Genomic DNA, 72089 nt, shown 5'->3' with positions numbered 1-72089 from the left:
CTTCGAAATATCGTTCCTTTGTTTCGCCAAAATGTTCGCCCCTGAATGACACCGATTGAACTAATAACATCGCTGTTTATCATTTTATGGCGGTGCTCCGGCGGCACATTTCAGGGCGTCGGTTTTATCCCTGACGATAAAGTTCAATAGGCGGATACGATTCGCATCGGCTTCACTGATTTTATTATTCTTTGCTTATTCGATTCGTTTTATGGCACGGCTGATTGACTACCAACCTCCGGTCCGGCACCGGATCGCCAAACTTTCAACGGCCGGTATCGTTTTGGTACTACGATTCAATTTCCGGACGTACCAGGTGGTGGCGATGAACTTACTGCGACGTGTTCGGAGTTAAGGAAGAACAACAATGTTCTGATACAGAGTGCTTGAATTATATCAAAACCATGCCTGATTGACGCCGGTCCGGTGAGAGATATACTAAATGACCGTTGGATCCTTTTGCGTATCAGACCTTCCGACCCTCTCCGGCACAGGATCATAGTCGCCCGGTAACGGTAGGAACCTTCACTTCATTTGCCTAGACCTGAATTGAAACTTAGCGTGATGGAACGGGGAGATTTCGCTCCATTAACTATCTATTGAAAGTCGGTTTTGGGGATGATGCAGTCTGTTTACTGACTATCGGGACCCATCGTGAATTTATGTTTGATTTACTGCTCGTTTCAGTTAAAACAAGTGAGGCCCTTTGCGGAATATAAACTCAACAGCTGGGCTTCGCTCCGACCATTTTGCTGAAAGCACAACAGATGAGCATGGACTGCTTTATTAAGCTGGCTATTCCAGCTTTAACATCGCGGCGATGGACACAAAGGTGGGCTTCACGCGGTAACTTGTTTTAAGGAATCGAACCTGAGACTCAACACAAATGACCGGGCGCTTTAACCAAACAACCCTCGCCTAACGAAAACTGAACGGTTGCGGAATACAGCGTCATTTGAACGATGATCCACGGTTGACCTTTCATATCGTCGACTTGTCGCGGTCAATAACCGGAACCGACTCGAATGACGGGCTCGGGCAGTGGTGACGACTTCTGATTGCGACGGATTCGTCTAAAATCACCACTCGCCGCACCAGCAACCCACTATTTTCCCGGAACTGAGTTGATCAGGCAACGATGAACATTACTATCATTTTGTTGGAATGACTCTCCGGCAATGGCATTTCAAATATTTTGATAGAATTGTTCTTCTGGGACACTATTTTGGCTGACCGACGGCTGAAAACAAGAATCTTGGCTATTAGCGATGGCAATATGAGCTCGGAAGGGAACCGGGCGAAGACGGAAGGATTTGAACAATGCGAGGAAGGCTAAAGGGCTATCCGCGGGCGTAATGAATCTATCTCTACGCAATACCAAATGGAACAGACTGGGATTTTGGTTTGAAACGATGGGGACCTATTTTTCATGCATCGATGGGGGTAACGGTGATTTGAAACGTTCGCTTCATCACTACCGGACTGGAAACGGGTCCCTGGCCACTCGATCCGTTAGTCGCCGCTTAAGACAAGTATGGGTTACTGAAGACCAATTCTAACCCGGATCTTCAGAGGTTACGACACTTGTGGTGAAAGAGATGACTGTGTTCACATTCACACAAGACAACGGACACTTTCATTTTGCGAACCTCTTTCCTCAGGTTTTCATTTTGAATAAGACATCAAAACATTTAATCAAAACAAATCATGCTATCACAAACGCCGTATTGAAAGCAAGCATGCAAGCTGAATACATACGTCAAGCAATTGCGCGATTATATAGCCTGTATATGCACGATCTGCGAATGATACAATTCATCCCTGAAGTGCTAAAGGATATAGAGTATGTGAATGTCCTGTAACTCCACAGGAGACAATATTCAAGCCACAGCACGACGACCCGTTGCTAATTAGGTCTGGACATGTGGTCGATATCACGAACAACTTGCTGTCAAGATACGACGAATCCAGTCAATTACAATTTGCCTGTACAATTAACAAAACTTTGTCCAAAATGATGAAAGATGGATAAATAATTAGTTGAGATATACAATGAAGCACAACCGATTCCAATGACAACGTCTGAATATACAGATTTCCGTTTGTGAAAAAAAAAAAAAAAAAAAAATTAATTAATTAAAACAAATACCTTTCTGGACTTAATTCTTGGGGTTGTTTTCAAGGTAACGAAAATATGTGTTAATTCTTGAGTGGATGTACTGGCGTCTTCAATGATCCAGTTTATTATATCTCCAATCTATTTAATGCCGTTGATCAATTCGCCTTGCTTTGAGTGCTTTGCTAAGTGAGATAAGGAGTGATGGATATGGTTGACACATGTGATATGTATCATAATCTCATATTCCCTGGGCAACAGAGGGTGATCAGCGAGGAAATACAGAAATATTGGAAGCGGATGCAGAATGGAAGCAATAGATGGCACCCATACCAATATGGTAAATAGCTGACAAATCTGCAGAATCTGAAATGAATATTACGTTTATCTGTGTCAATTTTCAAAACAAATATTAACAATTTAATGAAAGTTAATTCAAACTACAACAGAAACCATTGTGACTGTATAAACATCTATTTTGATTAATCCTTTTGGCAATTGACTTAAGACCAACCAAACGCACGTAAAAGACTAGACTAGGAGAAGCTAGCTACTAAACTATTAGATATTAAAGTCTGTTTTAAGCACATTGCACCTGCGAGAGTCAGCATAGTTACTGCATTGAAACATAAAAAAAGACTTAAACTTTTCAGAATAAGGTAACCCAATTACCATTTATGTTTTGAGAGATAAAATTTAATTTCAAATTATTATTAACTATTGTTATTCAAACTTGCTATTAACTGCAAAGCTTTAAAGTGCTTACTCATTTTCTTGGTTACTCCCCATCCTGCTATAAAACAAGGTAAAGTAGTCGGCCAGTCGCGTTGGCTGGAAGGTAGACAAAGGGGTTTAACTCTGGCCGAAAACACAAGAGGGCGCTGTAGACGAATAAGCGCAATGTCAGCGTAGTAGATGAAGTTGTACTCGGGATGAAGGATAATTTCAGTAACGCGGAAACTCTCAACATTCGGGGCATTAAGGTTGACGTGGCCTGCGACGATGTTCGTTGTCTGTGGAGAGTTGACTAGGCTGAAGAAGAATAACGCCATGTTGGAATATAAAAGGATGCACTTGGAAAACAGTCTGTTCTGAATGACTGATCAGAGGTTTCAAATCTCGATAACGACCTCGGATTGAAAAAGCTGATTTGACGGTCACAGTACCTGCGTTCAGCTTAGGTAACCTTGTTCAAAATTATACGTTTGACTAGGAATACGTGTGGATGACAATTTGTTTATCATATGGAACACAACGTTTCGGAGTATTCTCTACTCTATATCAGGTAGAAAAAAGTCAGGATGCAGGGACTTTTGATATGTACACGCGAGAACAACAAAGCTATTATGTCAACGATGGTAGAAAGTTCACAAGAAGCCTTGTTAATAGGTGTCAATTTCTTTATTATGACGAACACATCGTTACGGAGCATATTATATAAATCTTTCATCAGAGACGTTGTGTTAATTATAGAGAAAAAGTTTATCCTGTAATGTAATTCTCTTTTAAAAAAAATGCCATTCAAAGACTTGACGACATACATCTCCTATATGCGGTTTGAATTCATATAAATCTTGAATCAACTCTCAGATTTATTGTTGATGTTGAAAACATTTTTCTCAATGAATACGTGACACAGTTATAAGTAGACCGTTGACCAAATAGAACACTTAACTTACAACAGTAAACTACGTTTATTCTGAACCTGTTTACAACTGTATAAAGTATCATGTAAAAGTCGAAATGCTTAAAACGAACGACGTCTATTACAAACTAAACTTTAACGAAAAGAAACTTTAATCTGATTATACGTACTTCTCCACGCAGTGCCCAGCGGTGATGACCCACATGCTACTGATGATGGCAGCACCACACACCTGTTTCCGGCCTGACATGAGGGAGACAACCCATGGCCATTCCCCTCGTACTGACCGGCTTCCGCCTAGGATATAGGCAGTCGGTAGGTTATTCGACTTGCGGCCACATTCTGACAATATAAAGAGAACAGTTTACATACATGTGTAGGCGTTGATGGTCACTGATCCAATTCCTTTTTCTGTTTTCAAGTACTTTTAGTATTATAGGAAAATGCCTGGTCGAGTCTTGAGCAGGCAAACCAGTGTTTGATGATATGAGCAACACCCTGTGTTCGGGACAACCAAATCACTAAGTCTGTCCACTACAGACCAACATAGTTTTATGCAACCAGTATATTAATATTGCTTCCTTACCAAGGGACATATGGTTGGGGAGAAGAGAGAGTGAATGTTGTTTGGGGTATGGGTCAGATCAACGAGTGGTTGATAGAATAAGTCACAATGTACGTGTACATGCAAAAATGACAGATTATAGCAACCCGAGCCCCTTTTTAGAATTGTTCGTAGCATTGCGACAGTCGTAACATATCTTAGCATGGGAGGTACGATAGTTGTAGCCTAAGATCGCTTCACAGAGGGGGCGATGGGGTAGCCTAGTGGTTAAAGCGTTCGCTCGTCACGCTGAAGACCCGGGTTCGATTCCCCACGTGGGTACAATGTGTAAAGCCTATTTCGGGTGTCCCCGCCACGATATTGCTGGTATATTGCCAAAAGCGGCATAAAACTAAACTCACTCGTCTGGTGTCCCCCGCCGTGATATTGCTGGAATATTGCTAAAAGCGGAGTAAAACTAAACTCACTCACTCACGCTTCATACAACTGGGTCGAGAGCCTTTACGATCTTGGTAACACAAGCACGGGGTACACTGGACCTGTTCTGCGCCTCAATCGTCGTTGAATATATTCATAACGAATTAGAATGTACTGTCAGACAATACGGTATGTAGAGTATTTTATGGACGAGAAACCATTGATGATATATATTTTTCATTACGTGTAATTGGAACAAGAACAAGCTATATATGAAGATTGATTAAATTTACAACTTTACCTCTGGGTTGGCAGGTCAAGGAGACAGCATGGCCACTTGCACACGTGGAACTGTAATATACACGACACACGTCATTTTACAGTTTGACAAGACTCGGGAAGATTCGCATTAGAATTGGTTTTCAACAACCATGCTTGCCGTAAGTCAGGCTTCCAGACTTGGTTGATGCATGCCATCTTATCCCGATTGCATAAATCGATGCTCATGCTGTCAGTCACCAGATTGTCTGGTCCATTGTTGATATTTATTTACAGACCGTTGTCATATAGAATAGTTTGTAGTTATTTTGAAATGTAATACCGTATTTACCCGAACCGAACATGACCGGAAAGCTTATTGATCGATTAAGTATGAGAAACACCTCCACTCCACACGTGTACGAATTATGTGAAACCTCGTTCCTCGTTAATCCAGAAGCTCCGTTATTATGATAATTAATTTTTTTTCCTTCTCCCCCCATTATATCCTCTTAAGGCCGATGGGCGTTGGTGTGGCCTAATGGTTTAAACTTTTGCTGGTCACACCAAAGCCAAAACACCCGATCGATTCGATTCCCCACATAATGTATGAAGCCCATTTCTGGTGTCCGCCACCATGATATTGTTGGAATACATTGCTAAAAGCGGCGTAAAGCCTCACTCACTGCCGAGGCAGGGTAACAAGTGCAAAGATGACTTGTGGCATGACGCGACTGGGATTCGAACCATCCACCTCCAACTCTAGGTAGAAACTCTATCCACCAGGGAGACGTTATCTTGACGTTTGTATGCATACAAGGGAAAATCTTGAGATGCTCACCTGAATATGAACTTGTTGTGAAAGAAACCAGGTCCACTCACGACACCTTCCGTTGGAATAAGGAACGTTGTCGCTGGAGATGCCTTTCCTCGTTGTTGAATAACGTTTCTGTATACCGGAAACAGGACAATATATCATCGTATGAGTCGGGGAAGATTGGTTCCAAACTATAATAACCAAACATGAACGTATTTTCTATAAACGCATTATGGCATTATGGCATGGTATAATACGATACTATAATATTAAATTTCCCCATCGATTTAGGAAGTAGGAAGCAGCGTATTAATGGTTAAAATATCAATGCATTGGTTCATTTACCCATATCCGGCTTCCTCACATGCTTGATCAGCGAACTCGGCCTCCCATTGGTCAAAACAGACCGGAAACAACGATCCATTGCGCATGACAAACAGCAAGTCTTGATTATCTGTTGAACCTACCATTGCTGAAGCAGAGGAAATACGTCTTCATGAGGAAATAAGTCTTGTCTAGTAGATCATTTTGTCATATACAGCAACACAGGGTGAGTTATCGTAAATTGAATTCAATATAAATCTGTATTAATGATGATATTATCCTCAAAAGTTCCCAGTTATCAATACACGTTTAACTTTATGATATTCTTTTATGAACCAGCAGGGCGCACTTACCATTTTGAAACTGATCAAATACACTTAAAGCATGGTAAAACTTTTTATTACCCCGTCACTGGATCACAACTCTCGATGTTCATACTCAACCCCCTGAGGAGTATACAACCCTAGCAGCTTGTGATGGTTATGACTTACTACAATTCTCCTCATCTTCCATGTCGCTGCAGTCGGGGTTGCCGTCACAACGCTGATACACCGAGATGGACGTGCTGTCAGTGCACGTGAACTGGTCATCTCCAGCCTGACCTGGAAACAGATACGGTTGACCTTTAAAACCCAGCGTCCCAGCTGACGATCACTGGCAGATATGTTTGTGAGGATTCCGAAAGCGTTGACGTTGTGAGGAGTGTTTTTGTTTGTTGTTTATTGTTGCTCAACGCCGACCTCTGCAATATTCCAACTATATGTCTCTAAATAATCGAGTCCGGACCAGACGATCCAGTGATCAACATCATGAGCATCGATCTGCGCAATTGGTATACGATGACATGTGTCAACCAAGTCAGCGAGCCTGACCACCCGATACTGTTAGTCGCATCTTACGACAAGCATGGGTTACTGAAGACCAATTCTAACTCGGATCTTCACGGGTTGAGGAGTAAATGAGTGAGTGAAAAAGTCATAAAATAATCCATCTTCAGCTGAAACATTTTCGATGAGGTGATAACTGGATGAAGGGATCGCCGAAAATCAATGATGGTGCAAGGTGTTTGATAAATGTTAGGCGTGATCGCCTTTACCGGCAGCTCTCATATTTGCCAAACAGATATTGTAAATGTAAAAGATCTTGTGCCTGTGTAGACTTACATCCATGCAACAGAAGAACGAATGCAACCATCTTTGTAATTCCTTTGAGATGGCCAAAATCTCAGCAGGTCAGCGGTCAGTCTCAAGACCACGACCACTCACCGATTGGTCGTCCAACCACTCACCGATTGGTCGTCCAACTACTGTCCTTAGAAAATATACTTCGGCTAGCAAAGCCACGGAACAACCAGAAAATGTAATGATCGTTCTGAATCATGATTTTCGTGCTATTATTTATTAACTTTTACCCAGGTTAGTATTTACAATAATAAACCTGAAGAGAATAACAGTTATATAGGTACCTGGTTGAGTGGGAATACCTTCTGTATGGTATATGAGACGGAACCCAGTCTTCGATATCACCCTGTCTGAGTGGAAATGGAGAAGAACCGGACGGCCATTTGTTGTGATATTTTCTGGTATTTCAGCACCACATAATTTTGCTATGACGTCAGCAGTGACGTCACTACCGTTGTAGATCGTGAGGCTGTCCCAGCTGCATTTACTATGGGATTCTAACTCAAAGTCGGTAAACACGATGTGGATCGCTCGGTGTGACTCTGTATTTATCAGCCACTTACAGTCGAGGTTATTTGGGTATCCTAACTGGGATTCGAACCCAGGAGATGAGAGTATTCCTGACGGCGACGTTAAAACTTGTACGTGACTAGTGCAGGTAGTGTGAGGACCACTGGAAGTGGTTGTCGTTGCAGTTAGCGTAGTGGCTGCGGTGGTGGTAGGTGTGGTTGTAGTTGTGGTAGGTGTGGTTGTACTTGTGACGGGCGTTGTTGCAGTTGTGGTTGTAGTTGTGACGGGCGTTGTGGTTGTAGTTGAGACGGGTGTGGTTGTAGTTGTGGTGGGTGTGCTTGTTGTAATCGGTGTGGTTGTAGATGTGGCGGGCGTGGTTGTAGTTGTGAAGGCCGTAGTTGTGTCTGTAGTGGTTATCTTCGTCTGAGGCGGCTTGGTTGTAGCCACCGTATGAGATTTTGTTGTATCGTGGACACTGACGTCAGAGGTAACCTTCAGGGTTGAAGTGCTTGATGTCGCAGCTGACATTATATCTGTAGTTGATGACGTTGGAGACTTAGGAGATGAAACCGAAGTAGATGTCGACGTTGAATAGGCATTGTGTGAAGTTGGTAGAGACGACGGTGCCAAGCGACCAGTGACTGAAAGATCAATTCCAATTTTCGATCACTATTTCTTTGGCATCAGACGCAAAGATCAACAGTTATGTATAGGTATTTATACATGGACATACAAGTGGGCCGGTTGCTTTTGCCATACAGGAAATATGGTTGTACGTATGTACCAGGTTATGACTCTGACCCGAAGGATCCTACTCCGAACCAGGGGCGGTGGGGTGGCTTAGTGGTTAAAGTGTTCGCTCGTCACGCCGAAGACCCGGGTTCGATTCCCCACATGGGTAAAATTCGTGAAGCCCGTTTCTGGTGTCTCCCGCCGTGATATTGCTGGAATATTGCTAAAAGCTGCGTAAAACCATACTCTCTCCCTCCTACTCCGAACAAAACCTGCCTGTTTATTACTGCAACATGGAACAGGATGCAATTTATCTGATTACCTTTGAATGGTTTAACGGTTGCTTTGAAACCTCGCTTTTGAACGATGAAATCCGAGACAAACTTCAGACAGAGTGAACGAGTCGATGAAGTGAAACTATCCGCCGCATAAAGACCTCCACACAGGGTTGCTAGTGTAGGCGCAGTTGTATCGTTTCCATCGTAAACAGTTAAACTGTCCCATGCACACGTGTTGTGAGGCTCTACGTCGAACTCCGTGAATGACAGGTGTAGCTTCTGAAAGACCAATAGGATACACACACATAAACATCGGTATATCTGTTGATCTGCATGTCATGTACAAAATCAATGACCCCTTTCCCATATTTTTAAAGCATAATTTTAAAATATTTTTATGTACAAAATTGATGACACCTTCTAGTACATGTGTACAACATTGATGACACCTCTACCTCCCCAGAACAAAATTGGGTGACCCCCGTTTAAAATCATCATCACCCCGGTCCCTTAGGGCTTTAGCATTGCAGGTAACCATAAATTATGAACGGTCCCTTAGTAACCGTGGAGTTACTACCGTACTGTTCATAGCAATACTGAAATTCGATCTCAATTGATTTTGCCTTTGCGTATAGTTACTGTTCAGACTAGAGGCAGGTAAGGATGTGTCTGATCGATTGTTAAGAAATGGTGTTACCTGTGCTAGTGGACAAGACATACACAGGGTGCATGTTGTGTCTGGAGGGTAGGGCTGCCCAGAGCCGAGATTTGGAGATGTCACTGTGACTGGTGAATACACATCCAGCTCTGATGAGCTACAAATAGGGACTTCTGGAGAGACAGATGTTGAGGATGACCATGCTGGCAATGTAGTCTCAGTGCTAGACACATCACTTTGTGATGGCGTCGTTGAATTAGCAGAAGGTAAGCCAACAGATGTTCCTTCACTGGATGAAGATGAAGTTATAGCATCCTCTGTGGACGAGCTGAAGCTCAGTGAAGGTGAGACAGTTTGAGTTGATGACGACGAGGATGAGGATGGCGACGAGGATGAGGATGGACCCTCTGTAGGTGTGTAAAGATTAGTGATAGACGAGGGAGTTGAAGGATGTGGAACACCCGGAGATGCCGAACCGCTGCTCGAGGAGCCGGAGGTTTGGGGAATAGCTGCAGTTACTTCACCAGGAGTTGAAGGTGATTCATGGACGTCACTTCCTGTAATGGCGGTTGTTGTGTTGTTGTGGATACCGCCTGTCACGAGCACAGTTTTCTTGGTAGTTATCACGATTTTGAAGCCTTGTTTTGGCACAACGATATCCGATTTGAAGTTTAGGCACAGTCTATTTCCTAACGTTGTTAAATTAGATGGATTTGAAGATCCGCAATATTTGCCCATCAGGTTGCCGGAGTTGCAGGTGCCGTTGTACACCGAGAGGCTGTCCCAGATGCAGAGCGGGTTGTACTCCAGCTGGAACTCCAGGAAGGACATCAATAGTTTCTGAAATACATGGACATTATGGCATTCAGCTGTAACAAAGTTAACTTCATGTTTGGATGGATACCCGTGGTTCGAGCACTGTCCATCGTGCAAGAAACTAGGTCGTTCATGTGTGTGAAAATCATATATATTATGTCATTAAACCAAAGACTTTCAGTGATCCATTCATACAATTTTCACCAGCATATTGCCTGAAGCGCCCAATGGGATTTGTGTGGGCACCGATATTTCTGCGCCTTTGGCGTTTTTCAATTTAACTATTTTTTTGCCATTTGCCACCGTTTAATATCAAGAGGAAGTGAAAGAGTTGAACTTCCACAGATTCCTGCAGGGAACATGGACGGATAAGTAAAAAATACTTCGTACCAATCTGTTTTTCATCTTCATTCCTATGAAGGTTAAATAAGACATAAAGTTTAGAAAGCATAATCTACACAGCAACCATCACTGACACTCATATCTTTTAGCATAATATTCATTTTCCAAATGTTATTGCCAGGAATGCTGGTTGTTCGGACAAGCAGGTACAAGCAAAAGATTCTTCTGGTAACCAGGAACTATCACTTTGTATCCACGAAAGCAGCTTAGAGTCATGTTTGGCCATGTTCCATAACTGAGCTAAGGCTGCCATAGCTTCAGTGCTTTAGCATACAATATTTGTAGCATTACCACTCTGGAACAGCACACTGTCTTTGTTTTGCCACAACCTGTACCCAAGTCTGCATCTGAGCAAAACCAGGCAATTCTTGAAGCTTAAGACTTCATGCCTGTATTCAGACCCTGGAGCTTACAAGAATATCCGAATTTAATTAACGCACTGGGCCATGAGCTGGTGTGGTTTCATGCTACTTTTAGCAATGTTCCACATTGTTTCCAAAGGGTAGGCATCATGAAAAGACTTTGCAAATTTATTCCATTTGGGGATTTAAAGCCAAGATGTTTTTATGGATGATGACGCAGCGCAGCTTTAGCGCTGTTTCTGTTCAAATTCAACAATATCACTGTGTGGGACAGCGGTAATAGGGGACACACCGAATTAGGGCAGGCTTTCATCACTGGCTTAACTATTGCTTTATCTTACAGAGTACAACCACTTAAAACCCAATGTTTTTTACGCCGCATTTCGCAATATTCGTGTGATATGACGACGGGGGACACCACACCATGGGCCACACACGTTACATTCATGTTGAAGTCGAACGGGGTCTACCGCGTGACGCGCAAACACCTTAACCACTAGACTACAAGAAATAATTTCAGTCGTCTTTGAATGCAAATGTTTGGAGTTTATGTTTGTTTAAATCAACATAGAGATGTATCCTGTGTCACCCGCCGTGACATTGCTGGAATATTACAAAAAGAGGCGTAAAACTAAACTCATTGTCTTACAGTTAAAACATACCTTGTCGGTGGCCGTTATCAGTGTCAGGTCACAGGACATGTTGAGGGGATACTGACCCTCGTTGTAACCTGGCGACAGTAACGTCACTGACTTAACATCTTCAACGACGCTGACGTTCTTACACATCTCAACAGAGGACGTTGTTGGTGTCCGCGTTGATGTCAATGTTGCAGGTGATGACGAGACAGTTGTTTCTGTTGTTGACTCTACTGTTGATGAAGTCTTAAGTGTTGATAATGTGGACTTTGTTGTTGATGATGTTGGACTATGGGCTGGCGTTGATTGCGTTGATGATGACGACGATTGCACATTTGATGAAGATGTTGTCATGGTTTTGGTTATAAGTATTCTGGCAAGAAAACCAGGCTTTGGAACAATGATGTCCGATTTGAACTGAATGTATGACGTTTTTGATAATGTTATATTGCTCGGCTTTCTGTCGCCGCAAAAAGTAGTCTTTACCTGTGACTTAACCATTGGGCTGTCATATATTTTCAGCCAATCGTATACACAGGTTTTATGAAACTCCAAATGGAAGCTTTCAAACGTCACCACGGCCATCTGAAATAGAGTTAATGCTCTGATATAGGCAAGGACCGAAGGAGTTGAATTGAAACGCAGAGTCTTTCGGCAACCCAATTATTGCAGTTATATATAGTTTATTACAAGAGGGTGTTATACTTTTAATGTTATTTTGCTCGGCGTTGTTTAAACGCAAAATTTAGTATTAACGTGTGACGTCACCATTGGACGTGTATCTCCAATATAATCGTACACAGATCTCCAAACGGATGCTTTCGAATGTCACACTGCTGTCAATTCAGGTGCCACAGTTCCAAATGCAAACACGTTGTTGTTTTATTTCCCCACAAATGAATTTTAGTGCTTCTTTAAGTGGTGTTTAAAAGCTGGTATGACGAAGAGGAACACTTTGTATTCACAGACAACTTCTTTATGGCAAAAGATGCGACGTTTCTGAGCAGATACTAACACCGTTATCCAGCATCATTTTCGGTTGGGGAGTATTTTCAAAAAAGAAACCGGCTCTCTGAAATGAATGTCCAACCACATGACCCCTACCACGTTTAAAGTGTAAACTTTGTACACATAAATCCAATTATATTTTCAACGATAAGCTATCTAAGATACAAGCAGTTGTGCATTACGCCAAATCAAATGTTTAGTCTAATTTGTTTTTTTCAGTTTTCAATCAAAAAATAATGTAACATCTAAACATGTGGGAGCATTCTTTCAGTGCTTACCAAACGCCACTTCATTTTTGATGGTCTGTGCTACCTGCTGAGCAGGACATGCTCATCCTGAACACCTGGTGTCATCACTTTCAGTGTTCTGCTCATATAAATTCTTTGAGAGGCATTTTAGAAGTTGTAAAGATGAAGGAAAACTTCTTTATTGCAATGATAACGTGGTTAGTACCTACGCCGAAACGTTGCACTCATTGCAGTAAGAAGTTGACTATTCATAGAACTTGGTTTTCCTTTTTCTGGCCCCGATTTCTCGAAACAAACTTAAGTTTTTACTCAAAGTTCAAACAGAGTTTGACAATTTTTAACAACTGAAATTTTAACTCAACTGCATTTTTAAAATAGAAAGGCCCAAACAACTTAAGTAATCTATCCACCAAACTCAAATTGTCTACTATGTGTGAGTTAAATATAAATTTCAGTTCATTCTGGAAAATGCATTTTCTCAAATTTGAGTAAAAACTCCAACTTAAGTCAAAACTCAGACTTAGGTTTGTTTCGAGAAATCAGGGCCTGTTCATGTAGTTTTCACAGCGATTTTGTCTCAGTGCATTCCTTTGCACTGACGTTCCATGTCATATTAAATTCTGGTTATGATGATGCTAGTTTAATACATTTTCATGGGATACATTCATCTTTTATCTCCTCTGTTTCTGAAATGTGAAATACTCCTTTAAATTCGTTTCGACTGTGGTGTTCAAGAATGTTATGCATTCATGTATGAAAGGCCGACCCATTTCACAAGTTTTGTTGGTGTTCAGTCAAAGAGTCTTTCGTTCTGAAATACGCCAAATATGTCAACAGTAAAACTCTTTACACTATACACGAGATTATGTTGATGGTGTTATCTTACATTCGGATTCACCAAGGGTAGTCATGCATGAGATTGTGGAGGCAAAATATTGTCGCATCATCGAACGTCTTCATCCCTCCCGAGACACATTGAGCGACGTATTCTGATACCTCGACAGTCGACCACTTTCTATGGTCTAATTGTGGCCAACATAATGCCAGACCATCGAGAGTAAGTATTTTGTTCACCCACATTCTCCTGGAAGGACCTGTCAGTATTCTCCATACACTGTGATTTATGTGTTCTCACGCTTAACAGGCGTGGACAATTGGAAGCCCGATGTGACATAAATGGATCATTACAGGATATTTTGAATGTGTCATCTCATATTAGTATACTTTCTGTACTTATATTACTGATAACATTTCATCACAGTGCCCTACATATAACGTAGAAGACAGTGGCTTTACATTCCTTGGACTCGTGGGATTAGAAGGAAGGCGTGTATATCTTTTCGTGAAACTAAACTGACATCCAGAAGAAAGGTCACACCTGGTTTGCACACCTCAGAACGTTCGGCTATACAAGGCAGAGTGTCCACCCCGCAAGATGAGCATCACCTGCGCATTTGACACCTGCGCAACTGGATGCTCAAAATGATGTCATCAACATCAACATCGTTGAGTCATTGCATCAACAGCAGGAACACAATGATGACACGACTGCGTGCTGTCGGTATCCAGGTCCATGGACCGTTTTTGTGCAGATCGATCCCCGTCAACGTTGACTGAATCATCTACATTGAGCGAGTGACCTTTTAGCTGGCAAAGTCACAACTTGGTACGATATCTGTGATTCGCCAACACTTTCATTTTTTTATGACATGTCGGTCACAATGAAATCGCTTTTAAGAATATGAACATTGTCCCAAAGAACCTGGTGTAGTTTCTTTAGTGCGTCAGTTTAGATCAATTTTGTATTAAGGAATCACTAGAGATGTACTTGAACTTATCAATGAAAACTACGTGACAGAGTAGAACGGAAATTCCGAGAGAGAAGAAGTAGATGAAAATATGGAATAGACTGAAATATACACACATATGACTTGATGTCTAAAACGATAAATGATCTAATGAATAAGTGCTATCGAATATACTGCATTAGTGTATACTTCAGCTATTTGTAATCTAATAACCTAGTGTCTTCCTGTTTACAGTGGAGAATGTATCTCAATATATCAGAGTTGTAAACGAAACCGTGAAGATATGATCGCCTGTTTTATTCTTTTCAAAAGGTGATCACAATTATTACAAATAATTATGGACGGTTTGTTGGAAAAAACGAACTGAAGCTGAATTGTGATAGAAGTAGGACAAGGGTACCACGTGACACTCTTAACCATGATATAACAACGTTATTTCTCTGACAGTTTACGGTATGACGCAATCTTGGCAATGAGCCGTGTGCAAAGGCAGATCCGGGATTTTGAAAAGGTGCCGTGCGCATGTCCTGGTTTTGTTTACAGACGCAATGCATTTCTCACCTGATTTACTTGTAACTCGATAATCCAGAGACACACAATATTGTTCGGATAATTGGGGTCAACTCCATATCCGGGTGACGATATGATGGCGGATTGAGATATAGGGGTGTCAGCTCCGCAAGTGATATGAGGAAGCTCTGGCGTTATTGATGTTGTTGACAGGGTGGCCGGTGTCGATGTTGTTGTCGAAACAGATGCTGAAAAGATAGAAAAGTCTCATGTATGTCATATGTTGATGTATTATACGTTCCAAGTTAAATGGATGTATTCAAAGTAGACGGGGTGTTTATTGTGCAGAGTTACCTCCCTTGTACTCGTGGATCGTGGGTTCGAATCCCGATTCGCTCGGATACGGTTTCTTGATTTTCTGCAATAAACCTGTCCCCGTTAGGGTAAACGTTTAGGACGGTCAGGATTTGTTCCCACATAAAACTAATACAACGTGGTGCAACTAAAATATTCTCCAAAGAGCAAAACCACTCCTTGCTCACGTATACACGTACGCCCTTTCTGCTTTTGCATTTCTATTTCATCATAAATTTGTACTGATAAATTGTATCAAAATAATGACAGTTACTATTTTGATATAAAAGAATGTTTTAGACAAAAAAAAATCAGAGTAGACATGATGCAGTAGGATATAATGTCTTACCAAAAACTGTAAGATTAAAACCAGCTTTAGGGATAATAGCATCAGAATGGAAACGGATGCAGACAGATGAGGCGGAAGTGACGTATGGTTCAGGAATGGCGGATCCACAGTGCCTTTCACCGGTACCGCTATCGCACGTATCGTTGTTCACGATGACGTAATCCCAGGCGCAGAGCGAGTGAAGCTCCAAATCGAAGGTGTTAAATGTTACTGTCATTTTCTGAAAAATATAAATAAAAATTGGGTACAATACATCTTCGTAATTGTAAGAAATTACGTAGATTGATGCTCTTGATAAGATTCTGAATTGGATTCTGAATACAGTATTTAAAGACCAAGTTATCATGTGGCTGGAATATCGCTGAGATCAGTGTTAAACAACAAACATTATATCTATAAAAGTCACAGTAAACTTACATCAGAAAGCGAACTGTGCACGTTCCATAAATACTCTATATCTCTTGGATACTTCCGTCCAGGTCCAAAATTGGGGGAGGTAATTATTGCCTGTTCACCGGCCGAGAGACTGAGGCTGGAGGTTAGGGCCAGGCACACATGACTCAGACACCAGATGACTGAAACAACAAGATCCACACACCGTAATTACATGTAGGTAATACAACAGGCAGAGCCTTTCATCTATACGCATGTTGGATAACCAAATACATTGCATAACAGAAAGCAAATAAGTTGTGTTTTTACAGTTATACGAGTGTTTGAAAATTGCATTGATATCGAAAAGCACACCTTTGCTAATAATATCACGGACATAGTAAGTAACATGTGTTCATAGTTTTCGACTTAACGGTGTTCATCTTGACAAGTTCTAACCATGCATCTGAATAAATAAAATCATGATACAGATTGCCTAAAGAAATCGAAACAAAAAGGATATGTCATACTGCACAAAAAGGATATGTCATACTGCACAAAAAGGATATGTCATACTGCACAAAAAGGATATGTCATACTGCACAAAAGGATATGTCATACTGCACAAAAGGATATGTCATACTGCACAAAAAGGATATGTCATACTGCACAAAAGGATATGTCATACTGCACAAAAAGGATATGTCATACTGTACAAAAAGGATATGTCATACTGTACAAAAAGGATATGTCATACTGCACAAAAAAGATGTCATACTGCACAAAAAGGATATGTCATACTGCACAAAAAGGATATGTCATACTGCACAAAAGGATATGTCATACTGCACAAAAAGGATATGTCATACTGCACAAAAGGATATGTCATACTGCACAAAAGGATATGTCATACTGCACAAAAAGGATATGTCATACTGCACAAAAGGATATGTCATACTGCACAAAAGGATATGTCATACTGCACAAAAAGGATATGTCACACTGCACAAAAAGGATATGTCATACTGCACAAAAAGGATATGTCATACTGCACAAAAGGATATGTCATACTGCACAAAAAGGATATGTCATACTGCACAAAAAGGATATGTCATACTGCACAAAAAGGATATGTCATACTGCACAAAAAGAATTTAATGTCTACCCGATTATTTCCTATGACTATAGTTTATATGTCTGTCATGAATGAGCTCCAGTAATATGAAAGAAATTCTTCAGGAATTTCATTATTTCTTTAAAATTGGTATAGTTCGTGAAATCTCGTAAACTCGAATTTGTTAGAATCTCTTTTTGCGCTATAGTATAAAAATTACAACTCCTGCAGTAATGTGGGTGATGTTCCCGGCAACCTTTCTCTCCATGTTGCGTTTCTATTTCGGTTTCAGTATACATCGAATTTATATCTCTACAAGTGCCATATCGAACACAGTGCTACATCGTCACGTGACCATGCCTACAGATAGCGTCACAACAGATAAACACCAGCGTCTCTGTCGGATTTAATCTACATGTTTAAAGCGCCATAGGCACATTCAACGACCCCAAATGTTTCATTTGAAAATGAAGTAATAATAGTACATACATTGCTTGTGATGTTCGTGAGCTAGATTTTACAAAATGGTCTACTTTGTCCCAGGTGGCAACGATGAAAACATACACCAGAGAGAACTGGGGCGACGAGAGATGTATGTTGAAGATAAGTATTTTAAACTGTTTTGCACTGTGATGTAGGTTGATGTGGAACGCTGATCAGTATTTGAGAAAACGAGAATTGGGTTCTTTCTCATATTGCCGTCACACTTGCGTGAGCAGTATGGGCAGGAGCTGAAGAGACGTATGAATGTTCATGGCACATGTACTCATTATTTCTCAAGGTGAATAAAGATAAGTATGATTACAGAATAAATTATGAATAAACACGAGTATATAATTGTAGTAACAAAATGGTTATAAAGAATGAGCCCCATTTTCAATGTAGATCTTTTTGTGTGTAGCACAGGAATAATAGATGGTACAGCGCCTTAATTATAATGTTAAACGTGCTCGCGTGCCTGAATGTGCATGGTGTGAGTGGCGTGCGTACGTGTGTGAGTGACGTGCGTGCGTGAGAGGCGTGCGTGCGTGTGTGAGTGACGTTCGTTTGTTGGTGGTTGTGTGTGTCTGTGAGTGGTGGTGGTCGTGTGGGAGTGGCGTGCGTGCGTGCGTGTGTGAGTGAGTGAGTGGCGGGCGTGCGCGTGTTGTGCGCGTATGCTGAAAATCCTCATTCAGTCACGTTAGTGCAAGTGGAAAATTGAATGGGGTTTACTCTCTCTCTCCCTCCCTCTCTCTCTCTCCCTCTCTCTCTCTCTCTCTCTCTGTCTCTCTCTCACTCTCTCTCAGTCTCTCAAACTCTCTCTCTCTCTCTCTCTCTCTCTCTCTCTCTCTCTCTCTCTCCATGCAACATGAGGGTGATGTGACGGATCTGGAATGACACAACGTGCCACGCACATTTCAAGGTCGGGGGACATGATACACACACATCGGCTCCGGTATCTCAACATGAGGCTCTGATGAAAGACGTGTCTGGACAACGCGATACAGGATCTGTATCTACACATTAACGTGAACAAACATTCCGTCTTGTCGTAATATGAACCCTTGGTTTTCCTTGCGACATCAGAAACACCTCGAGAAATGTAACGCTCAGATAGTCAGGTACGACTATAAATTCACGCACATCGTTATACACATATATTTACATGGAGTGAGTAGAATGGGTGAGGTTTTACGCCGATTTTTGCAACATTCCAGCAATATCATGGGGGACACCAGGAATGGGCTTCACACATTGTACCATGTGGGGAATCGAACCCGTGTTCTCGGCGTGACGAGCGAACGCTTTACCCACTAGGCCACCCCACCCTCTCCTATTTAGATGCTTACACTAAAGCTATATTTCAGCTTTATAACGTCGGTCTGCAAATGTTCGAATCTGGAATAGGCAAACCAATGATTGCTATTATATTACGATGACGCGTTATCAAATAAGTCAAAGAATCTGACCAGATTCGTCGTGTCGCCTCTAACGACAAATACAGGTAGCTGGTGAGCTACTATGATCGGAATCCTCCCCTGGCCTAACGCCCCTCTCCCTCTCTCCCCCCCCCCCCCCGCGCCACACACACCGTCTACTACAACACTGCACATAAATTTGAGATGCTAAGCACACATACTCTTAAACCCCGTGAAACTTGTGCAAGAAAACATATTTTTTTATTTAAAAACCTGAGAACCATCAAGTACTTATCAAATTGCATCCGTACTTCGAGACAAACAGACTCCTCTGTTAAAACGTAATGTCGATTACGACGTGGGGTGCTAAAACGTTACATCATCGTAATTACATATTCTGTAATAGAACGGTTTGATTTTTCATTGTAGTAATATTCGAGAACAAAATATGGTTTAGAACTCCCTGACGCATGCGCACTGGTCATGCTCAGTCCTCTTTATCACATTACTGAAAATAATCCCTCCCCACCTGTTCAGTATAACTGGCTAGCTCTTAATATGACAAAATAGTTTTGATAGATTGTGTTTCAGTCCATATCAAATTCAACAACTAAAATGTTATCGAAGCATCGCGTAGCTGGGGATCACTATACGGGAAGAACATTCTATGGATAGCGTGATATCTGCATCCTGTTTATTGTTCAAGAAATACTAGAAGTAGTGGTTATTTTTTGTCAATTTCAATAGTTTCAGTCAGATATGCATCGTGATGAAGAGAGTCACATAAAACACTTACAATAACAGGATCTTCATTTTAGAACTTTAATCACATATAACATTTTCAGAAAATATGTTTTTCACCTGATATGTATTAATTTCATTTCACACAATAGTTATGCCCTTTTTGCTTCAACTCAGAACACCACAATGGCTGACGAAGAATAAACGACAGGGTGCAACCTAATATCAGATTGCTGTGCGGAGCGGCAGAATGTCTTTGTTTGGGAATACCTAGCATCGTGTGCTTGGTCACACAAACAGGCTTGGATTAACGTACCTGTATAATCATTGGCTGTGGTGTAAGATCAGGGACGTTCGGTAATCATGCACCAGATATCCTTGAGACGCGATTACATTTCGTGAGAACTGGTTGTCCTGCCACCTCTTGATGACAAGGCCGGTGGGGTAGCCTAGTGGTTAAAGCGTTCACTCGTCACGCCAAAGACCCTGGTTCCATTCCCCACATGGGTACAATGTGTGAAGCCCATTTCTGGTGTTCCGCGTCGTGATATAGGTGGAATATTGCTAAAAGCGGCGTAAAACTAAAGTCACCCACTTTACTCTTGGTGACAAGGGCTTTTGCTGCCATTGTGATAGCTTCAAAGCATGTTCTTATTTCAGTCAACCTTTGGAACACCTTTGTTTCATAACATCTTCGTTGTAGGTGCTGAACACAATGGCCATGTTGTGGTCACTGTAAGTGATTCTCTACCCCGACGGCAGTTGGTCATGCTCTTGCTATCGACCGCTGGTTCGCCAGACAGACTTCCTCATTTAACGACCGTCGTAATACAGATGTTGTATTGCTGGGAACATTTACATCATGCATATTGCGGAATTAATTACACTTAAAGAACGACGAGTGAGTGAGTGAGTTTAGTTTTACGCCGCTTTTGGCAATATTCCAGCTATATCACGACGCGGGACACCAGAAATGGGCTTGTAGTCTTGTAGTTTCTATCATTTTATTTTTTGTATCAACTGGCCACGAGGCAAAACTAAGGTAATTTGTTAATATCCAATTGTGTTATCATTCAGAGAAAACTTGTTGTGTACAACATTATGTATAATGTGAACCAATAGATACATGTATTATGGAGCGGCATTAGTATAAGCCATTTACGCTTGTTTGACAATCCTTTTCGTTTTCGAATAAGATGTGTTTAAACCAAATGGCAGTATCTAAGCTAATTTTACCCATTTTCTCTAACTGAAGAACTATAAGATATTTGTGGTGAGTGTCCAAGGTATCATTCCTATTGTACCATAACCATGCATTTATGAACTCTATCAAATAGTGACCACACCAGATGTTCGCGAAAAAATGGGCGTATCCTGCCTCGCCGTTGTCACTCGTCACAAACACTTGCAAAGGCAAGTCATGTTTTCACCTTATATAAACATGGGAGCATATGCTACTTGTCAAAGTAAGGAATTTCATCGGATACTTACTGGCTGGAAAAAAGTTAAAGAGTAACACTTCAGCTGCTTATGATACTGTCATATTAAATATGGTACATGATTTCCTCAGTGACGGTTTGGATCCATTTTCCCGGTTTTAGTCAAATTGTTTGATCGCGTTTTGTGTTCAGGGGCCCTTATTCTCAAAACGTTCGTAGCCCTAAGAACTTAACTTTGATCGTAGCCAATGTGTTAAGAACGGGCTTACAAAGTTCGTAGGGCTACGAACGTTTCGAGAATAGCTAGCCCGGTTATTTTCTTTCAGCTTGGACTGCTAGTGGTTTCACTGACGCTCATTAATGTGAACTGAAACTGAAATCAGATCTTCTCCTATTGTTTGAAAACTGCAATTAACCCACTCTCTCAGTACGTAATGTCACGCGAAATCGAGACACCCATTATAGACTTACAATATAAAAATGACACGTTTAGAAATATGTAGTTGTCCTATGAACGCTATTCATCACACACAGAGCCTCGCTGTCTCCCGCACCGTGTCTTGCCTCGCCTCAAGCCATTCCTTAGAAGTCGTGACATTTAATAAATAAAAGCGACAAAACTCTTTTTATAAGAAATCGCTGCTGCGAGGCGGAACGTTTTTGTGCGCTTTTGATAAAGTGAACATCATTACCACATTATTACCGTAGGTATGTACAAATACATGGTATACATCATCCACGCCGCCTTTCATTTCAACGAAATTTGGTCCAGTGATTTCGATTTCATTTTTCTTAAAAGCTGGGTTCTATACTTTTTGTGAAAAATCCTTTAAACAGTTTTTGCTGACTATCGCTATCTTAATGCACAAGGAGGAATATGAAAAAAGTAAACCAACTTGACCCCATCAATCATGTTGATAAAGATTTCATGACCTCACAGTCCAGCGATTTTGTACTGAAGTCTATTGTCTATTGGAATTTCTTACATTCGCGGTGCAAATAAGTCCGTACCTTCTTCAGAAAGAGTCGAATACTAAATGTGACGAGGGTAAATATTTTTTGACGTTTGGGGTAATGAAAAACAAAAGGAGTTAATGCTAACCGCAAAACAGAGCAGGACACGTCTATTTAAATACCCTACCGGGCAAATAAAGTATACACTTAAACATTATTCTCTACTTTGTATTGTGAAATTGTTAATTTTTATTCTTCAAACGCCTATTTACTTTATACGAAAGTCTGAGTTCACGGTTAGTTGCGTTACTTTAAAGCCTCAGTATATCACGCTACCATCTCCTTCCATAATAACTGGTACCATCTCCTTCCATAATAACTAGTACTAAGAGTAATCTCCTCAGTTTTCACAAAGGTGTACAACGATATACACGTATGTCGATAAATTCCTTCATAACCCTATTGTAAACAGTGTTGTCAGGTGAGTATACTAAACGATGACCATCCATCATTGGTGAATGGGCGGGGCGACGGGTGGTGGTCGTGTATGTTAATAGGGCTTATAGATCACAGGCCTTGTGATACCGGTCGAGGAGCACAAGGGGAATATATTATCTGAAGGGCTGTTAGTGTCCAATTGGACAAATAGGTATTTGAATGTGTTTGTGGAGCAAGATTCGCTTTCTTTTTCTTATTAATTAACAGATAGTTAGACAATACTTAACACATGTTTAAATAGTGGGAATCGTACATTTTTATGATTATGGAATTGTTTTTGTCGCTTGTGTTTCAATGCCATCACCTTATTGTAAACACCAACAAGAACTCCCCTTTGGGATGGGATCTATTTGAAGTAGGTGCGGCCGGGTAGCCTAGTAGTTAAAGTTTGGCTTATAAAACCGAAGACACCCGTTCGATTCCCCACATGGGTACAATGTGTGAAGCCCATTTCTGGTGTCCCGCGCCGTGGTATTGCTGCAATATTGCTAAAAGCGGCGTAAAACCATACTCACACACTCTGTTTGAAGAAACCGTTTATGTAGAGATATAAAATACTCGACCGAAATATACGAAGATTTTCAATGGTCGTTATACGAATCCTGCTCCAAGCTATTTGATCAGGTTATATCATTCATGGACTTAGTTAAGCGTTTAAAGAAACTTATGTGGATGACGTTTTCAAATTTGCAACGTGGATGATAAAAAACTGTTATTAACTTATAACATATGTTATATCTGGGATTCTAGTACTTTTGCTGGGTTGAGTCCCATGCAGGATTCGAACACACACCCTCAGAGTCAGGCATGTAATCGCCAGTACACAAAGTCAGCCGCCTAACCCGCTCAGCCACCGCAGCTTCCATAATGGCAGAATCGCCTCCCTGGTGTAGTGGTTAGAGCGTCCGCCCGGAGAGCGGAAGGTCGCGGGTTCGATCCCCAGCTGCATCATACCAAAAGACATTAAAATATGGTACTTGTTGGTCCCTGCCTGGCGCTCGGCATTAATGGGTACAACAAGGTCTGGTCGGCTCAGAGTCAGTATAATGTGTGGGTGGGGTGTTCATGCTTAAAGTTCTGCGGCATGGTATCTCAGTGAGCTGCCACTGTAAAACCAGCTTAAATCTGGGCTTGTACAAGCATTCGCACATACACACGCATGCACGTCGTCATATGAGCGAAATATTGTTAAGTATAACGTTAAACCCCATTTCACCTCACATCCTTAATGAAAGTCGGACAACTGGTAGTCTAGACTACAAACTTTGTGTTATTAACTTGTAATGTGTTTGTGTCCAGAATTGTGAATAGTTGACTTGGCTTTGCGTGTGTTTTGCGACGTGTACACTCTCAGGCAGGATACACTTATATATAGCAACATTAAGGCCATAATTCCACTTTTCCAATATTATTCTCCAGACAAATATGCGCGTATATAATTTGATTCCATTTTTAAAAAACCCCATATATTTCACATGAGCCATTGAAATAATATTAAATTAATTAATTCAATTTTCTCTCTGCAGAGACATCTATACAGTGCTCTAGTGATTAATAAGAAACTAAAACTCTGTCACGTGTATCAACACCATTCAGAAAAGCGTCGACGTTCATAAACGTTGATATTTTTACTCATCAACATAACCAATAAATAACGTATGGCGAGTAATGTGATATGGACAAAGACATATTACGTAGATGTTGATCATTGGGATGTCACGCCCTGTCATATATCACTGTGGTTTTATTGCATCTTACAAAACGTCTCCTACTTCACGCCTGTAGTTTCCTATAGGCACTGTATGTGTGTATACGACAAAACTATGGTAGCATTTTCAGTGGCGCGAGATTGCGATAACTCACCACACGAAAACCGATAAATCAGGGAATATGGCTATTGTCGTCTCGAGTTTTAGTGTCTCGTCCACATCGCTTCCTCGTCAGTGTTTCGCTTTACTCGTGTTTTGGGTCTCTGGTCGGCGGGGAAGCCTGGTGTTTAAAGTGTTCGCTCGTCACGTTATCCGAGGATCTCGGTACCCACGGGTACAATTTGTATTGTTCTATCGTAATCGCTCTTCTCTTGTGGATAAAAGATACCCTCGGCATTACAAAACATTACACAAACAGAGCGTTTTCCAAGTAACATCGTCGTCCATAGAAGAAAAATCAGGGATATTGTCACGAAGTGTCATACACACTGGGACATTTGTTCCGTCTATGGCGGCGGGGAGAGTAAAGTGTTCGCTCGTCACGCCGAGGACTCGTACCCACGGGTACAATTTGTAAACGCCCTTCTCTTGTATAGCATTAATAATGTATGGAAATTTCAAATGCGGCGATAAAATACATTGCCACACTGTTTGAAAGAGTATGTCCTTTACCGATGTGTGTAAACGTGTATCACTGATGTATTTAAATTTCATGATAAAATACACTTCAGATCTGACTGACAGTCATGGGATACAGTACATATATAGCATCAGTCCCAACATTCATGATATTCAGCTTCAATATAATATATAGGATTAATAAATATTATGCTATAAACGTCCTAGATTGTATTTTCGTCATGATCTACACGGAAGCACCAAAGCATTTATTAATAATACAAAGCGACAAATAACGTACTGATAATATTCCTGTATTGAAGAATCCATTGTACTATAGGATCTTTATCATTAACATGTGTTTATGGATAACTATCAGTGTTCGAAGCAATTAGTAAGCTTTGTTATTCACAAATAAGATATGAATTTCGTACACACGTTAATTCCTATTTCTGACAATTGCCATGAATTTCAATGTGTCTATCTTAATGGACCTTAATGTTGAATCAAAATGACATTTAGGCACATATCTTTACAATCTCGTGCTACCTTTAGCCATTGCAACAAGGTGATATAAATGTATTGCTGTTTTAGTTCCCACTGAAACCTGACGGTTTACAAATTGCCCGCAATAACGGATAATTGCCACAGACAATACCCCATGCTTAAATGTAGCAATGTTAAGAATCAGCGTCTTGAAAACCACAGACAGGATCGGATTTTAGGTGTTGCTTTAAAAACCACTGTAAAAGTTGTTTTTTAGGTTGTTCACGTTATTCTCGCTTTTGGAAGAAATTGAGGGCAGTCTGATGAAAATTTCAGCAAATTAAAAAACCTACAGTCTGTCAGGAACACAGGTTTCATTCCAGGAATTGCATACTAATATTATACTTAACAAATATTCATTATATTAAATGACAAAACTCCCGGCATATTTAAAGATTAAGGGTTTTCCATAGGAAAGGGATTGTAGTGAAAAGAATAAGGTGATGCATAAACAGAAATCACGAATCACACAAAGACTCATGGTGCTAGTTGACAATCCCGAGATCTGGCAAAACACAGTGTAAGTCGATGATGTCGTAGTGATGGCGTCGGTACTCACCTAGTAGAAGTCGTAGTGGTAGTATTCCCTCCATAATGTGCTTCTCCCCCGGGCATTATATACAGGGGGTCGGGGAAATCCTTCTGTGGGGCAGGAGCAGTGTTAGTCTCCACACTGCCTGTCAGCCCAGTCTCTTAATTCCATAACCCGGACCCTACAAACCAGTTGATATATAGTCTCCTAGAACGGTGATAAGACATACGGGTACACAACCACACACGGTTAGCAGAACGGGTGGCCGCTATACCACAGCTATGTAAAACCCGCGGACAAGCTACCACGATCACCTGTTAATACAATTCGACGACTGTGGCTCCCATCGAATCAAATAATAAGCTTGTTTTTCGGCCCCGATGAAACAGGTCTTGCAATGTTTGGATCCGATACGCTTGACCCGTCCGTTGGTTTCACTTGTGATCTTGCATTGCTTCAATACACAGGCATTGACAGATGCAAAGTCACTCACGGTATTGACGTCGCGAGGTACTATAGTACAGTGTAAAGACAGGTCTGGGGGTATTATGCTCGTAGGGTCATTCATGTGTCAGTATACTTCAGGAGAAAGGCCGTACATTATCCTGACCTTCTACGAACCTGTCAACGGTGAAGAAAAATGGAGCGTGTTACTTTAATAGTTCACCTTTGAATTTTTTTATACGTCGGGCATGGCAAATAGGATGTTTCCGTACAGTTGAACTTAAGCGTACTGGTTTCCTGATCAGATGGTACTGTACTCCCGTACAGTAGTTCCGTACAGTATTGTGGAACTTCTCCCGTAGTGGCACTTACATAATGCAGCTTTGAGTACAGTTTTGTCTCGTACACATACATGAGACTACGGTATAGCAGACCCCCTCACAGTATGCGTCTTTTTGTGTCTCTCGAATACGTGATTGACGAATAGCAGACTATTTTTGTCGACCCCCCCACCCCAAAAAAACACACAACAAAACAAACAAAAAACAAACAAAAAAAAACCTACCCCCCCAAAAAAAACCCCAAGAAAACAAAAAACAACAACAACCAAACAACCCAAAACAAAAAACAAAACAAACAACAGCAACAACAAAAAACAACACACAAAACAACACACACACACACAAATAAAACCAAATATTCTGACAGAGAAAAATAATTTTGCTCCTGGCTGTAAGATATCTATCCGGGGCGGTGGGGTAGCCTAGTGGTTAAAGCGTTGGCTCGTCACACCGAAGACCCGGGTTCGAATCCCCACATGGGTACAATGTGTGAAGCCCATTTCTGGTGTTCCCCCGCCGTGATATTGCTGGACTATTGCTAAAAGCGGCGTAAAACCAAACTCAGTCAGTCAGTCAGTAGATATCTATCGCCAAACGAAACTCCATTCTCCTTCACTGAGTAATTTCATACTTACCCTTGAAATTCCGGGTTATAGTAGAATTGGTCATCAGCAGCCCATGCTTCTTGTAAGAGAAAACTAACGGGATCGGGTGGTCAGGCTCGCTGACTTCGTTGACACATGTCATGGTGACGCATGACTCCATTTTTGACAGACCGCCGTTATACAGATAGTACTGACTGTGACGCCATACAATAAACAAAATATTAAACAAACAAACATCCATCTTTCTTTCAACCGTACGTTTTATCAAAGACAACTTGTTGTTTGTGTGACAAGTTAACAAGTATTATATGATCAACTAGATCGTCCAATTTGTGTGCATGTGATAAGGTACTTGACTCTGAGAGTGCTGGTTCGAATCCCGGACGGGACTCAACCCAACAAAAGTACTAGAATCTGTACTTTACTAAGAAAGTGTAATCCCAAATATAACATGTATTTCATTTGACCACTTTCTAAATGGCATTCAGAGGGGTACACAAAGCCCGCAGTCTAGACTACCAGTTGTCCGACTTCCATTTTTGTGGAAGCTGCGGTGGTTGCGCGGGTTAGGCGGCTGGCTTTGTGTCCTGGCGATTAGGTGCCTGACTCAGAGGGTGTGGGTTCGAATCCCGGATGGGGCTTAACCAAAGTACTAAAATCTGTACCTTACAGAGAAAGTGTAATCCCAAGTATAGCATATCTGACAACTGACCACTTTCTAAATGATATTGTGTGTTGTTTCCTGAACTGACAATGTATATTTCTAAAAGCAAATGTGACAAACATTATGTCTTCCATAAGTAAACGTGAGAAAAAAAAGTTCGTTCACACGGAAAAAATAAGAACGAAAATTACTATAACATTACAGATCACTACACAAATTAAGTAGATCTCACTTATTACCAAATAGGGAGGGGTAATTGCCATAATTTAAGGATTAAGACAGAACTGTGGTGTTCAACGTATAATCAGACGTCGGGGCGTGACACAGATTGCTAGTACCAGGTGACACATTAAACAGCTGGGTGCATAATCCGGGTGGATTAAGTAAGTGGCCTCGGTAGATGTAGTAGGTCAGTGAACAGGATGAGTTAACGTAGGTAGAGTTTAATCAGTGCTCCGCCATGGCGTCACGAAGTGTTAAAATTGTAAGTGTGTCTCAAGTGGATATGTATGACTTTTTGTGTGTATATGTGGCTGAGTGAGCGACTGGCGTGTAGCGCCGGGTTCGGTAATAATCATGGCTGGGAGACATTGACACTACGCTTTAAAAACTGGATATGAGAACGGGATATGCAGTCAAATACACTTGTGTCGAAGTTTAAGAGACTTGCGTTAATACTTCGAGTTATCCGAAGTTCGGCTCAACCGTGTATAAAGGACACGAAGATGCAAAGATTGTATATCGGGACAACTGTGTATAAAGGACACGAAGGTACTAAAATTGTATATCGAGGCAACCGTGTATAAAGGACACGAAGGAACTAAGATTGTATATCGAGACAACCGTGTGTAAAGGACACGAAGGTACTAAGATTGTATATCGAGACAACCGTGTATAAAGGACACGAAGGTACTAAGATTGTATATCGAGGCAACCGTGTATAAAGGACACGAAGGTACTAAGATTGTATATCGAGACAACCGTGTATAAAGGACACGAAGGTACTAAGATTGTATATCGAGACAACCGTGTATAAAGGACACGAAGGTACTAAGATTGTATATCGAGACAACCGTGTATAAAGGACACGAAGGTACTAAGATTGTATATCGAGACAACCGTGTATAAAACACGGACACGAAGGTACTAAGATTGTATATCGAGACAACCGTGTATAAAGGACACGAAGGAACTAAGATTGTATATCGCGGCAGCCGTTTTGTAAAGGACACGAAGGTACTAAGATTGTATATCGAGACAACCGTGTATAAAGGACACGAAGGTACTAAGATTGTATATCGAGACAACCGTGTATAAAGGACACGAAGGTACTAAGATTGTATATCGAGACAACGGTGTATAAAGGACACGAAGGTACTAAGATTGTATATCGGGACAACCGTGTGTAAAGGACACGAAGGAACTGAGATTGTATATCGAGGCAACCGTGTATAAAGGACACGAAGGAACTAAGATTGTATATCGAGACAACCGTGTATAAAGGACACGAATGTACTAAGATTGTATATCGAGACAACGGCGTATAAAGGACACAAATGTACTAAGATTGTATATCGAGGCAACCGTGTGTAAAGGACACGAAGGAACTAAGATTGTATATCGAGGCAACCGTGTGTAAAGGACACGAAGGTACTAAAATTGTCTATCAAGACAACCGTGTGTAAAGGACACGAAGGTACTAAAATTGTACAAGACAACCGGGTAGTAAGATTGTATATCGAGACGCTGGCGCTGATGTTCAGTGTAGTCTAGTGGTTCGAGCGTCTACTCTTACCGGATACCCGGGTTCGACTCCTGACATATATTTTTAGCAATGACATGGATTGGCCTACTAACAGTGGAGTGTTACGTCTAACAATGAATGGCATCATCCATGTTTCTTTCAGAATTCGTTCCAAAATTACGTCATTGTTACTGGCAGTGGAGGTCGAAGGGGTAGTCTGGCGGTCAAGCGTTCGTTTGTCCACCAAAGCACCGGGTTCGATTCCCGGCGGGGTACAATGTGTGAAGGTAATATCTGGCATTCCCAGTCACGATACTTCTTGAAACGGTGTAAAACCCACTCACTTGCTGATAGCGGTATTGATACAGTACAGGTACCATACCTCTATTGATACAGGTAACACATACACACACACACTCTCTCTCTCTCTCTCTCTCTCTCTCTCTCTCTCACACACACACTGTGCACTCACTCTCTCTCTCTCTCTCTCACACACACACACACGCACGCACGCACGCACGCACGCACGCACACACACACACACGCACACACACACACACTATTAAATACCATAAACGTTATTCAGACAAACCAGCTAGAGTCACATGCACGGTATCCTTGTCATATCAGTCAATTCCCCACATGGGTACCATGTGTGAAGCCCATTTCTAGTGTCCCCCGCCATGTTGTTGCTGGAATATTGGTAAAAGTGGCGTAAAACTCAACTCACTCACTTTTCATATCAGTGTGATGTGATTATTGTTCCGGTATTCGTCCACATTTTCCCTATTTTTCTGAAGTTTCTTCTGTATTTGCAAACAATTTGCTTTAAATATGCCATTTCTCCCTTGTTGGTTAGAGAATATATTCAGAGAAATCTTCACTCCATGCGTGAAATACATGCATTCATGCATAATTGTTTTTTTCATAGTTGCATTCGATTTATATGCTTTTATGGCTTCTTCGATTGTTTGGCCCATTAAACCCTCCTCTTGTGGAGTGAGGAGTGAGTGAGTGAGTGAGTGAGTGAGTGTATTTTACGTCGCTAATTGTCACACATTAATGCTGGTAGTGAATCGAACCCGGTCACTCAGCGTGAGGAGCGAACGCTTTAACCACTAGGCTACCCACCGTCCCAAGAAGGCTTTGAGTGATGCCCACGCTTCAAACCAACAACCCGATTCTATTCTCAGTAGGGCTCAATATATGGCGTGTATGATAGATCCAGGCGTATTGAAAAGATTTCAGCGTGTTGACCCGTGCATACTCCACCCCAACGTATTGAGTATGTAGTACATGAACTACACAACAAATCTGGCCTCAAGAACCCTTCACGCCTCGGTGCAGGAATTCTGTCCTGAGCCCAGCAATGACGCTGGTTTCTTTAGTGCATTGCTGTTCACCATTTAGAGGTGAGAAACACCTTCACTTTACCTTCAGCGTTGTCGATTTAAAATGCGTCCTTTACGCTTCATTAGCTGCTCATAAAAACGCTTTTTCATCGTCAACGTAACTTAAATTCTCTTTCAGAGATGAATAGCGATCGATCTTGTGAACAGCTCTATGTGGTGTAACATTCATACGTGAGTTGAAAGTCGTCAACTCAGATTTTTTCACTGCGCCAATGGGGGACTCGTTGAAGATTTGAGCAGAATGAGGTCTCAACGTCATTCTTAGTTTCATATTTGAGAGTGAGGGTTTACCGTCTACTTTAATTACATATTTGGGAGGGTGGGCTTTAGTTTCAAATATTGGAGAAGTGAGATCCAAACGTCATTTTCAGTTTCATATTTGTGAAACATACTCAGAAAATATAGAAAAAACATGCTCCATTGTAAGTAGAATCTCAAGTATACGCAACACGTAGATCTTTCTAGACGTGTGATAAGTGACACACCTTCGAAGACAATACTTATAATATTAACTTAGTCACGGTGGGGGTAGCCTAGTGGTTAAAGCGTTCGCTTGTCACACGGAAGACCCGGGTTCGATTCCCCACATGGGTATAATATGTGAGGCCCATTTCTGGTGTCCCCCGCCGTGATTTTGCTGGAATATTGCTAAAAGCAACGTAATAACAAACTCATTTAATGTTAGGTCTGGAGTTGGTACTGTGGAAGGTAGAAGCCTGAGATACATCATCTGTGGACTGTGTGACAATCAGACCGATGGTGTACATGGTGACAATACAATGTACAGCTGGCGGATTAGACAATGTTTTAATGATCATAATATCGTTTTAAAATGGCGGATTACAACAACCCGATTCTATTCTCAGTAGGGCTCAATATATGGCGTGTATGATAGATCCAGGCGTATTGAAAAGATTTCAGCGTGTTGACCCGTGCATACTCCACCCCAACGTATTGAGTATGTAGTACATAAACTACACAACAAATCTGGCCTCAAGAACCCTTCACGCCTCGGTGCAGGAATTCTGTCCTGAGCCCAGCAATGACGCTGGTTTCTTTAGTGCATTGCTGTTCACCATTTAGAGGTGAGAAACACCTTCACTTTACCTTCAGCGTTGTCGATTTTAAACGCGTCCTTTACGCTTCATTAGCTGCTCATAAAAACGCTTTTTCATCGTCAACGTAACTTAAATTCTCTTTCAGAGATGAATAGCGATCGATCTTGTGAACAGCTCTATGTGGTGTAACATTCAGACGTTAGTTGAAAGTCGTCAACTCAGATTTTTGTCTCTGCGCCCATAGGGACTCGTTGACGATTTGAGCAGAATGAGGTCTAAACGTCATTCTTAGTTTCATATTTGAGAGTGAGGGTTTACCGTCTACTTTAATTACATATTTGGGAGGGTGGGCTTTAGTTTCAAATTTTGGAGAAGTGAGATCCAAACGTCATTTTCAGTTTCATATTTGTGAAACATACTCAGAAAATAGAGAAATACCATGCTCCATTGTAAGTAGAATCTCAAGTATACGCAACACGTAGATCTTTCTAGACGTGTGATAAGTGACACACCTTCGAAGACAATACTTATAATATTAACTTAGTCACGGTGGGGGTAGCCTAGTGGTTAAAGCGTTCGCTTGTCACACGGAAGACCCGGGTTCGATTCCCCACATGGGTATAATATGTGAGGCCCATTTCTGGTGTCCCCCGCCGTGATTTTGCTGGAATATTGCTAAAAGCAACGTAAAACCAAACTCATTCAATGTTAGGTCTGGAGTTGGTTCTGTGGAAGGTAGAAGCCTGAGATACATCATCTGTGGACTGTGTGGCAATCAGACCGATGGTGTACATGGTGACAATACAATGTACAGGTAGCGGATTAGACACTGTTTTAATGATCATAATATCGTTTTAAAATGGCGGATTAGACAGGTGCCGGTGTTGGCAGGTTTGACTGTACTTTCCATCATGGTTGATATTCAGCCTAGTGGTTAAAGCGTTCGCTTGTCACACGGAAGACCCGGGTTCGATTCCCACATGGGTAAAATTTGTGAGGCTCATTTCTGGTGTCCCCCCTCCGTGATATTGCAGGAATATTGCTAAAAGCAACGTAAAAACAAACTCATTTAATGTTAGGTCTGGAGTTGGTACTGTGGAAGGTAGGATGAGATACATCATCTGTGGACTGTGTGACAATCAGACCGATGGTGTAAATGGTGACAATACAATGGACAGGTAGCGGATTAGACAATGTTTTAATGATCATAATATCGTTTTAAAATGGCGGGATTAAAATTGTATGCCGGTTTTGACAGTGTGCCGGATTGGACAGGTGCCGGTGTTGGCAGGTTTCACTGTACTTTTCATCATGGTTGATATTCATGTTTTCCTGGATTCACCTCAGAATGCAAGTAAACTTTTAATAATAATAATAATAATAATAATTGCTTTGTATAGCCCCTATTTCCAGCTATATGCAGCTGCTCAATGGTGCTTTACACGTTACAGTTCAATAAATAGATGAGAAAAGAAATGTTTTGAGTTTTCTCTTAAAAGTTGGGAGAGAGTCACTGTTCCTGATGTCAAGGGGGACCGCGTTCCACAGGGCGGGAGCTGCAACTGAGAAGGCACGATCTCCAGCCTTTGTTGATGTTGATGGAACAACCAGTTTCTCCTTCTCCTACCGAATTTCCATGCAACAATATGTGGGGGTTTTGTACTTATATAAATCATACTTGATTGATGGTCTTGTGGATATATCATTAGGGACACACATCACTCACTCCTTAAAGTCAAATACATTTAATACAGTTCCGTTATAGTCATAGGACAACGCATTGGCTGAGTGATCGGAGTTCACCAGTAAGTACTGCTCAACTGTAACCGACATTAGTCAGCTCACTTCTAATCCGTTACTTAAACAACACTTAGTCGACCGGCAACGTGTGAACAAACCATCTACCACAGTGTACGCCTCGGTGAAGTCAAACTGTTGGCTATCTGAGACTTATCGTAGTCAGGTGTTAATAAGATGGAAGTATGTAATACGTCTCTTAGCGTTGTTTGTTTATACAATGCCTTTAAGAACATGGTCAGATGTAACGTATATCAAATGTTGGATTGGACATTCTCAAAAATGTACAATTTCTGGTACTACCTGGGGTTGAGTCCCATTCGGCATTCGAATCCACACCCACTGACTTTGACACGTACGCGAGACACTTGCCTTTTTGAGAGTGGTCAGATGTAACATGTATAAAATTTGGGATTGCACATTTTCAATAAAGTAAAGATTCTGGTACTCTTTCGGGCTAAGTCCCATCCGGGATTCGAACCCACACCCTCAGAGTGAGACACGTAATCGTTAGCATACAAACTGAGTGATCTAACCCACTCCTCATCAGCAACACTTTGTTTACCCATCTGGCAAGCTTTGGTCAAGGGAGCATACCAACGTACACTGTTATTTACTGAGAAAGTGTAACCCCAAATATAACATATGTTTCTCGTCATATGTGAGCTTTCCTACTTACAAAGACTTTGATACTAATGCCTGTCTTCCCACAATGTAGTTACCTGTGATCGAGGCGTGTTTTGACAGTCATCAAGTCACGCGGTTTTATATTTTAGTGTTTGTTATCTCTTGACCCAGACAATCCCATTTCAGGTTCGTTGACTGGTCAGCCCAACACGACTGCGGTCATTGAAGACAAGGTGAACAACCAAGTAGGTATGAGGGGACACTTTGGCTCACCAATTTCATCAGGATGATCCTGCTAAACCACAACACCCACCCGCTAACAAGCATCTACATACACACGGAGTATTTGCCACGAAAACGTATTTCGAACCAACATAATCTTTCTGGGAACAGTGTCTTGCTATCGCCATATCGTATCGTGTTATCGCTATTTCGTTTTTGGTTTTTGGGCTGTATAGCAATATCGCTATATCGTGTCGCAATATCGCCTAGATTTTTCAGGGCGACAAAGCGATGGCCCGAATGAGCCACCATAGATTAAAGGTATCACGAATTACTGTGCACCACGTCTCTCTCTCTCTCTCTCTCTCTCTCTCTCTCTCTCTCTCTCTCTCTCTCTCTCTCTCTCTCTCTCTCTCTCTCTCTCTCTCTCTCTCTCTCTCTCTCTCTCTCTCTCTCTCTCATTATCTGATTTAACAGTATTTGATTTAAAACGTTTTGTGTGGCCGGGATATGTTGAAAAGGGCCTCCCCAATGTATTCCCTACTGTTATAACCTGGCTATTGAGATCAGCCCTAACTCAGGAGTTATAAACCTAATCTTCTTGCTACACCCCGACTCTAGATAAGTCCATGGTATGAGAATATACGTCATGTTTGATGTCTTCTTTTATATGTTGTTCTCTCAGGTCACATTGCTAAAACCCAGGCTCTTTGTATCTGCCAGGTCACCTGTACGGTAGAACCATCTGAACTTTAGTTCGACCAAGGCTATTGTTGGTATTCAACAAACATTTAGACATTTATGTGTTTCCGCGAAGGATGTGTGTACATATGCCTTGGTCCCGTGTTGCAAAAATGTTCGTAGAGCTACCACAATCACAAGAAGCGTTAGATGTGGGTCTGGGGGTATGGTGACTTTAGTTCCACCAAGGCTATTGATGGTGTACAACAAACGTTTAAAATGTGTTGGGAAGCATATGTGGCCTGGTCTGGAGTTGCAGAGTACTCGTAGAGCTACCACAATCACAAGAAGCGTTAGATGTGGGTCTGGGGGTGTTATGTGGTGAATATGATGACTTTAGTTCCACCAAGGCTATTGATGGTGTTCAACAAAAGTTTAAAATGTGTTGTGTGAAGCATATGTGGCCTGGTCTGGAGTTGCAGCGTACTCATACAACTATCACAATCACAAGAACTGGGTCTGTTGGGGTTATCATTACCAGAAAATGTGTTTCGGTCACTTCACAGCTATTTTTGTATCTCTTAACTTTTCGTGTTTGGGTAAGCTGAGAAAGGAGTGTGTGAGTTGGTTTAACGCCATATCTTAGCAATATTCCATCATTATAATGGCGGTGGACATCAGAGATAGGCGCAACACAATATTCCCATGCTGGGAATCGAACTCAGACCTTTCCCCCCGTTTTGTCGGTATCTTGCACATGCTGTTAAACTACATTGCTGAATCCGTAAAGAACTTACTTGCAGTTTAAGTAAGACTGTGGAGTTCGCTACCAGCGGCGTTCAAAAAGTAGTCTTATTTATTTTCTCGATGTCCAATGTTTGAAAAGCTTCCATTTTATTTGAAGGAATCATTGATATTTCTTTTAAAAATGCAGAAAATGAAAAACGATCTGTCATTTGGTACCTCTTAGACAATGGTATGCCCTCAGATAATATCATATAAAATATAGTCAGTATAGTATTGGATGACTATACTCATATTAACATTGGAAGATTTGGATAGCTTGATCTATATTTAGACAGGTGCTGTTTTTTAAAGGACACCCCCATTATAATCTTTCAAAAACATTGTGTCCAGACATTCAAGCTGGTACTGTTTACAATATATTGTGAGCTGACACTTGTGTGACCATTCAGTATTTAGTTTGAACCCTTGACATCATGTATGAATTAGTGAAAACATTATAATAAGTTATGTCCTTATAATTACGTCATCTGAAAGGGGGTGGGTAGTGTCTCCAGAACAAGCTCTGTCAGTAAACATGTAGGGGGGAGTCACTTTAATAAGCGATTGTAGTTTCAAATTGCTTTTTATGCACTTTAATATCTAAGTTTGATTCTAACGGACTTCTGCCTATCTCAAACGCACAAAATGTTTCTTGCATATTTTGTTTCCTGAAGTTTGTTATGCATTTATTGCAGATTTTGCTAAATGGGGATACCAAGATAAAAATTCAAACAAAATGGGGATCATGAGGCTGGAACATAGCAAAACCAATTTGCTTAAGGTTGACAGATAACATGTAGACAAATAAAACATAAAAACAGCTGCATTTGTATCATTTTTCGGTGAGGCTGACTACTTTTTTAACGTCTCTGTAACCGGATGTATGTCACAATGAGAGGTGTTCCTGCAACTAGAGTTAAAACGGCAGAACGATGTGGATCTGTTCTGGTCAGACTCATGCATTGTCCCCATAAATACAATCAGTCCGTGATTCCATGTCCAGCCTATGTTTTCGTAAATATGCACGTGTTTCTGATTTACAGAAAGATAGCGACAAGAAATCCGCCCAAGGCGACACATCATTGCAAATCGAAACTGACTGACTGACTGACTGGCTGAGTTTTGCTTTTACGCCGCTTTTAGCAATATTCCAGCAACATCACGGCGGGGGGACACCAGAAATGGGCTTCACACATTGTACCCATGTGGGGATTCGCTTTAACCACTAGGCTACCCCACCGCCCGCAAATCGAACCACCCAATTGAATGATCATTTCTTGTTTTCTATATGTTAAGCCACCATCAGTGAGTGAGTTTAGATTTAAGCCGCCTTTAGCAATATTCCAGCAATATCACGGCGGGGGACACCAGAGAAGAGCTTCACACATTGTACCCATGTGGGGAAGCAAACCCGGGGATTCGGCGTGACGAGCGAACGCTTGAACCAAAGGCAGTGTGCGAAATAGTTTCCAAATTTTGCTATCCAGTCGGGCTAGCTATGCCTGAAAGTTACTAGCCCACAAAATAATTCACTAGTCCGAACTTTGAAGCTGCCAATATGATGAACATTTTTATCGTAATCTTGCATGATCTAAAAGTGTATTATAACTTAACAAGTCGGAGATAGTTATATAGTTATATAGACCCCTTGCAAATTCACCAGCCAGTCGGGCCAGTGACTGTAGAGATTTACTGGCCCGACAGGATTTTTACTAGCCACGGGCTAGCTGGCCAGTGGCTATTTCGCACAATGACCACAGGGCTATACCACACCGCTCTTAAGCCACCATCAAACATGATCATATACTCTCTTTTGCCTGTTTGTTTAAATACCTTGAGTATGAGACGGAAAACAACAGAATAACCTTCAAAGTTATGTCAGTTTTAGTCAAGTGAACAAGTCCCAGTACTGCTTCCTCCGAGATAATCAAGTGGTCTAAGGTGACCCGAGAGTGACGTGATCATGACTCCCACCTGCAAATCAGTTTCTTGTTTATACATTCCTGCTGGACGTAAATTAACCCTATCAGGAGAATGATATTTATACGATATACCTGAATGCGAGTGATCAGGTACGTGTCACGTTGATACTATACCTACTGGAGGTAATGTACGCACATTGCTAGATAGTGTAAACAACATATTTGTACGTTCGATGTTTACCATTGTTAATACATGAGTGACGTGTTTGACTGTTTATGTTAACACACTGGCTTAACAGTTGGAGCTATATGACAAGGGTAATCTGGGTGTGGCAGTACGATCCTGGTGGGTGGGGCGGTGGTACTTGTACAAGGGGCGGGGTGGTGTAGAACTTGACTGGCTGAGTAGTTGCTATGACGTTCTGACGTCAGGAAACATTAAGAGGTGAATATACAATAATAAACAACAGCCAGAGAGAATAGCCAATAGTAAATGACAGTCTTAAATTGTGAGACTCATACCCCGCAAAACCAAAGCCCCATATCGGAAACATAAAAAAGAAATCCCCCCAAACGACAAAATAACAACAAAAAAACAAGAAAAAAAACAACAAAAAACATAGAAACTACAGTAAACCAAAACAAAACAAAAAACTAAAAAGCCAACAAATCATAAAAGACATTGATTTATGTAATTTTGAAAATGATGATATTTTCATGCTGTATACTACCGCATTTATGTCGAATTTGTCCAGCTGGCTGCTTATGTATTTACCAGCTTGAAACCCTACACGAGCAGGATATGACGTTTATATTCATTTATATATAAACATGACGATCATAAATGTAATTGTTCACTCGACCTAAGCGTAAACGATGTCTTAACCTACTCACTTACAGCTCATGTTCAATATATCGCATAATTGTGATGTTTATATAATACAAGGAGCATTTAAAGAAGATAAATCTTTACAAATAGTCAAACCCTGGCACCGGTTTGCTCCTGTGTACGTCGGGCCCACGGAGATGTATGTATATATGGAAGCGTTTTGGTGTACAGTCCAAATACGTACATCTGTGCAATGTGCATGTGATAGTGAGTGAGTGGATTTAGTTTTACGCCACACTCTGCTATATGGCGCCGTCTGTAAATAATCGAGTTTGGACCAGACAATCCAGTGATCAACAGCATGAGGCTCAATCTACCTAATTAGGAAACGATGTCATGTGTCAACCAAGTCAGCGGGCCTGACCACCCGATCCCGTTAGTCGCCTCTTACGACAAGCATGGGCTACTGAAGATCAATTCTACCCCGGATCTTCACGGGTCGTGCATCTGATAGAACATAGGAAGAGGAAAGTATAATCTACGATAGAATGAGCATCTTTAGTTCCGGGTCATTTGTCTGTAACGTCTTGTTGATTTCATAGTGACAGGTTTATTTGACTATCAATCAGAACAGGTCTATATGTGATATTTAAACTTGAAATAACGTAACTCTCCATTTAAATGTATTAAGTGATTGTTTTGCTTATTGTTTCGCTGATGTTTGACATGGAATATGAGCTAAATGTATTGAGTGGTGAAAATACGAAAAAAAACTCGAACAAAATCCTTCCAAACCTTGAAATATATTAAGAAAAATTAGAGTCAACGTTTGTATAAACGACATCAAATTAAATCGTAAGTTCACCAGATGATGAGGTCTGATGCTGAGTGACGACACGCAAGATTTTAAGCATCATCTACGTGGACTGTACTTTAATCTCCATTTATTTCAGCCAGTCTCAGTATAACAGTAACCGTCACGGACAAACCTGGCCCTTCTCCACAATAAGCTACATAGATTACGTTAAACACAACGTACTGCGTCGTCCATACTTACTTTTAAGTTGTGTTAGAGGCGTAATGAATGCGGTAACGATGTTTAAATTAAAACAAAAATACAGTTGTTAGATTGACACATAATACTCCGCAGAATAGATGCATTACTTCATCCATGTACATCACGTGATAATGACATGGAAATTAGGATCACGTTGGCTGTGGAGGTTACGTTGACGTTGTGCCGACGTTCACACATTTTCTTCTACAGGTTCGTCCAAAATCTGCCATTTATGACAATAAAAAGTGAATATTGTTGTGTTGCGAGTCCAAGTTCTGCATCTTCCGAACAGAACATATTGAGAGTGCCTGCTTCTAAATGTTCTGTTGGCAGATCAATATTCGTTTAATACAACAAAACAGTATATGCCATCAGGGGCGTAGCTACTATTACAAAAAAGCCCGGGCTTACACATGATTGTTGAAAACAAAATAGGCACGCCCTCACTACTATTTAAATATGAAGCTTTGCAACCTATCGGGCTTACACGATAAAAATGGCTTGCTACGCACCTGACCATGTCAACAATACAAGGATCGGCACACATTTTAATGTCTGACATAGACAAAGTATTAAGACAAATGTGAAATGCATGTGTTATGTGTTGTGCGCTCTCCCGATATTCAAGGGGCGGTGGGGTAGTCTAGTGGTTAAAGCGTTGGCTCGTCACGCCGAAGACCCGGGTTCGAATCCTCACATGGGTACAATGAGTGAAGCCCCTTTCTGGTGTCCCCCGCCGTGATATTGCTGGAATATTGCTAAAAGCGGCGTAAAACCAACCTCAGTCAGTCAGTCAGTCCCGATATTCAAAATTGTTATTTTCTGTTTTACTGTCTGGAAGAGCTTATACGAGTGCTTCAAATACTGCGTTTTTCACCTGAGCTTAAACATGACCCACTGAAGGTCAAAGACCACAGAGAGCAAAGCGTTACAGACAGCGATACAGAACATGTATGGCCAGGGGCTCCTTTCACCAAGCATCCTTTACTAAGGTTAACCTAAACTCCCATTCTTTAACATTGCACTAAGGTTACTTTAGTGACTTACGATCATCTTAGTGCTTTGTGACAGAAGGCCCTGGGCTGTTCCTTTACGTGTGGCTCTTGCGGCTGGGCCACCGCTTGTCGCACCAATTCATTAAAAGAAAGTATGGACGCCGCAATAGGTTGAGTTTAACGTATGTAGCACATTTCGAAGAAGCGGGGCGGTGGGGTAGCCTAGTGGTTATAGCGTTCATCACGCCGAATACCCGGGTTCGATTCCCCACTTGGGTACAATGTGTGAAGCCGATTTCTAGTGTTCCCTACCGTGATATTGCTGGAATATTGCTAAAAGAAGGCATAAAACTAAATACACCCACTCCCGTTTGACTTGGGAATTCTTTATCTCATTCCTTTACATGCGTCGATCGGTAAATAACACACTGGGGTAAATGGAAGTAAACTGAAAATTCAAGAACTGATGTTGAATTAATTTATTATGGTGTCCAAGACCATCAGTTGTGTATTATAACATGGAAGCTTGTATTTAGATATCGCCAATCTGGATACATCCTCAATATATAGCTATAGGCCACCATAGTGATTTTGGGAAATCATATCTGAAAAATAAAACGACTCCGTTAGAGATTTTTTGGGTGAAACTGTAAGATTCGAAAAGAGAAAACACCTAGTTCCTGTTTTGATGTTTTAGATGTAATAGGTGGTAGAAATGTAATTATTTCAGTCGTATCATCCTGTGTATGTTATTGATATATAGGGATTATTACACGAGCAAGTGTGTCATACGACTTGAACGAAACGAGTATTAAATGTGCACGAGTTTCATATAAGTCGTATGGCACACTTGCGGGCGTAATAATTTCTTTATTGTCCTTTTTATTTATGTACAATTGTGCAGTAAAACACGGTAAGCAAACTTTGACGGCCCTGTTAATTGCCGTCACCTTCAATTGTTTAATGACGTCACAGACGACGAAATACAGAAACAATGTTTTTTTTATGCAAAAGTGATATGTGCACATGTGCACGTATTGAAAATATGGCATGTGTTATGTCCCACCATATGGATAATTAATTCAGTATATTCGTGCCAACCTTGAGGTCCCTGTATAATCGAAATATTGCAGTAAAGAAAGAAAGAAATAAACAAAGGCATTTCAGGCAAAACGTCTGTAACAATGAGTCCATTTGGCAACTATGGATGTAGTTTTTAGTTGTTCCTTTCACCTAGGTCTCAAATTGATATTGTGTCTGCTTAGTTTGAGTGAAAATGGCTGCATATGGACATTATCTTTAGTATTAATATGAGTATACGACGAAAACGTCACATTTAAACTGAAACTTGTAATAAATAATGTCATTAAAGTAATCAGATGGTGGTCCTTCGATAGGTTTTTGCCATCCCTTACACTGTTGATAGTCGAGAAGTCTTTTCGGTCATTTCCAAACCTCGTTGCTTTCTCGGACCACTTTGTTTCTTGACAGACTTCAGCTGCGTCAAGATTACTATCATATAATATTTGTAATTACAGCAGAAGGACACTGCTGGTCAGATCACGAAGGTAGAACTAATATGGATCACCGGTTAAATATTCATTGGATATTGTTACTTTGGTGACCTTCCCAATATTGCAATCTCCTATAGCGTAGTTTGTGGACATTTCTCAATTGTGCAATCTCATTGAGCGTTATCTTGTGGACCTTTCTCAATTGTGCAGTCTCGTTGAGCGTTACCTTGTGGACCTTTCTCAATTGTGCAATCTCGTTTAGCCTTACCTTGTGGACCTTTCTCAATTATGCAATCTTGTTTAGCCTTACCTTGTGGACCTTTCTCAATTGTTTAGTCTCGTTGAGCGTTACCTTGGGGACATTTCTCAATTGTGAAATCTCGTTCAGCCTTACCTTGTGGACCTTTTCAATTGTGCAGTGTCGTTTAGCCTTACCTTAAGGACATTTCTCAATAGTGCAATCTCATTTAGCCTTACCTTGTAGACCTTTCTCAATTGTGCAATCTCGTTTAGCTTTACCTTAAGGACATTTCTCAATAGTGCAATCTCGTTTAGCCTAAACTTAAGGACATTTCTCAATAGTGCAATCTCGTTTAGCCTTACCTTAAGGACTTTTCTCAATAATGCACTATCATTTAGCCTTACCTTTAAGGACATTTCTCAATAGTGCAATCTCGTTTAGCTTTACCTTAAGGACATTTCTCAATAGTGCAATCTCATTTAGCCTTATCTTAAGGACATTTCTCAATAGTGCAATCTCATTTAGCCTTACCTTAAGGACATTTCTCAATAGTGCAATCTCATTTAGCCTTACCTTGAGGACATTCCTCAATAGTGTAATCTCGTATGGCCTTACCTTGCTAGCATTTCCCAATACTGTGAATAGTGAGATTGGGTGTGGTACATTTTCCTTTGTCAAACTCGCATCTGGAAGTGAAATATTGGAAAGCCAGATTAGTATCTATTGCCTATAATATGTTCGGGTGACTAGAATTGGTGTAATTTCGTTATTTTGTATAAAGATCACTGGGGTATCCCTGGTGCCAAGCAAATCAAAATCGTCCTGGTTGTATGTTGAGTTTGTCATGGAATACCCCTGTTGGCTTGTCCCTGAGAAGGGGTGAACACCATCTACCTTCATTACTTTCAGATTTCAATGGCACTAATGATATAACCTATATATACTGCTTAAAATTTAACAAAATCGCAAGTATGATATAATGATGATAATACAGTGTATTTGTAGAGCGCTAGACTCCATGCACTAGTGCATGCTCAAAGCGCTACAAATTTGTTACAATCTGATTATTATTGCCCCTGATAGCATAAGCTGCCTGTGAGGCGCTAGAGGGTTATAGTCACATGACTTATCCCACCGGGTACCCATTTTCTGCTGGGTGAACAGAGGCAATTTTGAACAAACTCACTTGCCTAAGGTGAGACCACATGTATCACATGTGTTTCGTAGTGGGGCACGACTGAAGTCCTAGAAACTCTCAGGAGTCAAGCTGCCAAAGACGGTCACCCATCCAAGGATTCTCCGAGCTCGACGTTGCTTAACTTCAACTGATTTGTGACCTGAACCCTATGCACAGGACCACACACCACCAAATACGCAAGTATACGCATACGTACAAGTTGGAGTACGTATTTCCATCGCTGCCACACACCAGCTCAGTTTCAGGGGGACAGGAATAGTTCTTCACAGTCTTGCAGATGATGTCAGGAGCCGTTAGCTGACATTTGCCATTGTTTTTGATGGCCAGTGATGGCGATTTGCACTTTGCAACTTCAAATGTACACCTGAAGCAAAACGCCATCAATGTGTGTATTAAACGGTACCTACAGTCAGTTTAACAGACACGTATCTTAATTTGTGAACGATTGGACTATTTTGAAACCTAGTGAAACTCATATTGTCCACTGAAATCAACAATCACATATTACTACGTCATCATCGACTCTGGTCAATTTGTTACACCTACAGCGGTATCTGCATACCGTCAGCAGTGATATACTGTGACGTCATAATCGAATCTGATATGTCTGTTACAACGTCGGCACAAATCTAGCAGTAGTTTGAACATAAGTCAATCAACAATGACACATAATTATATATATGTCTTTCCTGTAGAACAGTTCAAACTCCACAAGACAACCTAACTTGACGTGCAAGTAGTGTAAAGTACTCACATGTTATCATACGTTTCCAGATCCGTTCCACACACTTCCTCCTTCAGATCTGGACATGTGGCGCTGACCAGTATCTTACATATAGCGCTGAGTGTGGCTGGGCTTGTCGGCACAGCCTGTGTGGTTGATTGTGCCTGTGTGGTTGATTGTGCCTGTGTGGTTGATTGTGCCTGTGTAGCTGTTGGTACCTGTGTAGGCTGACTGCTTGGCATGGATGTCACGCAGTCGATAACCTTCAAGTTCTGGTCGAGACAATGAGCCTTCGCGAAGTGACATCTTGATTGAAATAAATATTCACAATAATTTTACTTAGTTGAGAGTGCAAATGATTTCAGTTGTACAATAACAAATGAAGACATTGATGAACATAACGTTTCACAATATAGTACAGCTAAAATAACTGTTGGTTGTTTGGTTGTTTTGTTGTTTAACGCCGAACTCAGCAATATTCCAGGTATATGGCGGCGGTCTGTAAATTATCTAGTCTAGACCAGACAATCCAGTGATCAACAGCATGAGCATCGATCTACACTATTTGGATACGATGATGTGTCAACCAAGTCAGCGGGCCTGACTACTCGATCCAGTAGGTCGCCTCTTACGACAAACATTGGTTGCTGAAGACAAGGATCTTCACGGATACAGAGTACCTGTTAAAGGTGGCCATGGAAGTCACCAGGTTTCTATGGTGTGTTGTAAATGTATGTTGTTTCCTTTCAATTCAGGTGATAACCGTTTGGGGACTGACACAATTTATAATCAAATACACAACACGTAAACGTACATGCAATTTCGTGTACGCTGCATAGTCACCAAGTCTCTGAGAATATTGCAAATTTATGTTGTATCCTTACAATTCATCTGATATCCTTATTGTATGATTCAGTACATCTCTCTCAAACATAGTTTCCAGTGAGTGAGTGAGTTAAGAGTTTAAGTCACATCGGCAATGTTTCAGCCATATCGTGACTACATCCTATTATAGAATCATAGTAATTGAAAGTAAATTTTAAAAAATCTGTCAACGAAGGACAGTAAAACAACTAGATCATCACAGATATAAATTTAATACTAGTAATTAAATCTAAAATAGTTTAACTATAAATGACAATACAATATATAAACAACCAAAGGTAGATCACCATACAATGGACTTACAGTACATTTACTTCCTGCATGGACCCTAGCCTGGTTTACGCCATCCCTTCAGATGTTAGAAAATTTTAACAATCTAGCCATAAATTAAAATAACATAAATGTTGCAGTTAAAAATAGTAGTACATTTAAATTTACTATAATTGTTTTGGGACTTGCGTAGTTTTCAGTGCAACTTCTGCGTTAAACTAAATGTGAAGTAAGACACAGGTATATCATGCGTGTCCACCTGCATGCGTAACTCCTTGGACAGGAACCGATAAAAAAATGAAGAAGAGCGAGTGAGTATGGTTTAACAACCCTTCTCAGCAATACTCCAGTAATACCACGGCGGGGGACACCAGGAATGGACTTCACACATTATACCCAAGTGGGGAATCGGAGCTGAGTCTTCAACGTGGCGAGCAAACGCTTTAATAAAGATGCTACCCCACCGCCCCAGTTAAAAGGACACTTTGTATATATTACCAGTGACATGTTGGAAACCTGTATGTTGTAGATACAAAATTATCAGCTTACTCAGTGACATAGCGCTTCCCGTCCGAAGCGCATATATCCACCTTTGGGAAACTGCCTGACAAACAGTTCAGCTGTCTGACCACTGACGCACAGACATTTTCAAAGATGCCCGCCTCCGATACGCTAACTGCAGTTAAAGGAAATGAAGAGCCATATAATAATTACAGTTTGGGACACCAAGTAACATACACGAAGAGGTAGAATACATTGGAAATACGCGGCCAGATAGGGACAATGCAAAACGAACAAACACTAATTCGGATATTAAACACTAACACTAATATGGGCTTGTTCGCACTGGACACGTGGAACTTACGGACAGTATATAGTACACATTCACCAGAAATACTAAAATTGGCGACACTTGGCAGTTGGTGATATACACACAAACAGGGTTATACATTTTGAATAACAGTGACAGAACCCTTTCAGTATCTGTTATATCTGGGCTAAGAGCATAGTCGACTTTCAACTCAGTTAGTATGTGAGTTTATTAATCACTATGCTGATATTCACGAAAGACTGAGCGTATCCTGACCCACCAATGGCATCGATGACGTTGTTTAGAATCATCATACCTGTCTCTGACAAGCATTTGACGATGTTTAGAATCATCATACCTGTCTCTGACAAGCATTTGACGATGTTTAGAATCAGCATACCTGTCTTTGACAAGCATTTGACGATGTTTAGAATCAGTATACCTGTCTTTGACAAGCATTTGACGTTGTTTAGAATCAGCATACCTGTCTCTGACAAGCATTTGACGCTGTTTAGAATCAGCATACCTGTCTCTGACAAGCATTTGACGCTGTTTAGAATCAGCATACCTGTCTCTGACAAGCATTTGACGCATGTTTAGAATCAGCATACCTGTCTCTGACAAGCATTTGACGATGTTTAGAATCATCATACCTGTCTCTGACAAGCATTTGACGATGTTTAGAATCAGTATACTTGTCTTTGACAAGCATTTGAAGATGTTTAGAGTCATCATACCTGTCTCTGACAAGCATTTGACGATGTTTAGAATCATCATACCTGTCTTTGACAAGCATTTGACGATGTTTAGAATCAGCATACCTGTCTCTGACAAGCATTTGACGATGTTTAGAATCAGTATACCTGTCTTTGACAAGCATTTGAAGATGTTTAGAACGAGTATATTCTGGCTGTAACGAGCACTGGATTGTGTTTAGAATCAGTACGTCCTGTCTGTAAAAAGCATTTAATGGTGGATTCCTAAAACATACACGCTGCACAAATTGAACACACGGTGACCACATATACCTAGAATAAGCATCGCATTAGGGACCGTTCATAATATACAGCTAGGAGGGTGATGGTGATTTTTATGGAGAAGCATGTACAATGTCAATGGCCCCTCCCTAAAATTTATGTACAAAGTAAGTGACCCCCCTGCATGTCATGTACAAAATCAGTTACACCCCTTCCATGCATTTTAAGCATATTTTAAAAATACATTTATGCATAAAATTGTTGACGTGTGCAAAATTGATGATCTCCTACCTTCCCAGAAGAGAATGGGTTACACCCTAACCCCGCCATAAATTATGAACGGCCCCTTAGAAAAAAACACAATAAAAAAATAGAATTGCATGCATAATCGCATTGCGCAATTAGTATTACGAAATCCTCTGTTCTCGGTATGGAAGGTTCATTGTCCTTGAGTGTGCGTGAAGTAAGACTTAGAAACCACCTCTTATCAATGACATACCTTCGTTTTTAGGATCCAATGATTCATCGTAAAAATGGTCAGTACAGTCCCTCGGCACTCCGTTTTCAAGCGACCATTTCAATAGTCACGTTGGAGACACAAGAAATGTTTGCGATAGGTTATGTAAAATAAATGTAGTACCTGATATAAGCATCCATAGAGCAATACGTAGCAGAGTCATGGCTGGTTCCAAGTCAGCTCAGGTGTTATATGTCACGTGGGTACGCACCTGTAGACTGTAGATTACGTTCTTGTCTCAGATAAGGTCAGGTGAAAAACGATATTATATCGCAAGTGTTATACGACAGTTAATATGCATATTTTCTTGGTATAATCCTTGGTGAATACGTTTTAGATAATGTGAGTAATAATATTTTGTGAATGTGAGAAAAATGGTGAGCATAACCTTTAAGGCATTATAGATCATTATATATTTTATATCATTTTATATTGTACTTCCCAACTTCTAAAATGCCACTCAAAGAAATTATAGATCATTGTCATTCTCCAAATATTTCATACGAATCCCGTTCGAACCTTGCTGGCACATTTGGGGTCTCACTTTAAAAAAAGTCAATTTCCTTAAGTTATTAAGACAAAATTAATATAATAAGTTCAAAAAGGTTTCATGGAAGACAATTGGTGTCAGTTTGATTTGACTAATTCATAATAATTCATAAATCATGTTCACAGACTTTTTATGAAAATTAAAATGAAAATGGTTTCGTTCTTTTTGTTTGGAGTACTGTGCATATGTGTCAAGATTTAAAGGTGTGGACAGGAATATACGCTTTATCGTCAAGTGTTTGGTAAACGTTTCCTTTGTGTTTCCTTGGTTCGTTTCGACACGTGTCGCCCTGACGAAAGTGGTTCACTAGGTTCACGCGGTTCACTGTTCGCAGCAAATGCCAGACACTCATGTTTTTAGAGCGATAAGAACAAAAATCCGGGACAGGCTGGTTGAACATGGAAATAGAACGATTATTCTATCAGCAGACCTTATGTTTTTGGCACTCATTCACGCACGCTGTACAAAAGCGCCAACTTGTAATCTACAGAAGCGGGTTAAGATATTACTTAGATTGTGTGTTCTGTGAGCGTAACATTTAACTTCACTTTATTTCCGTACTGAGGCCACCGGCCAATATAACAATACTAAACACAACCCAGTGTAGCTATATTAAGGCACCAGTAGTTGTCTTAGTGGTGTTAACATATCAAAGTTTTAAACATTCAAAGATTTAGCACGCTTCTTCATACCAAGAAATGTGCATTTGGCAAGGCAGTTCAAAACAGCTGAATTTTGTGACATGAATGATATTGACATTATACGTGATGGATGATTTTCACAGAAATATTAAGGCAATATTACACATCTTAAATGATCAAAATGGACATTCAAACATAAACCTTTCAGAAAACGGTATGTTTTGCGTTCTGCCTCTTTCAATCATTAATCCATAATTGCTACATCTAAACACGTCTGTTGGGGTATGGAATCTTGAATCACAATGTGCTCCGACTTGAATGTAGTGACCTTAATGCGCACAAATATGAAAGATTTATATCTCCAACATCATCTTGCTCTTGTGGCCACAACTATGAAGACTCTGCTCATTATTTCTTTTCATGTACTCTTGACAACGATATACGTCAAATTATGTATTTACTAAAGTATTTGACCTAAAATCAATTTTGTTTGGAAACAAAGTAGTAAACAAAGAACTTTTAATTTTAGTGCACTCGTTTATAAATTTAACAGGCAGATTTGATCCAAAATAATTTGTTTATATGACATATACTGTTTAACAATGTTTGGCGTTATTTCTCATTTTGCAACATATCATTCACATTGTACATTCTTCATGACATGTTTACTCTTCCTTCCATTGTGGGGGCGGTGGGGTAGCCTAGTGGTTAAAGCGTTGGCTCGTCACGCCGAAGACCCAGGTTCGAATCCCCACATGGGTACAATGTGTGAAGCCCATTTCTGGTGTCCCCCACCGTAATGTTGCTGGAATATTGCTAACAGCGGCGTAAAACCAAAACTCAGTCCGTCAGTCAGTCCTTACATTGTATCCCGGTGCGGTATTTATATAAGCTTATGCTTGTTTACCAATCCGGTTCCTTTCATTGGAAATACATATATATTTAAATCATGTGTACGTTGTAGTAAAGGTTTAGTGTGGGTATTTATAGTTCGTGGTGATACCGTTTTACGGGCCATAGTGCACGGTGATAAACAAGATAACAAAACAATCTTGCATAGACAATAAAATGTCACGTACAAGTGAGTGAGTGAGTGAGTTTAGTTTTACGCCGCACTTAGCAATATTCCAGCTATATGGCGGTGGTCTGTAAATAATCGAGTCTGGACCAGACAATCCAGTGATCAACAGCATGAGCATCGATCTGCGCAATTGGGAACCGATGACATGTGTCAACCAAGTCAGCGAGCCTGACCACCCGATCCTGTTAGTCGCCTCTTACGACAAGCATAGTCGCCTTTTGTGGCAAGCATGGGTTGCTGAAGACCTATTCTACCCCGGATCTTCACGGGTCGTCACGTACAAGATCAGACTAGTCCTGATTGTTCTGGAGTGTATTTTCTTGAATATTTATGAATGGTGGTCGTTATTAAAGTGAAAATGACAATTTGTAAACATATTTTTTTATACAAACGATGTCTGTCCGCATGGTGTGTATTTTAATGCACAATGCCATTTAGAAAGAGGACAATGTAAGTGTTACACAAATTCCGTGGTCTAGACTACCAGTTGTCTGACTTCAATTTTTTGTCTAAGCTGGGGTGAGTGAGTGGGTTAGACGGCTGTGTGGTGGCGATTAGGTACCTGACTCTGAGGGTGTGGGTTCGAATCCTGGATGAGACTCTAATCCAAAAAGTACTAGGATTTGTTCTATACTGAGACTGAGTAATCCAACTTTTAACATAATGTGTATTTATTTCACATTTATTAAAAGTCGGATTAGTGGATCAGTAATGCAAATAGTGAGAAATAAAAGCCTGTATATATAATCGTAAGGAAGGATAACAATATATGGATGAACAACTTCTTTATTGCTATGAGGGCGACGTTTCGGTTTAGGTTCTTTTGCTAAAAGCGGTGTAAAACCATAGCATTACCTACTAAGTGAGTATTATAGCCCGCCGTGATGTTGCTGGAATATTGCTTAAAGCGCGTAAAACCAAATTCAGTCAGTCAGTCAGTGTTATAGACACCAGTTGCGCTTCAATACATATTACATAAGTATCTTATTGCATTATATAAGTCATCTGATCCATATATTCCCTGCTCAAGACATCTTGGTGTTGTGAACTTTTGAAGAATTTGGTTTCGAGAGATTGTTTTTAGACTTTTTCATGCTCTCTGCTAAGAACAACTTCCTGACGTGTTCAAAAGGTTCTGTATTATTAAAGTATGAAGTGGATCAAAATTATCGATTTCATACCTTGTGTTCTTAATCTATTTAATACTCTGATATTCATGTTAAGCAGAGTCCCGATAACAGTTAAACATGGATACTAGCAGATGCTGTGCTTGTAAACATATAAATATGAACGTATGAATATCCAGTGATAATATTACAGCAGAGATGAGTTTTCTTGCGATTAGACCGTGACCTGGTACTCATAGTAGATATGTGGTTTTAATTTGACGCGTCAATGACCAAAATGATTTCCGACCTAATTCCTTAATATGAGTGAGTGAGTGAGTGAGTCAATTTGTTTGCCGCACTTAGCAATATTCCAGCTATATAGCGGCGGTCTGTAAATAATCGAGTCTGGAGCAGACAATCCAGTGATCAACAGTATGAGCATCGATCTACGCAATTGAGATGCGATGACATGTGTCAACCAGGTCAGCGAGCCTGACCACCCGATCCCGTTAGTCGCCTCTTACGACAAGCCTCTGAAGACCAATTCTAACCCGGATCTTCTTGGGTCCTTAATATGATATTTCTTGGGTACCATCGAGAAGGCAGGACACGCTGAACCTTTCGCAAAAACATGGTATCATCACTATTTGATGTTTATGACAAATTGGACAGTGACCTATTTAGTCAGAAAGAGATTTGTATCTTACATTTAATCAAGAAGATTTTTTATATCATTACAAATTCCAAGCCAGTGTATCTACATGCCTGATAGTATGACAATGGTAACTGGTACCATAATTCAATATACAAGAGTATAGCGACGAATACGGTGGCCTTCTTTGACAAGGGTATATCGGCAAGCATATTAACCATCGTCATTAATACGTGTATATTAAAATACATATTTTTACTGTCGTCCGTAACAAGGGTATATTATCAATAACATTGTATATCCTCAAGGCTGAATATGATTATGGAAACGATCTTTCCGCTTTTATGTACTATTTCCAGTTACATCAGTCTATGTTCAACGTCTTAGCGGTAGTGGGGCGGTGGGGTAGCCTAATGGTTAAAGCGTTCGCTCGTCACGCCGAAGATCCGGGTTCGATTCCCCACATGGGTACAACGTGTGAAGCCCATTTCTGGTGTCCCCCGTCGTTATATTGCTGGAATATTGCTAAAAGCGGCGTAAAACCACTAGCAGTAGAGAGTGAGTTTAGTTTTACGCCGCTTTAAGCAATATTTCCAGTTACATCAGTCCAGGATGTTGAATGTCTTAGCAATAGTGAGTGAGTTTAGTTTTAGCAATATTTCCCCCCTAACAAAGTTGAATTTGGGTACGACATCTGGGGTAATTTGGCAATACGAACACATTGTTTGTGACTTGTACATCATTATCAAAACACTTTTCAACATATATATTTACGTCGGTTTGTTTTGATAATCCCCAAACACCAGGTGTGTACTTTCTTTTGTACTTCAGTTTATATAGTTAATATCAGTAGCATAATATATACAAACTTTATGGATAACAACTGCTTTATTCCGTGAGTGCGACGTTTCGATACAGACAGATTCCCATATTATATTTCTGAGCTTCTATGAAACCACTCAAAGAAGTATCTGTTGCAATGAACTGTAGGTATGACAACTGGGCAAGCACCTGTCAACACATATGTTACATATAAACCCAGATTGTAATCCCATTTTAGTTACAAAGAGTCAGACATATTCATGATGCCCCTACTGTGATGCTAAAATAGCATAACATTACGTTATTAGTCCATGATAATACACGGACACACACACACACACACACACACACACACACACACACACACACACACACACGCACGCACGAGAGAGAGAGAGAGAGAGAGAGAGAGAGAGAGAGAGAGACAGAGGCACACACAACACACGCACACACAGGCAGACAGATAGAGAGACAAACACAGACACACAGAGAGAGACACAGAGAGACAGACACAGACCGGGAGAACACACACAGACGCAAACAGACAGACAGAGAGAGACACACACTCAGACAGACAGACAGAGAGAAACACACAGACAGACAGAGAGACAGACACACACAGACAGAGAAACACACACATACACACACATACTGACACACAGACAGATAGAGAGACACACTCAGACACACAGATAGACAGACAGACAGACAGAGAGCGAGGCAGACAGAGAGAGAGTGTGAGAGAGAGACAGACACAGACACACAGACAGACACACAGACTGACACACAGACACACACACAGACAGAGAGAGATAGAGAGAGACAGACAGACAGAGAGAGAGAGAGAGACAGACACACACAGACACACACACTGATACAGACACACACAGACACACACATACACATATATACACACAGAAACAGACACACACATACACAGACACACATACAGACACACATAGACACAGACAGACACATACACAGACACACATATACACAGACACACGCACACAAGGAGGAGCTATTCGGAATTTAAAGTTCTATGGCCAACTTGTCCTCAGTTATCAAAGTCATGAAATATTTTACAGATAGGATGAAGCACAGAACACAGGGGTAACAGTTCTGACTTCATCATGGCCTGCCTAGGGAGGTTCCTCACGTTCTCCCTTTTCTGCAGCATCAACACCAGTGTCGGCAAGGACGTTCCGACTGCTGCCGAACTGGGAGCCATTATTGATGAGACCCGCACCCTGACAGAGAACTTAACTGACCGCATGGATGCAATGGCAGTGATATTTGGCGAAAGTCTGCGATTGATGACCGGTGCAGATGGTCGGATGAGGAACGCGATGGGTCAAGGAGGGATGATTATACACACGGACAACAAAACGGACCCTGGTGAGTCGCAGTCGGACATTCATAGGTCAGTAGTGAGTGAGTATGGTTTTACGCCGCTTTTAGCAATATTCCAGCAATATCACGGAGAAGGACACCAGAAATGGGCTTCACACATTGTACCTGTCCTGTATAGGGAATCGAACCCGGGTTTACAACGTCCATACATACTTCCTTTCAAACGTTTAGACGCACTTAAAATACTCACTATATGTTATGTCTATACATATGGTTACATCGAAGATGAATTTCTTCTCTAACTTGGGGGAACCAACTGCAAACCTTATGCAGATGAATTGCACGAGCATCATGCATCAAATTGCTGAAATGCATTTGCAAATATCGTTCATGTGAACAGCTGCGTCTTGGTGTAAAGATTTGTTAAGAATCATTTATCATTGCATCATTTATTGAAATCATGACAATAACCTTTTCAACGTTACGAATTTGTTTTACAATACATCAGTTCATGAGTAAACAGTACCTTTAAACAGTATGGAATATTTTGCAAAATGTAGTTTAGAACAGTTGACTGAAGTAAGTGGGTATATTTACACTCGTGAGTCTAAACTTTTGAAATGAAGTATATAAACACAGAATCCATGAAAGTCAAGAATGCTGAGCGGAAGAGGTGAGTTTTAAGGAGAGATTTAATCATGAGGTGGATACGCAGATACCAATCTCCATAGTCAAATGGCCGTGTTGAAGTGGCGACGACAGGGTACTCGGGACGTGATACGACTATAAGGGTTTAGGGCCTTACAATTATATACAGCTTAGGCTGTATTCTGTGAGAATTTTGGGAGAATACACGTTTCACTTCACAAGGGTTATTAAGGACAGCATTGACCAGATGACCATTGAAAAGGATGGACTTGGAGCAGTATATGTATATACATATCAGTATAAGGGTCATTTTCAAAATTGGTAGGATTTTCAATTATTTATTACAGTAAAATCAAACTTCTCAAAATTGATTTAATTTTTATTCAAATAAAACCTCAAACACTTAATTATTAAAAAATACAAACATGCAGACTGAAATGTACTAATTGACCTTTTAATTGATACATAAGTAATTAAAAGGGTGGGGGACTGTCCTGACCGTTACCACTTCTTAATCGGAATAAGGATATTGAAATATAATTCATAAAAATCTTTTAAAGATGGCAGACACAGCTTTTACACAGACTTAATCAAACTTGAAGGTAAAAACTATCATCATTAATCTTGAAAGTGTTATTTTGTATCTTTCATTTATTTACCACAAAATGATAGCATTTTTCTAAAATATTATTATGTATGTCGCTTTCAACAGGTGAAATTGTCTAAAATAAACATCAGCTAAATAGAACATCTTTTGATGCTACATAAAGAGAGCTGTTTCATGTATTATCGTGAATTAATTAGAGCAGTCAATTAACACCAGTAATGGTTAGGACAATAGTGGTAACGGTTTGGACAGGAATGGTAACGGGCTGGACATAAGCCTTCAACAATTTAATTCAACCTAGAAACAGGTAACGTGAAAGGAAAAAATGATGTCATTTACTTGAACTGCTAACCCTATTTTGGACAGACAGTGAAATGTGTAATAGAAATTGTTACTCGCAACAAATATGACATGTTTTCTTCCATGCTGTGGTAACGGTTTGGACATTTGTTATATCAATATAAAACTTGTGAATGATTTAGGCTTTTGAATAAAAACAAATTGTAGCTTCTAAAGAATAGAAAAACATACCTGTCTAGATTGAAAATCACTTATAATCTAAAGGAAAGTGCAATTTGGGAACGAAAATTGAATGAATAGTAACGGTTGTGACACCCCTCTAAAAAGTTGCAAAAGATTAAATTCTGAAAGGTACTGCAACAACTATGATACTGTACACATGGTCATGCTACACAAGCCACTCCATAGATATCATTTTGCTGTTGATATTATGATTTTAAAAAATCTTTAAAGGTTGTAATACAATTAAGTTGTTTACCGTTACTACATTTTGTCCTAACCGTTACCTTTAATTCATAAAGACTATAGATCTTATAGAAAATAGAAACTTAACGTGATAAATTCGTTTTGGTTTTTATTATTAAAAGCAGATAGATAAGTAAATAGAAATTTATTATCACACCATAGAACATATTCTTCAAAATTGAAATTTATTAAAGAAATGTCCCGACCGTTACTATTATTTGTCCAAACCGTTACTAGAGACTGTGTTTTCTATGGTACTACATCAAAACTCCTTTGAACAGTACAAGTCCATGCTTAAACTATCTTAACTCTTAAAGAAATTATAAATTTGTTATACTTCAAATATTAATGCATAACTTTTTTGAAATGCAAACAATTTAGTCCTGACCGTTACAAGGACTGTCCAAACCGTTACTTTGCAGAATGGTAACGGTTTGGACAGTAACGGTCAAGACAATTTGTAGATAATCTTAAATAAAAAAATGAATGATCCCTAAAAGATTTCACAGGACATGGCTTCCACCTCTTCCATTTCTGGGCAACATATCCATTGAATTTTTTTTAAAAAAAAGAGAGATATATTTGACACAAAATACATTGGTAACGGTCTGGACAATTACGGTTGACACATAACATTTATACTTATTTGACGGTGTCAATTTTCTCCAAAATGTATTGAATCTCTTTATTTCATCTGCTGTCACATTCACAGGGGCTAGCTCAAACAGACACAGGAAGTAGTATTACAATCCAGCTCCAGGGAGAAATTATTGCAGGAATTTCATACAATGGTAACAGTCAGGACATAGCATGTTACAATGTATAGAAAACAACTTTTTTAAGTTAAAAAGAAATTAAATTAAGTCTGGGTATGCTTGATCAATCCTAATTGGCATAGTATGAATTAGTTTGTTTATTTGCATTTATATTTACATTATTTGTGAGCATTGTTATTAGGACCTTCACCTCTGGAAGGACCAAATCGGCCAATTTTGACCCCAAAATGTGGTTAAGTATGAATTTCAAAATTACAAGACTAATGATATACCACAGTTACTGACTAGTAAACATCTAAATATGTTTTCTAGACCAAAAAAATCCTTTTAAACTCACAGATTTTTTTTATTATTTCGAACAGACAGAAAATACTTCCAATTTTGAAAATGACCCATAACTGACACTGTCGGGAAATAACTGTACAATTATGTAAAACTTAATAATTACCTCTTGGCGGCGTGTGGTCCTGTGAGCAGAGCTTAGGTCACAATCAGTTGAAGTTAAGCAGAGTGGGCGCGGAGAGTCATTTGATGGGAGACAGTTTTTGGCAGCTTAACTCCGAAGAGTTCAGTCCTGCCCCAAAGCGAAGGATATGTGACACATGTGGTCTCACTGTATGCGTGTGAGTTTTTTCAAAATTCCACTAGGCTAAAAATTGGGTAAGTGGTATGATACGATGGTAGTCTGAATTTGACCCTTGAGCGCTCGACAGGCGACTGGTTGTATTCTCCACAGGGAGTGTTTTGTACTCGTTGACCAGGGGTAATACGTCAGTGCTTTGAGCATGCAATGTGCATGGATAAATGCGCTATATAAATGGACTATTATTATTATTATTAATAATATCGCATGATTATTGAAATGTTCACAGAAGGCCACGGCGGAGCAATATACACACGCTGGGGAAGGCACATCTGCCCAGAAGGGTCCGACATAGCCTACACAGGTGAGAAGTGGTCATAAGGCCTTGACTTATCAGATGATGTGCATGGATAAGCCCGTGTTTGTTAACATCATCTGATAATGTTTGTTAATATCACTATCGTCTTCATCTTGTGTATTTGAATATATTTCCTGCCTGAACGATTCACAAATTAATCGACTGTAACGCAACAACGATTCTATTTCGTTATAATATGATACCGTATTCTTTAAACAATGTTTTTGTCAGATCTGTACATAATCGCATTAGTGCGTTAATGAGTTGGCGTCGATGCTGCTTGTAAACTGCAATTCGGTCAGATCAAAGCCCGTAAGGGACTCATGAAGATCCGGGTTAGAACTGGTCTTCAGCAACCCGTGTTTGTCGTAAGAGGCGACTAACGGGATCGGGTAGGCAGGCCCTCTGACTGGAGTGGTTGACACCTGCCAGCGTATCCCACTTGTGTTGGTCAATGCTCTTGGTGTCAATCACTGATTATCTGCTCCAGACGCGATCATTTACAGATCGCCGTCATAGAGCTGCAAATTCCTGTGTGCGGCATTAATCACTAAACAAACAAACGAAAGCCCGAAATGATGCGATCCTAAGCACATTTGCGGTTTTATGAAACCCAAGATCACGTATGTTGTTCTGTCCAACTTAGAAACATGATAATGGCAAATATATTATTCAAACCCTCAATAACAGGATGCAGCTTTGCACAGCAACAGGTATTGCCTCAAACTCCCTTAGTATCACACAGTAATCGGTATCTTTACAGGTTTCACCACTGGAGGATATTCTGGTCACTCGGGAGCAGGAACCAGTGTCTTGTGCGCCCATTCCGCGCCACAGTTCGACAGAACCTTCAGCAGGACCACAAGCAAGGTCAACTACTTGTACGGAGCGGAGTATGAAGAGATCTGGATGACTCGTCTTGTCGACCAGGATGCGCCATGCGTGGTGTGCCGGAGTGCTTCTCGAACAACCGCCATCTTGGTTCCCGGACGACACGAGTGTATGGAAGGTTGGAACACTGAGTACTATGGCTTCCTGGTCGGCCCAAAACACGATGATGCTGGTAACAGTGACTACATCTGTCTGGATTCAGATCCAGGGTCTATAGAAGGGGGGTACCAGGACCATGATGGCCATTGGTTGTTCAACGTGGTGTTCAGCTGTGGAGCTCTTCCCTGTCCACCGTACAAGAACAACTACTTTGTTCCTTGTGCTCTTTGCACTAAATAGAAACTCGATTGACATCATTGGGGCCATCATTTCAAATATTGGTGGCTGCTATAATCTTTTTGTCAAGATAAACAAAGCTGCTACCAACTACTATTTCCATTACACCTAGCATATCCAGAAAACAAAGTATTTGAGGGATGTTTTTCAAACACAACCTTGTGAAAGTCCCACACCTGGGGTTGGGTTGCGTTACTCTAAATTATATTCTGTAAGTCAGATATGCTGGAATCAATGGCAATAAACAATGCTTCCCAGAAAGCTGTCTGTCGAGTTCCTGTCTAAAAGTGTATTTACTAAATCTTGTTAGCTTGTAGTCGTAACTAGAGTGAGTGAACTTAGTTTCACGCCGCTTTTAGCAATATTCCAGCAATATCACGGCGGGGGCCCCAGAAATGGGCTTCACACATTGTATCCATGTGGGGAATCGAACCCGGGTCTTCGGCGTCATGAACGAACGCTTTAACCATTAGACTACCCCGCCGGCCTGGTGGTCACTGGACATGAGTTCTCAGTGTTGGGTGACAGCTCAGTAATTGACATATTCACAGCATCTGGAAGACGTATATGCATTCTGGAACATTCAGCACATATTAATCTCATTACCAAAACGTAGATGGGTCGTGTGAAATGGTCTAAACATCACACTAACCGTTTAATACTTTGGCAGAGCTGGAATATATTTTATCAATACGGGGACATAAACCAATGCTTCTACTCAGGCAACCCCTAGAGTTTTAATGACGAATGACGAATCATAGGTCATCATATTTGTGGTAATAGGTGACGTCACGACACCCATGAGTACTAGGGCCCCGTTTCACAAAGCGATCGCAGTGCTAAGGTGATCGTAACTCATATACTATAACATAGGCCTACGGCAGTCGTAACGCTATGATCACTTTGTGAAACGGGCCCCAGGTCCTTGGCATCAAAATATGTACTCGCCATTAGAGGTCCCTGGAGGTCGGACTCAGTGACCAGACACAATACTCCGCGTACGTGGAACTTTGCTCATAGTATCAATCATCGGTTTGACCTGTCGGAAAGCATTTCAACAGGCTCATATTTTGACATACACACAAAGAGTATCCGTGATTGAAATTATAGTCTCCAGTATGGAATCCAAGAAGGGACATTGTCGCTATGTCGCATTGTCGCCCTCTCAAAAACAAGTAAAGTGAGGCAAAAAAAACCAAAACGCGACGCGTGACATCGTGATAACGCGACACTTCGCCCATTTGTTGCTTTGTCGGGATGTCGCGTGTCGCGTTTTGGTTAATTGTGCTTGTATTTGAGAGGGCGACAACGCGACAATGCGACAGCGCGACGAAGTCCCTTCCAGGATTCCATACTCAAGTGACTTTTCATATTCATTTTATTTTACATATTGTGAGTGAGTGAGTGAGTGAGTGAGGGCATATGGTTTTATGTCGCTTTCAGCAATATTCCAGCAATATCACGACTGGGGACACTAGAAATGGGCGTCACACGTTGTACCCATGTGGGGGATCGAACTCGGGTCTTTAATCACAGGTTACCTCGACGCCACAATGACAATATGCACGGAGCTGCATCATATTTGACACTTCTCACGTATTGACGGCCAAAGCTTTGCGTCATAATGACTTTGGTTTGTTGTTTAACGCCGCACTCAGCAGATTTTTCAGTAATATTGCTGCGGTATGTAAATAATCGTTTCTGGACATTATAATCGTTTCGTGCAGGAAATAATAATTAAGAGAATGATAATAATGAGAATATTTATAACGCGCCTTTTCTCTGCTTGATACCCTGCTCAAAAGCCAACAATCTGATCATTTTTAGCCAGGATAACCCAAGCTGTCTGTTAGGGGCGAGAAGGTTAATAGTCTCACGACCGGGTACCCATTTTCTGCTGGGTGGACAGAGGCATTATTGAACAAACTCACTTGCCTAAGGTGAGACCACATGTATGTAGGACTGAACTCCTAGAAACTCTCAGGAGTCAAGCTGCCAAACACGGTCACCCATCCAAGGATTCTCCGCGCCCAACGTTGCTTAACTTCAACTGATTGTGACCTGAGCGCTATGCACAGGACCACACACCATCATGAAAGAACTAAGAAGTCCAGTTGCTCCATATTCATGTGGAATCCCATCCTTATGTCTACCTGTACATATTCTCGTAGTGGATAGTAGTAGGAGTATTGGGGGTACGTGATCACTTTCAAGAAAGGTCGCTGTAAAGGTTTATTTCATTAATAAAGCTTTGTCAGGCCCTTAGATCTCGCCCCCATCGCGTCTACTACTTTTGAATCCCCAGTTAACTTCCCGACCCGACGTGCCACTTCCTGATCACGTGATAGCTCTATGTCTTGTGAAACAGTTTAATGTTTTGCACCCCTTGTTCTATGTACTTTTTTTCTCGTCTTCACCGATAGCAGACTTACGAGACTTGAGCCGGATTTCTTGTTTCATCTTACGGTACTTGTCGAGTTCAGAGAGGATTGAACGAGATTCCTCCTCTGAGATCTTACTGTCAGTGAGTGCTGTAGAAATACGCTCACTTACCGTGTTCAGCTTTGCTTCAGCCAGAATCCTGATCTCGTCGTGTTTCAATGCCTTCCGGTGCAGTCAGCTGACACAAACTTAAACACCAATCCAGCCAACCCTGACACCCAGCTGTTATTTCAATGCCTAGCACTGCGGGTGCGGCTATGATGGTGGCCAACAACCCCACACCTACTGCCCCTAACCCCATACTGCTGGCCATAAGGGCGGTATCAACACCACTGACCATACTGGTGGCCATAAGGGCGGGTATCAACGCTTTAACCACTAGGTTACCAACTGCCTGAGTTCACGCCGCTTTTACATTGAAAGCTCTATGGTACTTCTTATACAATGCTGCCCGTGTGTCGCGATCTTGTTTTAGTTGGCGTTTTATGTCACATAACTGTTTCAAGCGGAACCCGTCTACGGTTTCCAGGGGTTTGGGACGTCCTCTGCGACTGGGTATAGCCCCATCCTGTGTGCATATAATATATCTTATGAGATATTTTTTAATTGGGCTTCAGTTAATGGCCGCTTAATGTACTTGAAGCTTATAAGGCTTAGATCCCTGTGCAGGGAAATAGGCGAGAGGCTGATAGGTAACACTGAGGCCACACTAACCCCCTTGGAGTATAAAGAGGGTATATTATCCTTTCGGGAGTCCATTTGTATAATGAAACGGTGGCGGTGTATTTCGGATCTGGAATGAGGGTCCAGGGGGTCTATCCCAGGATATTGTCACCCCAGGTAAAAATTGGAGTTCTATTGTTTCAGGTCGGAATACCCGGTGTATGCTGAGATAGAATTCTATGATGAGTGTGATCTCTCGGCTCGCAACCATAAGCCCCGTTTGGGAAGCGGGACCGTGAAACCTTAACTCCCCCTTCAAGGGCGACTCTAACATGTTGCCCGTGTAACCCGGTGTTAGCTTAAGAAGTATACCAGGGCCCGGAATGAAATCCCCAGGCAAGATACCGTTGTTCCTAATTTCGGAGATATGCCCCTCTTGGTTTAACGAGATATAAGGTGAGGTGAGGGTCATGTTGATCAACCATTTGGGCTCTCTAAGGGCGTCTGCCAGAGGCTGCCGCACGTACACACCGTTTCTTAAGCGTAGGACGTACCAGGTGTATTCCTCGCCAGGCCGATCGAACTCCATTGTGCCTCCTAGACCCCCGAGTGTGATTTTGGGCAGATGATCGGTCATTGCCGCCCGCCTATACACGTTGTCCTTCAAGTGTAGGACGTACAAGGCGTCTTCCTCGCCAGGCTGGTCGAATCCCTCCGTGTCCCCTGGATCGTTAAGTGTGGCGTTGGGCGGATGCCGATTGGCCATTGCTCTTATACTATTACGATATAGTTTCCAATTGTTTTTCTGATAATAGTTCAGGGGTGCACTTCACCCCCATGAAGTGTATGTTGTCGGGTAGGAAGATCTTGGATAGTGATATCGTAGCTTCCACGGTCACGGTGACCCCCTGCAGACTGGTGTGGGAGTCGACACCTACCCGAACGTAAACAGTGCAAACGTGATACTGGTGTTGTTTCCCACAGCGGAGTTTGATCCCCTTTACGATTTCGACTTCATCCGGCGATGGTTCCCCTAGGTAGACTTTGATGACCAGCGTGGAGTTCGCCGGTAGGCTCGCCAGGATGTTGGTCACGCCAGTGAATTTAGATACCAACTGCAATGTCACGTCTTGCACTCCCGTTTACTTGATAGCATGTGGGCTGCCATACTGGCGACTTGGCTAATGACTACGCTACGTCTCTGCGCCGGGACGTTGTTTTCTTTGTTCTCCGTGAACACGTAGGGGGAGCCAAGCCTAATGTTGAGAAACCAGTCGACTTAAGCGGACAACAACACCCACTTGTTGTCGTCGGTGATCACGAGCGTATATGGTTTGTTTCGGGCGACGATCGTGCTATCAACATCTTCTAAGGCATCCTGAGACATCTACTATGTCACCTAGGGTTCTACCGATGGAGGGGACTTCAATGCGTTTGTAAATGTTGTTTTTCAGTTGCAAGGCGTACAGTTTACCATCTACTCCGGGGTCGTCGAATCCGCGTGTGTCCCCGAGGTCGGAGATCCCCGCATTGATGCATTTTTTCAACCTCATCCCGGGGCCTTGTGCGCTAGTCATTTTATGTGCAGCGTTATGCTGAGGTATCCTATATTCACAGGGTTATGATTTATATCTAACACCGATATTATCAGCTCAGGGATGTTGCCCCGGGTTAACCTCTTATACTGCCGCGGTGAAAACGCCTCGGTTCTGCCGTCGTTGTATTTCTCCGTTTTCACCGGTACGGCTCTCAGTATCGTGGAAGGGTGACCCCCTTGAATGTTGTCCGTTGTGCTCAGCTGGCTGAGATGAATGCACAGCTCTCGGTACGGTACTAGGTTGGGTAACTTTGTACCTGCGACGGTAGTTGTTGGTTTTATCTCGTCAGGCGACATACCGAGTGTCCTCGCCAATGGTCGACCGAGCCTCAAGGAGTTTCTTCCGTTGTTGATTAACACCACTGTGCCGTTTGAGTCGTTCATCTTGAGTTCGGCTCCAAGGGGCTTGAAGACCTCGTCGCTTAGCGAGCACACGCTGTAGTAGCCGTCAGTTATCTGATTACGGGCGCCACTGACGAACAGCTTGTTGTTGTTGACGTTGATGTTAGTCCATCGTGGTAGGTAGGTGATATCGCAGAGTGCGACTTTGAGTTGACCCGACGTGTTATCGATCGCGTTCATCAGCTGAACGGCCTCGCGCTCGTTATTCCTAGAAGTGTTACAAGAGATGACCAACCCGGGAAACGATCGACTGAATGGGTAGCAACCCGATGCTACCTCAGGTGGTGTCGGACCATCAACCATGAAGCCACTTGGCTCACTGGCAAGAAACCAGCCGACGCTATCAAACTAAAATCAATAGTGGCTGAGTCGGCTGCACCATTGCGTGGGAAGGAGAAACAGATACCCGATAGGGTCCTCGTGAGGTACCTATACCAGCCGGGGGAGCACGAGGGTGATAGTCGTAAGCGAGCCACCGATCCGATATGGTCAGTCAAAACTTACAACATAGATAAAGTGGACATCAAAGCCGATGAGCCGAACTTGTACTACTTGAGAGATGGGCCAGGGAGAGGGCTCGTTAGAGAGGAATTATTGATCACACCGCCGAACTTGTACTACCAGCCGGAGAGAGATGGGCCAGGGCGGGGAGCCAGAGGGTCAGTCTCATAGATTAGAGAGGAATTATTGATCATCACCGTACGGCACAATGTTACCTCCTGTCAACGCGGCATAGTGGTACAGTAGTGGCATGCGGGGTCGGGAAGTTAACTGGGATTCAAAAGTAGTAGACATGATGGGGGCGAGATCTAAGGGCCTGACAAAGCTTTATTAATGAAATAAAGCTTTACAGCGACCTTTCTTGAAAGTGATCTCGTACCCCCATTACTTCTACTACTGAAGACCAATTCTAACCCGGACCTTCACGGGTTAGGTTTTAGGAACGTATCAGAATGTATATGATACTAATCCCAATCACGCTGACAGAAAGAAGGGAAATGTAGAGCCCTGTATAAGGTTAAGTACGTTATCTGAAGAATAATTGTTTTCTCGTAAAATGCATATAATTGATTTTAAATGAGCAGGTAACAGGATGTAACACAACATTAACCCAACGCAAAGTTAAAAACGCGGGTGTGTATCGGTGTAGGTGACTAGCACATTTCATTTTCACCCCTTTTCACAAGAATTACAGTGGACATTTAAAAAACTTCGAGAACAAAACAAAACAAAAAAAGGGGGGGGGGGATCGCCGCACACCCCTCTGGATCCGCCTATGACACTGATATGTACATTTATTTGGAGATCAGTTTTTTTCTTGTAAAAGAATGCACGTAATTGTTTTAAAATGTACACGAAAAAGATGTAACGCACCACTGACATTCTTGGAAATTAGAGTTGTATATTTCACAGTTTCCTAGTATCAAGGGACTTCAAACCCTTTTTTTGATTATCACACGTTCTCATATGAACCTTGAAATCAATCCATTCTGTGTCAAAATATAGCAGTTTTTACGAGGTGTTAATTAATTTTAAATAAGTGAGTGAGTGAGTTTAGTTTTACGCCGCTTTGAGCAATATTCCTGCAACATCACGGCGGGCTTCACACATTGTACCCATGTGGGGAATCGAACCCGGGTCTTCGGCGTGACGAGCGAACGCTTTAACCACTAGGCTATCACACCGCTTCTAATTATAATAAGATGGTGAAGATGGGAAATAAGTTACAGCTAACTGTCCAGTTTTCAAAAATATACTGACCATTCAAATCATGGAAGCACGTGGTACATGTGTTTTTAATCGAGTATTTCGTTCTTGACACATAAAATTGGGTGAATGGATACATCTTTTGCATGTATCATATACATGTACATCATAACATATATCAATTTCTTGGAGATGATATTTCTTTTAGCGGTATGAGTGTATTCGTGTAACATTGTTTACGAAAAAACGTAGTGTTTATAAACAATGCAGAGTTATCACTGAAGTAAGCTCTGTTGAAGTGAAAGGCAAGACTGTGAGCAGTGACACGGAGATTGGATCCTGCAGATGACGTCATGGGTGACCTGTGGCCAGCATGACGAGAGATGGGATAAGATATGATACTGATGTCAATATCCATGCCAGGAAGGACATGAGAACTTCGGAGTACTGCAGATTCAATATTGGTGAGGAATCCAGTCCTAATGTCAACAACCAGTTTCAGTTACCCGCTGAACCTACTAATATTCTATTACGTATATACAACTACTGCTACTCCCCCTATTACTACTACTACTGCTGCTCCCCTTACTACTACTACTACTACTACAAAATTACTACTACTACTACTACTACAAAATTACTACTACTACTACCACTACAACAAAGCTACTACTACGACTACTACTACTACAAAGCTACTACTACTACCGTAACGTCTACTACTCACTCACTCTACTTCAACTTCTACTACGTCCACTACGCCTACAATGTTTGCTGCTACTACTACTACTACTACTACTACTACTACTACTACTACTACGTCTACTACTACGTCTATTACTCACGCTCTCTACTTCATTAACTACGTCCGGGGCGGTGGGATAGCCTAGTGGTTAAAGCGTTGGCTCGTCACGCCGAAGGCCCGGGTTCGATTCCCCACATGGGTACAATGTGTGAAGCCCATTTCTGGTGTCCCCCGCCGTGATATTTCTGGAACATTGCTAAAAGCGGCGTAAAACCCAACTCACTCACTCACTCAACTACTACGTCCACTACGTCTACTATGGCTGCAGCTACTACTACTACTACTTAGTCTACTACTACCTCTCCTTCTACTACTACGTCTACTGCTGCAACTCCTACAACCGTGAAGAATGAACCAGTGGCCTTATCCTCTAAGGAACCGCAATTCCCTGTGCACCATTGAGACCCTTGAGCATATCTGAAACCTGTTTTCGTGGGTTCGAGTCCCGGTTTGCCGTGACCCACATCAACCGGAGCTGTCCTCACATATCTGTTTGACAGACCGTGATGAAATTGAAATGCTGTTTAACCCTCATCTCTCACTTACCACCACGGTGACAATTCTGATTGTGAATATTTTGTGTAATAGGATATTGCACTGTTTTCACAAGTACTGAGGACTTTTAATGTTGTGTCAAGTACTGAATTTAATATTAGACTTTTCATGTTATACATCGACCGAGTTTGTCAAACATGGCCATTTAATATTGGAGGTTGTTCATTATAGATGTACGGGCGCACTAAATATATAAGGAGACAAAAAAACATACAGGCCTATGTATTTACCGTGATCTCATTTGCTCAGATGACTGGACAGTATGTGTGTTCAGATACATATTTCATTTCTTACATTCTCAACTAGATGAGAACTGCCAGTCGACAATTTATCGTCTTTATCTAATTCTTCCAAAGTACATTGATGTCATGTTTACCACTGAGTTCTATCAGAAACAGCATGCATGTCCATTTGATCATCTCTGGCACATGAGAGAACTACGGGCATCAGTGATAAATGAGATGAATTATATCACATCCCTATCCCTGTTTAAGTGGCATCATCTGCGTATAGTGTATAGTGAACCCATCCCCACATGTTTGGGCTATGGAATACATGTGCCCCTTGCAAACAGTTCTGACTATCATCGTCTGTAGTTGGCGTTGGTAAAACTCATGATGGCGTGTTTCTGTAGATTTCTGGCGTTCATGGTTGTCTGCATCATGGTGGCGTCAGTTTCAACCGCTCCGAGTGCAACTGAAATGAAGACCAATTTGCAGGATATGCAAGCAATGGCGGAGAACCTGACAGAGCGGATGGGGGCAATGTCGGCCATATTTAGTGAGAACGTGAGACTGATGAACAGCGCTGAGATCCGGTTGCGTCACATGATGAGTGTGGAGGGTGGACATTGGGACAACAAAACTAAACATGGTAGGTACAAATCTCTGACATTACGTCCTCGGGGTCTTAGCTATAGGTAAAGAGAGAAACGCTCCCACAAGACTTTTCGCAATCCTTCATGGTGAGCAATAGTCCTGCAGCTTCTGGCTTTGTAGGTGGGCGGTTAAGGCAGGGTTTTGTCAAAATTGTGCACTTTGGGTAAAAGCACCCAACTTGGCATACTTATAAATCGAACAATTGCAAACATTGTTGGACATGCATCCAGCTCAGCTGTGGCCCCCTAGTGGCAGCAAACCAAGATGACCGCCAATTTGAAATTTTCGGAATGGTTCAATAAATAAGCGTCCCTAGATTGGTGCTTTTAAATCAAAGTGCACACGTTTTGTCTTAAAAGTCCCAATATGAAAGTTGTTTGAACAAGATTACATTCGAGTCCTAAGTAAAGTTATCTAAATATTTTTATTGTGGAAATGAAGAGAACATTTCAGATATGAAAGCGGTCACCTGAAATCATTGCTATTTGAATTAACAATTGCCAATGATACAGACAGACTCGTAAAAGTGAATCTTATTAGCGGACAGCTCTAAAGAATATGGAATTGGTTTCGTCGCTTTTACATTAAAGGATCGGCAATAGACACAAGACACCAGCCACAATTCTAATTGACGAATTGACTTTCCCTTGCATGTGTTTGCGAAAGATGGCACCAGAATGGAATGATAATGGTAATATATGACGTTGGATCTATTTGAATTCGTTCGACGAAAACTCACATTTCATATGTTTATGGACCCGTGAAGGTACGGGTTAGAATATTGATCTTCCGTAACCCATGCTTGTCGTAAGAGGCGACTAACGGGATTGGGTGGTCAGGGTCGCTGACTTGGTTGACACATGTCATCGGTTCCCAATTGCGCAGATCGATGCTCATGCTGTTGATCACTGGATTGTCTGGTCCATACTAGATTATTTCCAGACCGCCGCCATATAGCTGGAATATTGCTGAGTGCGGCGTAAAGCTAAACTCACTCACTCATTCATATGTTTATGGAAATAGTTTTGGAACAAGTCTCAGAACCCGATATCGTTAGTCGCATCTTGCAGATAGCCACTTCCAAGCCGGACACGGTAAAAGGATATAACCAATGTTTTGCTTTATTGATTTATATACCTACCGTTTCCCTTTTTGGTTTATGTACAAGTAAATACTTTATGTTGCTTTATTGGTTTATATCAAGTATATACTTAATGTTTCTCTATAGGTTTATATACAGTTATATACCCAACGTTGTTATATTGGTTTATGTACTTAATATACACTTAGTAAATACTTAATGCTGCTTGATTGGTTTATATCAAATATATACCTAATGTTGTTTTATTGGTTTATAGGGCGGTGGAGTAGCCAAGTGGTTAAAGCGTTCGCTCGTTACGCCGAAGACCCGGGTTCGATTCCCCACATGGGCACAATGTGTGAAGCCCATTTCTTGTGTCCCCCGCCGTGATATTGCTGGAATATTTCTAAAAGCGTCGTAAAACTAAAGTCACTCACGCCGTTATGGTTTTATATGCAAGTATATACTTAATATTGTTCTATTTGTATATACATGTATGCAAGATTATGCCTAACGTTGTTTTATTGGTTTGCAGGTGGTGCAATCTACACACGATGGGGACATGACATGTGCCCGGAAGGATCCTATCTTGCTTACAGTGGTAAGAATTAAAACATATACTTCCCACAAAATACCAGGGATCAGATGGTTTGAGTGTAGCTGTCGTTTAGATGTACCTATCTACTTACATCGTACTGCTGTGATACTGCTGAAACTATCATATACTCATGATAAAGTCACAATTGTACAGTCGACTTTTAGCATGGATTTCTTGTAGGATGTGGAAAGGGTTTTGTCGCATCCATCTTTGTACAACACGGTAGATACAGCATCTAAACCCAACGTCAAATCGCATATTTCTGTTTCTGGTGCACACATAAATATGCGCTATTATGTGAACTCACAGTTGAACTAAGCACATGCTTAAAATGCTTCTTAAATAGACCTCAGTGTTTCAAATGGCACGAATGTTTAGTAAATCGAAAACTGTGTTTCGGTCAAAAAACACTGTACGATAACCAAAATGAATACCTTTAAATACCGGCACTATGCGCCTTGCTTGAAAGCAAGGTGCCCTGAGACGGATGTTTACCTAACACTTTCTGTGGTTGTCATGGACTGGGAGCTGTCTGGGCAACAACAGGGATTGACTGTGCGGCAGTGGCGGTAGTGCCTTGGTGTGGGGTGATATCGCACATGGCTAGTGAACTCATTTTGTTATTATGAACAATCATTTAATGTGAAACAGCTCAGCATCTGAAGGTTGTAGTGATCGGTGCATTCTAAAACTCGTTTCACAAAGCGATCGTAGTGCTACGACTGTCGTAAGTCTATGTTAAAGTATAGGGGTTACGATCCCTTAGCGCTACGATCGCTATGTGAAACGGGGCCCTTATCTTTTGAGATTTTACAGCACGAGAATTGTTTTCTATGTTCACAAAGGGTGTCAGTATTCAGTGTTTGAAGTCAATGATTTATTATCAACAACATATGAATCTGTTCATGTGTATCTGCACCGGAGGCTGGATTAAGATAGTTTGTAAGCAATATTCTTAACGTGTGGCAGCACTGGATGAGTCTCAGGGATTTAGACCCGAGTTCCGGCGTCCAATGGTTGCCTTGAACATCATCACAACATGAGATGGCGGTTTGCTCTTTCTGGTTGTTACATACATGAGTTGAGTTGAGTTGAGTTGAGTTGAGTTGAGTTGGGCTTAACGTCACATCGGCACTGTTCCAGCCATATAGTGACGAGATCAAGTTTGCATTCCTGAACATTTTAAGTCCAATGTCCAAATGAGTTTTATTTTACAAACATATATATATTCACATTACATAGTTACAATTTATGATACAGGTCAACTTCCTTGAGGAAGTTAACAATAAGATGCCTGCCCACGCGCGGGAAAGTCAAATAAATGAATGGGTACCAACAGGTTATTGAGATAGAACTGCAATCTTTACTCGATTTGAAGAATACTCTCTACATTATTTGTATGATGTGATGTGTTTCTCCATAATATTTGTATGATGTGACGTGTTTCAGGT

General features: G+C 41.1%; 3 protein-coding genes across 3 annotated transcripts in view; 2 read left to right on the top strand and 1 right to left on the bottom strand.

Annotated features, from left to right (window-relative positions):
* Nucleotides 1-42065: 42065 nt before the first annotated feature.
* On the bottom strand, nt 42066-48937 carry LOC124289269 (agrin-like). The gene is made up of 6 exons (XM_046725879.1): nt 48862-48937; nt 46983-47109; nt 45309-45584; nt 44751-44918; nt 43972-44042; nt 42066-42206 (listed from the first exon to the last, which is right to left on the bottom strand). The coding sequence occupies exons 1-5, from the start codon at nt 48899-48901 to the stop codon at nt 43976-43978; spliced, it is 678 nt and encodes a 225-aa protein (XP_046581835.1). The 5' UTR covers nt 48902-48937; the 3' UTR covers nt 42066-42206; nt 43972-43975.
* Nucleotides 48900-60171, top strand: LOC124289254. Its single transcript, XM_046725861.1, has 6 exons — nt 48900-48937; nt 49854-49926; nt 50968-51010; nt 54698-54991; nt 58615-58689; nt 59447-60171. Exons 1-6 carry the CDS (start codon nt 48900-48902, stop codon nt 59911-59913), a joined length of 990 nt encoding a protein of 329 aa, XP_046581817.1. The 3' UTR covers nt 59914-60171.
* An 8521-nt stretch (nt 60172-68692) lies between these two features.
* LOC124289275 overlaps nt 68693-72089 on the top strand; it is a 4219-nt gene continuing 822 nt past the window's right edge. The window contains exons 1-3 of the mRNA XM_046725885.1: nt 68693-68954; nt 70576-70641; nt 72088-72089. The exon at nt 72088-72089 is cut by the window's right edge and continues 822 nt beyond it. Coding sequence (XP_046581841.1) covers nt 68696-68954; nt 70576-70641; nt 72088-72089 — 327 coding nt within the window. The 5' untranslated portion in view covers nt 68693-68695. The remainder of the gene's footprint in view (nt 68955-70575; nt 70642-72087) is intronic.

This window comes from Haliotis rubra, unplaced genomic scaffold, assembly GCF_003918875.1.
Source record: "Haliotis rubra isolate DU_JTF1 unplaced genomic scaffold, ASM391887v1 Scf438, whole genome shotgun sequence".
In the NCBI taxonomy this organism is placed as follows: domain Eukaryota; kingdom Metazoa; phylum Mollusca; class Gastropoda; order Lepetellida; family Haliotidae; genus Haliotis; species Haliotis rubra.
This window is presented reverse-complemented; position numbering and strand designations above follow the sequence as displayed.

Excerpts from the sequence above, each read along its gene's own strand:
- LOC124289254 (XM_046725861.1), top strand. The coding sequence starts at position 48,900 with ATGGCTGGTTCCAAGTCAGCTCAGGTGTTATATGTCAC. Across the intron at positions 54,992-58,614 it reads GGACAACAAAACGGACCCTG|AAGGCCACGGCGGAGCAATA; the intron begins GTGAGTCGCAGT and ends AAATGTTCACAG. Across the intron at positions 58,690-59,446 it reads GTCCGACATAGCCTACACAG|GTTTCACCACTGGAGGATAT; the intron begins GTGAGAAGTGGT and ends GTATCTTTACAG.
- LOC124289269 (XM_046725879.1), bottom strand. The coding sequence starts at position 48,901 with ATGACTCTGCTACGTATTGCTCTATGGATGCTTATATCAG. Across the intron at positions 44,919-45,308 it reads CTGGAAACGTATGATAACAT|GTGTACATTTGAAGTTGCAA; the intron begins GTGAGTACTTTA and ends GTTTTGCTTCAG. Across the intron at positions 44,043-44,750 it reads GGAAATACGTACTCCAACTT|ATGCGAGTTTGACAAAGGAA; the intron begins GTACGTATGCGT and ends TTTCACTTCCAG.